Source organism: Leptodactylus fuscus, chromosome 2, assembly GCF_031893055.1.
Source record: "Leptodactylus fuscus isolate aLepFus1 chromosome 2, aLepFus1.hap2, whole genome shotgun sequence".
NCBI lineage: Eukaryota > Metazoa > Chordata > Amphibia > Anura > Leptodactylidae > Leptodactylus > Leptodactylus fuscus.
This window is the reverse complement of record NC_134266.1, coordinates 276,650,480-276,716,061: the sequence shown is the minus strand read 5'-3', so window position 1 is coordinate 276,716,061 and position 65,582 is coordinate 276,650,480. Positions and strand designations below refer to the sequence as shown.

The following is a 65,582-nucleotide window of genomic DNA, read 5'->3' as shown; positions in this document are numbered from 1 at the left end:
GTCTTACCTGTCAGATCTCCACTTGCCGCACAGAGAAGGAGCCGATCTGTTGTGTACTAATAAACACTGGCGCCCCCCGCGGGAATCCCTATATGACGAGGATGATTTTTGTTTAGAAACATTTTTCTCTCATCTGGGATCTCATTATGGTGACCTGCACGTCACGGACCCGTTTCCCATATAGAATAGGCAATAGTCGGCGTATAGTAAGCATTGGCGCTCCAGAAAATGAAGTATTTCTCCCAGAAAATGATTGCAATTACATGTGTTTTGTTATACACAGGTTTGTTTCCATGTGTGTATTGGTACTGTCAGGGTCGTAAATCAACAACACCGGGTCAATCAGTCAGATCCAAATTAGTATTAGCATGTGTGCACCGTCGCTTTAAGAAATGAATCAGACTCAATCTGTTTCAGAACTTTAGCTCATGCTATATCATCGCCTCCATAGCACTGAACTGACTTTATTTCACGTCACACATAGTTATACAGGAAAGGAAAGGGTTAATGCATAATATAACATAAAATTCTTCTGACGTCCCAGGACTGCGCACTTCGGTATTGGTTCTTGATCTTTGACACATAAAGGGCTGTAGCCTTGGCTACAATCTAAGGAATTCAGCAAACCATGGGAGTCGGCGCCATTTTAGATACACTCTTTGTTCCAAAGCTGATTTCTTTAGTAGCAAGGAAAAATTAGTATTTGTAACACACAACATGTATAATATAAAAGTATAAAAATATTGATTCATAATCTCAGATCTGACAGTACAACACAGTGATGGGTTTGCGTCTTAGGTCGTGGGTCCTCCAGCAGGACAATGGCCCCGAACAGACGTCCAAAACCACCTAGAAATGGATGGAAACAAAGTACTGGAGAGTTGTGAAGTGGCCGCAATGAGTCCGGATCTAAATCCCATTGATCACATGTGGAGAGACCTTACAATTGATCTTGGGAAAAGAGGAGGCCCCCCCCCCCCAAAATAATATGAGAGACCAAGAGCCGCCTCCAGAGAAGGGGGGCCCAAATGCCAGGTTAGAGGTGGAAGAAACTTGTGGATGGTTATAGGAATTCATTCATTTCAGGAATGAAGGGTGAACAACCAAATATTCAGTTCAGGGTGCCAAGAATTTTGTCCGGCCCATTTTTGGAGTTTTACATGAAATTATACAATTTTTGGCTTTTCTTTTTCTCAGTTTTTTTAGTGTCTTAGTTTTCAGACCCCTGAGTATAATGATCAGAGGCCCAGGAGAGGTAAGGGGACATAAAAAAAAACTGTGTTACTTACCTCTTTGGGCTCCGGGCAGGATTTGGGCCTACTTGTGTGACGTCCGTGAAGTCACATGACCGGGGCCTGCGTCCTTATGCGTTGCGCCAAAGGCCCCCTCTGGGTCATGTGATGTCCTGGATGTCATTGAAGATGGCTGCCATCAGCTGTGAGTGCAGTGGAGCAGGAATAGGTAAGTAAAAGAGTTTTTTTATGTTTGTACTAGCAGAAGGACGCGGCTTTGCACGGGTATATTTCATTTTTTGTTTGTGTAGTGGCCCTATGAAAATTGCCCAGTTTTGCACTTGTGTATTTTATATGTTGTTTGTGTGTGTGTCTCTGCCCATGACTTCGTCTGCGTGTTGTTGGCGTAGATGATCTGCCTATATTCAGCAAATTGCTGCCATCGATGATTTGCCTGCTCCGGCGTTTTGGCAGCTCTTAAGCTGTTGTGCTGCTGAACTTGTTCTTCATGGCAACAAGTTGGGATAGACACATCAAATGGGATACGAAACCACCTCCCCAAAACCATCCACCAAAAGCCGTGCCGTGGTCCTATCGGGACCTACCTATTTTGAAAGGGCTGCATTGCTGCGACCTTCACCGGCATTCTCCCTCTTCTCAACAACCTCTCACTCCGTTTGTTTTCCCCACTTGAAACATTTAAGGAGTCCATGATTCCCTCTACGGAAAAATCAGTGGTACCGCACACTCATAAGAAATTAGTGATGCTAGCAAAGAAGGAGTACTCCGACCCATGTAATCATAGGAAGTTAAATCTTGCTGCACATAAAAGTAGTATTGAATGAATATAGTGATTTATTTTACAATAGAACATACGCCATTGACACAATGCAAAATTATAGTTTTGAAAGGCAAACTAGATCAATCAGTATTGACGTTTCGATCGTTAGACCTTCATCGGAATAGATCTAGTGCATAGCATGGCAAGGAGAAGTGTCAGGGCGTGATAGCAGATATTGTGGACCCGCAACCAGCACGTCCCGTCCACAGTACTGATGAGACACAGCTCCATGTGTCTGTGCCAGCACACAAGTTCCTTGTCCTCTTCCTCCTCCAACACCACTACCTTCACCGTAAATAAATGGTTAAAAAAAAATAAGAAAATTAAGGGCTCCCCCCAAGGGCCTGAAAATTAATGTTTTAGGGGTCACCCCAAGGGCCAAAAACTAAAACTCTGCTGGTTAAAGGCTCAATTCACCCAAAGGGCCTAAAACACTGCTTCTGCAAGACTCTACTCACCCCAAGGGCCAAAAACTCTGCTGGTTAGAGGCTCAGTTCACCCAAAGGGCAAAAAATTCTACTGGTGCAAGGCTGAACTAACTTAAAGGGCCTAAAACTCTGCTGGTAGCTCAGCTTAAGGGCCTGGAACTTAATTTGGAAGGGCTCACCACATCACACACACACACACACACACACATCCACAATGACAGGTCAGTGTGGGTACTGATGGATTTCCCATTGCCTATTCCATCTGTGGTTGTCTTGGGGAACATGATTTAAAGGGGTGCATGGTAATGTTTCTTTAGCTTTAAATTTGTGTTTCTGTTCATATTATTGTGGAGTAAAGAAAGTTTCCAGGTATTTTTCCACTTTCATAGCAGTTGTATTGAGTTTGCAATGTGTCTAGTTGATGGGCTGTGAAAGTGGGGTAACACAGGTACTTGGCTTGTTAGATGCCCCCAGACATGCTTCCCCTGTTGTCCCAGCTGCATTCCAGGGTGTTGGCATCATTTCTTGGGGTGTCATAGTGGACATGGTGACCCTCCTTAGACGAATTGTGGTTTCCCCTGAAATGAAGCATTTTTTCCCCATAGACTATAATAGGATTTGATATTCGTTCGAATAGTCGAATACTGAGGGGCTACTCGAAACGAATATCAAATATCGAATATTTCACTACTCGCTCATCTCTAGTCTGCAAGAATCAACTCTTGAGGGGCTCAATCAGATCCTGAACCTGAAGGTTTAAGACTCGAATGGAATGCTAAGCATGACGACCAAACTTTGAGGTATTTATCATGGGTTCTAGTCGTCCGACTGAGCAGTTCCTCAAATCTGGCAATTTCCTGAATTTTTGATAACCACAAAGAGATTGGAGGGGCATTCTTTTGCATCCAAAAACTGGGAATCAGGAGCTTGGCAGCTGTAAGGAGAAAAGAAGTTGGTCGATCCGTATTCGGATTGTAGGTGTCTGATGGTAGAGTCAAAAAGACTATGTGAGGTGTAATAGAAATGAGAGACTTCAATATGAGTCTCATGAATTTTTGTTCTTCAGTCCAGAAAGGCTGGATAACTGGATATGACCACCAAAGGTGTAAATAAGTCCCAGGTTGTACATCACATCTCCTACAAATGTTCGTAGAGGACAATCCCTTACAAAAGAGCCAATCAGGGGTCCTATACCACCTTGATAACAGTTTATAGTGATTTTCCATCAAGCCAATACATGGGGAAAACCATGTGAACAGCGCAATACAGATTTGACCTCATCTCGACTCAAAGCAATGTTCAGTTCCATCTCCCAACTGTGTAAGAAGGCCGTCTTCAAGACCTCAAGCGGAGCAACATCATCGTATAGAAAGACTGACGTTCTACATAGTATCTTAGTCCGAGAGAGCAATAGCTTCTCAAAAGAAGCCAAGTGTTTCCTCAAGGTGAAGAGTGAATTAAATCTTTCAAACACATACCGTACAAGTTGGCGGTTTAGAAATGTAAGTCTTAGGCCTGGTATCAGAGATGGACAATTCTCCCACAAGACTTTAGCCTGTTCAGAAATGATATCTCTAAGAGAGATTCTACTTAACTTGATCCAAAAATGGTCATAAGGCTCAGTTGATTCATCCACTAAAACTAGAAGAAGACTGACATTAATGGAGATGGGAGTGGAGATAGAGTTTAGCCCAGATCTTTCCAAATCTCCCGAGCCCCCCAAAATAGTGGTCCTAAGGGTTCTGTCTGTCTATTGTTCTTAGCGGGTATCCATAAGTTGGAGAGGAGGTGACCACTTCCATGATGTGAAGAGTCTTCCAAAGGAGCAACCAAGGACGTCCACCATCGCAGTTGAAAAGCTCTATAATAGTTCCGAAGATCTGGTAATGCAATCCCACCAGCTGATCGATGTTTTATTAGAAGAGCCCAGGCCATGCGTGGTGTCTTCTGTCTCCATATAGACTTTGTGAAAAGCCTATGAAGAGAGGTAAAAAAACGCTTTCGGGATGTGAACCGGTAACATAGACAATTTGTAGAGGACCTTGGGAACTAGATAGGTTTGAATCAAATTCTTTCTCCCAGATCACAAAAGAGGTAGAGCAGAGTAGGAGGAGAGATCTCTTCTTAGAAAATTTTTTCGCATATAGGTCTTCTCCAATTCCCATTTCCCCCCTCTCAACAAGATTCTATGTCCCACTCTTTATGCTGGCCCTATCCCCTAGTGTCTAGGGCCTTTCCTAGACTGTACAGAGACATCAGCCTTATAGATATGGAATAAAGTATATTCCTGAAGATGACAGGAAGGGGAACACTCCAGCAGTTTTCTGGCCTTCAAGGCCTTTGGGACACTCCAGTGTTAAGGAATTCAATATAAAATGTCTCCTGATAGATAATTTTATTTAGAAGTAAGGTATACAGTCAGGACCACTTTAACCATAGGGCAGACAACGCACCTGCACCGAGCCCAATGATAATGGGACTGTCCAGCATTTTGGGCGCTCTCCCACTGTTCCATGCAGTAGCTCTAAATTTCAACTGTATCTCCATCGTTAGGATACAGATAAAGTGGAATACAATTGTGGAGTATAGAGCTATCCACTCCTTGCTCCACCATTCAGGCTCTAGGTCTGGAGTAAGGAGGTGCGATGAGCCAGAGACTTGAATAGACCCATCGGAATTGGTTCTGTAATGGCCATGGGAATAAGGTCTATATAAGTAATGGGCTCAATGGAGATTATGGGACCCTCACCAATCCAAAGCTTGTACCCATTAAAAGATTGTATTGTCCTGTAAATAACAAGGTACAGAAAAAGCAGGTGAGGGAAAAAAAAACAAAACTCAAGTATAATAATGGCCCCAATCGCCCCCAGGTAACAAATAAACCCCCCAGTGACCTCCAGGCAAGTAATAATGTTGCCCAGTGATCCCCAGATAAAAAAAATAATGTCCACCAGTGCCCAAGAGCAACTAATAGTGTCCTCCAGTAGCTCCCAAGCAAGTAATAATGCCCTCCATTGGCCCCAGGTAACTAATAATGTCCTGTAGTGGCCCCCAGGTGACTAATAATGCCCTCCATTGGCCCCCAGGTAACTAATAATGTCCTGCAGTGGCCCCCAGGTAACTAATAATGCTCTCCATTGGCCCCCAGGTAACTAATAATGCCCTCCATTTGCCACCAGGTAACTAATAATGTCCTTCAGTGGCCCCCAGGTAACTAATAATGTCCTTCAGTGGCCCCCAGGTAACTAATAATGTCCTTCAGTGGCCCCCAGGTAACTAATAATGTCCTGCAGTGGCCCCCAGGTGACTAATAATGCCCTCCATTGGCCCCCAGGTAACTAATAATGCCCTCCATTGGCCCCCAGGTAACTAATAATGCCCTCCATTGGCCCCCAGGTAACTAATAATGCCCTGCAGTGGCCCCCAGATACCTAATAATGCCCTCCATTTGCCCCAGGTAACTAATAATGTCCTTCAGTGGCCCCCAGGTGACTAATAATGCCCTCCATTTGCCCCCAGGTAACTAATAATGTCCTGCAGTGGCCCCCAGGTAACTAATAATGCCCTCCATTGGCCCCCAGGTAACTAATAATGCCCTCCATTTGCCCCCAGGTAACTAATAATGTCCTTCAGTGGCCCCCAGGTAACTAATAATGTCCTTCAGTGGCCCCCAGGTAACTAATAATGTCCTGCAGTGGCCCCCAGGTGACTAATAATGCCCTCCATTGGCCCCCAGGTAACTAATAATGCCCTCCATTGGCCCCCAGGTAACTAATAATGCCCTGCAGTGGCCCCAAGATACCTAATAATGCCCTCCATTTGCCCCAGGTAACTAATAATGTCCTTCAGTGGCCCCCAGGTGACTAATAATGCCCTCCATTTGCCCCCAGGTAACTAATAATGTCCTGCAGTGGCCCCCAGGTAACTAATAATGCCCTCCATTGGCCCCCAGGTAACTAATAATGCCCTCCATTGGCCCCCAGGTAACTAATAATGCCCTCCATTGGCCCCCAGGTGACTAATAATGCCCTCCATTGGCCCCCAGGTAACTAATAATGCCCTCCATTGGCCCCCAGGTAACTAATAATGCCCTGCTGTGGCCCCCAGATACCTAATAATGCCCTCCATTGGCCCCCAGGTGACTAATAATGCCCTCCATTGGCCCCCAGGTAACTAATAATGCCCTCCATTGGCCCCCAGGTAACTAATAATGCCCTGCTGTGGCCCCCAGATACCTAATAATGTCCTTCAGTGGCCCCCAGGTGACTAATAATGTCCTGCAGTGGCCCCCAGATAACTAATAATGCCCTCCATTGGCCCCCAGGTGACTAATAATGTCCTGCAGTGGCCCCCAGGTAACTAATAATGCCCTCCATTGGCCCCCAGGTAACTAATAATGTCCTGTAGTGGCCCCACACTGTAGTTGTGCTATATAATTAAAAAACTAACACCACTTAGCCATCCTCGGTCCCCGAAGCTCGGAGTTCCCCCTGCTTATTCTCTGCAGATCTTCAGCAAACATTACTAGCTGATGCCTGAGTAATAGGAAACTAAAGAGGAGCCCCTGTACTCTAGAAACTATAAGAGGGGCATCAGAAGAAAAACGGGAACATCTCCAGAAAATAGTACTGGCCAATGAAGCCATATTTATCCCATACTGTAGTAGCCATTGAAAAAGTCTAAGACAACCCTTTAAGTGCACTAAGTATAAGGGGCTGTGGTCATAGCTCTAGTCATATACCCGAGCACTCCGTGCGGGTCAGCTGGCCACCAATATTAAGTCCTGGACATATGTATTACCTGTGGTGTTACATAGGACTCCATGCACAGTAACACAACATCTGACACTCACATAATTATGATGATGCAAAAAGTTAATGAGAAGTTGTACATCTTTCCACCTGCGAGGACGTCCATACATGTGAGACTTCTACCCCCGGGACTGGAGAGAGTGTATAAATACAGCAGGAACCAGACAGGGCTCGTATAATCCATTCTGAGCTTCCGGAGATTCATTGACCTGAACTATTAGTAGAGTAAGTTGTGCATGGTTTCTTATTTTATCTCTTATTATATTATCTTATGCTTATTGTGCCTGAGCTGCTTTTGCCAAAATTTTTCATGTGTCCTCCATACCACCAAGGCCAAACATCTACTCTCTTCTTCACCTTTTTCATATTTTGTGATGGTTATGGAGCGGGGAAATCCTGTGAATATCTGCAGAGCCCATAGGTCGGAGATAGGGTTGAGTGATTGGGACTGGAAAAAATCCGATTCTGATCTGCAATCGAGTAAATTTCCGGCAGGATTGAGGTCAGAGGTTATCTCAAGATCAGCTCAACCCTACTTATGTATATATCATTAATAGGGTTGAGCGATCGGGATCAGGAAAGATCAGATCCTGATCGGTGATCGAGCCAATTTCATGATCGGCATCGGCTGGAAAATGATCGGAAATTGGATCCTGAAATCTCAAGATCGGCTCAACCCTAGTCGGAGATCATGTCACAAGGATATATTTGACACCAGTCCAGAGGGTTTGTTTTACCTCCTTCTGGACAAAGTTACTAGTTGTGCGAGGGGCCGACTTATACAACTGATAAGCTCCTTACTATATGTCTTCGTATATGTTTCATCTTTTACTGCCATCAAGTGCACTCCAAAAATTTATGTTGTAGTCTCACATTTTTGCTGTGTTTTTCTATTTCTTTGTGTGTTTGTTAATAATTGTAACATTTTTAATGGCAATTTTGGCAAATATAATTTTGGCAAAATGTGATTGTTTAGTTCCAGCCAAGTAGGGTTTGTCTTTTTGACTCTTGAAGGCTTGGGTTTCTAAGGTATTAAAGAGGTTTCCATGTAACATAACAATAACTTGAAGACAATTAGGAAAGGTCATCAATATGAGATTGCTGGGTGGTCTGATGTCTAGAACCCCCGCCGACCAGTTGGGCAACTCTTTCCAGAATACAGGTCACTATAAAGCTCTCCATTTATCAATATTGGGTTTTTGAATTCACTTGAAAGTTCTTATGGAGAAATAAAAAAAATCCTAACCTATATAATTTTTTTCTTCTAGGATCTTCTCATTTTTGGAATTTTTGACAAGAGGATGACAAACCAGTCTACACTCACTGAAATTGTGCTGGTTGGTTTTCCAAGTCTCCCTCTGAAGTTCTACGTACCGGTATCTCTCGTCATGTTTTTGGTCTACATCACTTCTCTGTTTGCCAACGGTACAGTCATGGGCTTAATCATTGGGATGGAAAGTCTACATAAGCCGATGTACATGGCCATAGCCAATCTTGCCGCTTCCGACCTATTGTTTGACACAATCACATTGCCTAAAATTATTGCCAAGTATTGGTTCGAAGCCGAGACAATGCCCTTCTCAGCCTGTCTCTTCCAAGTCTACTGGGTCCATTACCTGGGAACTCTTGATGCTTTCATCCTCATGGTGATGGCCATGGATCGTTATGTTGCCATTTCTAGACCTCTTCATTATTCCTCCATAGTTTGCAACAAACATATGGCTGTAGCCTGTATCTTATGTGTTTTTGGATCGTCCATTGCAGGACTGATTACTATTTCTATGAACATTACTCTAGTATTCGCTTGTGGTCGGACAAGAATCCTCGGCTGTTTTTGTACCAGTTCTACTGTCCATAGTTTGGCTTGTGGAGATGTCACACTTTCTAAACGTGTGGTTTTCATTACAGCAATGGTCGTCCTGCTCTTACCTTTAAGCTTCATTATATTCTCCTATATTGCTATAATAAGGATCGTGTCTTCTTCCACCCACTTGGGAAACGGCCAAAAAGCCTTCTACACCTGCTCCACCCATCTCTTAGTGATCACTATATACTTCATCCCAAGACTTTTTGTCTATATAATGAACCAGACCCAAATAATTCTTAATGTAGACGTCAATGTCTTGCTCCTTTGCGTGTATACATTCTTACCTCACGTGACCAATCCGATAATATATTGCTTAAGGACCAAGGAGTTTAAGCATTTAATAAAAAATATTCTTAAGAGGCACTTACCACTTAAAATTACATAATAATTGGGACTGGGGAAGGCTAAGCCCAAAGCTGGCCATCCATTAGATGTGTATTGCCCAATTTTGATGGGTTTGACCATTCATCTAATGTCTATGGAGACCAATCTATTCTCCCCAGATGGTAGATGTTGGGTGACATAGTGACATAAGCATCTAGTAGTTAGATTTTAACTGCCCAATCCATTCATTTGGCCAACACCTATGTAAGGGAAGTGACCAAGTAGGTGGACATCCTTCCATCCATCTACTAAGTGGTGGACCTTAGTGCAATAAATGACCTTCTACTCTACCGACCACCTTTGACACTTCTCCTCTTCAGTATCTCATATTGGCCCAGATTTACTAACTGGACTGCACCTAATGAGAGTGGCCACAAGTGCACCCCAAAATGGATGATGCATGTCAGCTCTCATACCCTGCTTTCTGCTTTTTAGACAGTGGACAGGGCAGGACAGGAATCTAGTGGAGATATCTGGCCTGTTAGATGTACTAGGGCTTTCTGTCTTGAGATAGACCAGTCCCCTTAGATAAGAGCTCAGACGCACCTACAGATCCCTACCTTAGAATATTCAATTTTTTTTTATTCACTCCACCCATGTGACCTGTACTGGTATAGATGGTACATCCCAAATGACAAATAAATAAAGAAACTTTGTAACTATGTCTGTATCTGACTGTCCCATTCATGTGTTTCCGTTGTTACAGACTACGTACATTCCCTTTGTAGTCTGGCCCTGCCATTACGTCTTATTTCTCTTCTAATTGTAACTTTACAGGTTATAAATTTAGGTGACAGCTCAACAAATGGGTATCGTGGCCGTCATCTCAATATCCTCTCACCTTGTGTAAGTGCCTTGCCAGTTTATGTATAAGACTCAATTAGCTTATGCAAAAATTCCTCTACCAAATTGTGCAATTTCACAAAAAATTTCAGGTTAAACCGATTTTCAAACTAAACTTTTTTCTGACCCTTTAAAAAACAAACAAAAAAAAAACCAAGCCTTTGCTTTCAGTGATGCCTCTAACTTACTGTCTGAAGGGAGGGCAAATGGTGGATAGATGGTTTGGGAGAATCACAGCTCAAGGCTGACTTGTTATCAGTGGTGTAACTAGGAATGCCGGGGTCCGAAAAGACCCCCGAGTATAATGATAGCAGCGGTAGCGGCTGTCACCGGGCCCCTAATGTCCCGGGCCCTGTGTCAGCTGCCTCTGCGGCTACGGCGGTAGTTACACCACTGCTTGTTATATTTCAATGCAAGCGCTTTGCCTTTTTCCTAGAGGACTCATTATTTAAGGCTAAGGCCACACTTTGCAGAAGAGCAAATTTTTTATTGCAGATTTTGCTGTGTTTTTTTTTGAGCCAAAGCCAAAAGTGGCTATAAAAGGAATGGGAAATATCCAGAGTTTTCCCCTCTGCTCAGTCCACTCCTGGCTATGGAGGCCGGCAAATGACAACGATGTCCGGGAATAAACATCGGACGCTACAGCAAAGCCACGGAGAGGTGAGGAATATAATTTTTCTTAATTTTTTTTAAAAATTTTCCTGCACCTCTCCATGGCCTCCACTTCTTATATATTGTATACAGTATATAATAACAGCACTTTAATTTTATACCAAATCAGTTTGCTCTGAACCGAAACTTGCAAGTATTCCCATCACTACTTTTTATAAATGAAGAGCACAAGTGACAATAAGATGCTTTGTAATATAGCTTAGTAAGGAAAAATTCTTCTTTCTCCATTTCTCAGGCTGTTTTCTTTCCACTTCCATTTCACTCAGTCTCTTACATTTGTGAAGAGGGGAGGGGGAGGAGGGGGCTGCAGCTGTCTAATCAATAATTTGTTGCCTTTATTGTGTGCATGTCTCTTCCTCTCCTCTTACCATAGACTTCTATGTTCCATGTAACTAAAAACATTGTGGTCTTCTTCAGGCTTCTTCTAGTCTGTTCCAGTCATTAGGATGATGTCAGTGGCGTAACTACCATGGTAGCAGCAGTAGCAGCTGACACAGGGCCCGGGACATTGGGGGCCCGGTGGCAGCCGCTACCGCTGCGTTTTTTTTTTTTTTTTTAATAGGCCGTTAGCGGCTGGACTTACTCCAGCCGCTAACGGGCCCTATATACTTACCGATCCTGGCAGGGGCCGGGATCGGTAAGTGACACTGCGGGCCCCACAAGCACTATTATACTCGGGGGTCTTTTCGGACCCCCGAGTATAATGATCAAAAGTGCAGGAGAGGTAAATGAACATAAAAAACTGTGTTACTTACCTCTCCAGGCTCCGCGCAGGCTTCGGCCTACTTGTGTGACGTCTCAGACGTCACATGATCGGGGCCTGCGTCCTTATGCGTCGCGATGCAGGCTCCCGGTCACATGACGTCCCTGACGTCATTGAAGATGGCCGCCAGCGGGGAGTCGGGAGACAGGTAAGTTACAGTGTTTTGGGTTTTTTTTTATGTTGTTCTTCCCCTGGGTCTCCGATTATTATACTCTGGGGTCTGAAAAGACCCCAGAGTATAATAATTGTTAATGGGTGTCCACAACGGGGCATAATAGTGTGTGAAGGGGCCACAATGGGGCATAATACTGTGTGCAGGGCCACTATGGGGGATAATACTGTGTGCAGGGGCCACTATGGGGTATAATACTGTGTGCAGGGGCCACTATGGGACATAATACTGTGTGCAGGGGCCACTATGGGGTATAATACTGTGTGCAGGGGTCACTATGGGGCATAATAGTGTGTGCAGGGGCCACTATGGGGTATAATACTGTGTGCAGGGGCCACTATGGGGGATAATACTATGTGCAGGGGCCACTATGGGGTATAATACTGTGTGCAGGGGCCACTATGGGACATAATACTGTGTGCAGGGGCCACTATGGGGTATAATACTGTGTGCAGGGGTCACTATGGGGCATAATACTGTGTGCAGGGGCCACTATGGGGTATAATACTGTGTGCAGGGGCCACTATGGGGGATAATACTGTGTGCAGGGGCCACTATGGGATATAATACTGTGTGCAGGGGCCACTATGGGGTATAATACTGTGTGCAGGGGCCACTATGGGGGATAATACTGTGTGCAGGGGCCACTATGGGACATAATACTGTGTGCAGGGGCCACTATGGGACATAATACTGTGTGCAGGGGCCACTATGGGACATAATACTGTGTGCAGGGGCCACTATGGGACATAATACTGTGTGCAGGGGCCACTATGGGACATAATACTGTGTGCAGGGGCCACTATGGGGTATAATACTGTGTGCAGGGACCACTATGGGGGATAATACTGTGTGCAGGGGCCACTATGGGGCATAATACTGTGTGCAGGGGCCACTATGGGGTATAATAATGTGTGCAGGGGCCACTATGGGACATAATACTGTGTGCAGGGGCCACTATGGGACATAATACTGTGTGCAGGGGCCACTATGGGACATAATACTGTGTGCAGGGACCACTATGGGGGATAATACTGTGTGCAGGGGCCACTATGGGACATAATACTGTGTGCAGGGGCCACTATGGGACATAATACTGTGTGCAGGGGCCACTATGGGACATAATACTGTGTGCAGGAGCCACTATGGGGCATAATACTGTGTGCAGGGGCCACTATGGGGTATAATAATGTGTGCAGGGGCCACTATGGGGTTTAATACTGTGTGCAGGGGCCACTATGGGGTTTAATACTGTGTGCAGGGGTCACTATGGGGTATAATACTGTGTGCAGGGGTCACTATGGGGTATAATAATGTGTGCAGGGGCCACTATGGGGTATAATAATGTGTGCAGGGGCCACTATGGGGTTTAATACTGTGTGCAGGGGTCACTATGGGGTATAATACTGTGTGCAGGGGTCACTATGGGGTATAATAATGTGTGCAGGGGCCACTATGGGGTATAATAATGTGTGCAGGGGCCACTATGGGGTATAATAATGTGTGCAGGGGCCACTATGGAGCGTAATAGTGTGCGTAGGAAGGTGGGGTCGTGCGGGGTTTTCGGCGTTGGTCGGGGTTTTCGACGTCAGCCGGGGGGGGGGGGGGGGGGCATGTCAAAGGTTCGCCACGGGGCCCCGCCATTCCTAGTTACGCCACTGGATGATGTTATAGGCCCTGGGGAATGCAGAAGTCTGTGTTAGGGCCTTAGCAGTCAAATGGGATGTGCAGACATCAAGATTAGGGTTGAGCGATTGGGATCGGAAAAGATCGGATTCCGAACTGCGATTGAGTAAATTTCACAATCGTGATCGGAATTCCGATCCCGATCTTTTTAGGCGGGATTGAGGTCAGAGGTTATTTACCACAATGCTTTGCTACTGGCCAAGCATTGTGGGAAAAGCTAGCAATGTTAGCTAGTCTAGAGATGAGAGAGTACTATTTGAAACTGCCGTTTCAAATAGCACACTCCCATAGGAATGAATGGATGCAGCCAGCACACAGCCTGTGCTGGTGTCCAGCCACTTAACCCTCAGCGTGACGGCTGTGTCCATTTCTACGGCATAGCAGGGAGGAAACAGAAGAGTAGATAGTATCTACCCTTTTGTTTCCTCCCTGCTGTGCCGTATACTGGACTCTGCTACATCTGCATTACTGTACATTGACTTGTCTATCTACTCTTCTGCTTCGTCCCTGCTTGTTAAATATCTTGTATTTGCCGGTGAGACTTGTGTCCACTGTTAAATATCCGTACCTGGCCTTGAAATTGTGGGATAGACTTATGTCACGTGTTGTAGGCCTTATCCACGATAGGAAGAAGTCAGCTTGTTATAAAACAGTGTAGAGGTTTATTAATATCTTGAAGGAAAACACAGGAACAGGGAAAATGTCCAAAGAACACAAATATCAGTCAATTGTCAATAGCTTACATCTTCAGAGAAGTTAAATCATCTGGATATCTTGTAGTTACAGCTTGGTTCATGCTTGTCATCTGGTCTGGTCATCTGGAATATTCACGACATCTTGTCCAGGATGACAGAGAGGGATGGCAGACAGACCTGCCATAGATTCCCCATGGATCCCCCTCATGGATGACGACGACGACGTGTGTGTCTGTCACTCATTTATGTTCATGAGAGTGGGTGTTACCTTCCATCTTGTAGCTATGTAAGGAGATTTCTAAAATGGTGTACTCTAACCGCACCCATGTACCAAAAATACAACAGATATGATATCAGTAGAGTGTTAACCCCATGTCTGCTAGAGAATATTGTAAATATATAATATTTAACACTGCTTTACCATATACTCAGCTCTGCTACATCTGAGATGTAGCAGAGCTGAGTATAAGGCACAGCAGGGAGGAAACAGAAGAGTATAGTCCACTAGAAACAGAATAGTCCACTTACCTGCATAGAAGCGCTGCCACTCCCCGTTGTTCTCACTCCTCTTCTCTCTCATTTACAGGCCTTCAGAGCGCCCCTAGCTCCCAGTTTAGGGTTACAGACCTAGGAAGAAGGCGGGGCTTGTGGGTTAGGAGAGTGTGTGAGGGTACTGGGAGGGGAGACGTGAGTGATGCACTCACGACTCCCGCCCTGTACTCGTTCACACTCTCCAAAGCCACAACGGTGGCTCTGAAGGCCTGTGAATGAGAGAGAAGAGGAGCGAGAACAGCGGGGAGCGGCAGCGATCTGTGCAGGTAAGTGGACATCAGGGGGGACTAAGTAGTCAGAGGATTTTGTTTCAATCACTACACAGTGTGGAGTCTAACAATTAAAGCGTTCAATTTTTGGACTACATGCTGTGTAGTGAACAGGATCATTTTTAAAATCCGATTTTCGATTATTAAAAAAATCCCATTGGTTTGCATTAGGATCGGAATTGGGATCGGAATTGGGTTCGAACAGAAAATGATCGAAAATCGGATTTTAAAAACGATCTTGAAATCTCAAGATCGGCTCAACCCTAATCAAGATGCCTTGACACATGCACCATGATGTTGTGGGCTCTATGTGACTGCTTAGGTCTAGGGATGAGCGAGTAGGTTTTCGATTGAATATTACGGTATTCAAAATATTCGTACTTGGTCGAATACCACGCAGTAAAAGCAGTAAAAAAAAAATTCCCCTCCCACCTTCCCTGGCACTTTTTTTTACACCAATAACTGTGCAGGGGAGGTGGGATGGGAACTAGGACAAATGGAGGCATCGAATAAAAAATGTATACAGTCATTGGCTGCCGAAATCAGGCGACCTCCAATCTATAAGAATAGTGGGTGACAGTTTCGGTTCAGATGCGACTGTGAAGTAGACAGGGAGAGACGTTCTGCCAGGGGTAGCTAGGAATTAGAATTATTTAGGCAGCAATCTTACCCATTCAAATGAATGGGTGAGAAAGACTCCTGCAGGTCTCCGTCTCCTGCCTCTGTTTTGTGCAGGAAACGGAAACCTACAGAACGGAGACCGGGCGCAGATGTGAACGAGCCCTTACACCAACTTAGTTGTAGCACTGCTTGAAGATTGTATATACACCATCTGTACACCATCTGTATATACAATCTTTTTGCAACTAATTTCCCCCCAATCTACCTTTCCCATCTCCTATCCTATACCTGTTGTAAGCTAGGTGTATACTTGCTATACAGTACGCTTGTATACAGATAACTTACAGAGGATTTTGGGCTCTATATACCTTCCCCATCTCCAGTTATATACGTGTTTGGTATTTGGGCGCTATAGTTTGGAAGGGCTCTCCTCAAGGGCCAAAAAAGTAATTTTTGAGGGTCTCACCACATCACACACACAATGTTAAGGGTAGGGGTGTTGGATTTCCCCCTCGCCTCTGTCTAGAAAGTGACTGTCATGTTTTAGAGTCTAGACTAGACTGTACAGAGACATCAGCCTTAAAGATATGGAAAAAAACATGAAGACGACAGGAAGGGGAACACTCCAGAAGTTTTTCTGGCCTTCAAAGCCTTTGAAACAATTCAGTATTAAGGAACTGAATATATCTGAATGTCTCCAGGTAGATAAACTAGTGTAAGGTTTATATAGAGGTGAGGTTTACAGTCACTTTAACCATAGGGCAAACAATGCGCCTTCACCGAGCCCTATGATAATGGGTACCAGGTACAGTCTTTCTGGTAAAATCCCAACATCATTGCAAACAAAGGCCTCTGGGAAGGTCGGCATGCTGTTAAAGGGAGCGCCCTCTATTGGTTTGCTTGCCCGAGACTCTGTCTTCCTAATTACATCATGGAGGATAGACTTGCACATTCTCAGTGAGCGCCCTCTATTGGTGTGTATACTTCAGGCACTGACATCCTAATTACATCATGGAAGTCAGATTTGCATATTCTTCCCATGTTCCTTTGCACAGGGCTTAATAAGACTCCACACACCTACATGGTGGTCTCTCCCTATGGAGTGATGATATCCCCTCAACCCAATGATAGAATGGTCACTGAGGGGCACAATGTGGGGACCACTTGAAGGGATTCTACATTTTGTGGGGCCACTTGAATGGATACTATATTTTGTGCGGGTACTTTAGAGGATGTGGAGGCCATTTGAGAGGGATATTAAAATATCTGGAATGTCATATACCCGAGCACTCCGTGCGGGTCAGCTGGTTTGGCTGATCTGACACCTCCACCAATATTAAGTCCTGGACATATGTATTACCTGTGGTGTTACATAGGACTCCATGCACAGTAACACAACATCTGTACTCACATAATTATGATGATGCAAAAAGTTAATGAGAAGTTGTACATCTTCCCACCTGCGAGGACGTCCATACATGTGAGACTTCTACCCCCGGGACTGGAGACAGTGTATAAATACAGCAGGAACCCGACAGGGCTTGTATAATCCACTCTGAGCTTCCGGAGATTCATTGACCTCAATAGAGTAAGTTGTGCAGGGTTTCTTATTTTATCTCTTATTATATTATCTTATCTGAGGGTATGATATAATCCAGCTCAATTTACCATACAATTTACCTCTGTTACATTGTATAACTATGGGTTTGCCTGGATCCATGATAGGGTTATCGTGCATGAACTGCCAACATTTTGGATGTGTCCTCCATCCCACCAAGGCATCTACTATGTTCTTCTCCTTTTTTGATAGTTTGTGAGGGTTATGGAGCAGAGAAATCTGGTGAATATCTACAGAGCCCATAAGTCGGAGATCATGCCCCAAGGATATAGTTGACACCAGTCCAGAGGGTTTGTTTTACCTCCTTCTGGACAAAGTTACGAGTTGTGCGAGGGGCCGACTTATACAACTGATAAACTCCTTACTATATGTTTTCGTATATGTTTCATCTTTTACTACCAACAAGTGCGCTGCCGAATTTATTGTTGTATTCACACATTTTTGCTTCCTTTTGGTGTCTTGTTCCATTAGGTTTTGGGATTTTTTTGTTATCAACAGTAACATTTTATTGGTAATTTTTGCAAATAAAATTTTGGCAAAATGTGATTGTGTAGTTCCAGCCAAGTCAAGTTTGTCTTTTTGACTCTTGAAGGCTTGGGTTTCTAAGTTATTAAAGAGGTTTCCCTGTAACATAACAATAACTTGTAAACAATTAGGAAAGGTCATCAATATGAGATTGCTGGGTGGTCCGATGTCTAGAACCCCCACCGACCGACCAGTGGATAGAATATACCAGGATGAAGTTTTGGGCAACTCTTTCAAGGATACAGGTCTCCATTTTTCAATATTGGGTTTTTTAATTCACTTGAAAGTTCTTATGGAGAAATAAAAAAAAAATTCCTAACATATAATTTTTTTCTTCTAGGATCTTCCAATTTTTGGAATTTTTGACTAGAGGATGACAAACCAGTCTACACTCAATGAAATTGTGCTGGTTGGTTTTCCAAGTCTCCCGCTGAGGTTCTACATACCGGTATCTCTCGTCATGTTTTTGGTCTACATCACTTCTCTGTTTGCCAACGGTACAGTCATGGGCTTAATCATTGGGATGGAAAGTCTACATAAGCCGATGTACATGGCCATAGCCAATCTTGCCGCTTCCGACCTATTGTTTGACACAATCACATTGCCTAAAATTATTGCCAAGTATTGGTTCGAAGCCGAGACAATGCCCTTCTCAGCATGTCTCTTCCAAGTCTTCTGGGTCCATTACCTGGGAACTCTTGATGCTTTCATCCTCATGGTGATGGCCATGGATCGTTACGTTGCCATTTCTAGACCTCTTCATTATTCCTCCATAGTTTGCAACAAACATATGGCCGTAGCCTGTATCTTATGTGTTTTTGGATCATTTATCGCAGGATTGATTGCTATTTCTATGAACATTACTCTAGTATTCGCTTGTGGTCGGACAAGAATCCTCGGCTGTTTTTGTACCAATTCTACTGTCCATAGTTTGGCTTGTGGAGACGTCTCACGTTCTAAACGTGTGGTTTTCATTACAGCAATGGTCGTCCTGCTCTTACCTTTATGCTTCATTATATTCTCCTATATTGCTATAATAAGGATCGTGTCTTCTTCCACCCACTTGGGAAACGGCCAAAAAGCCTTCTACACCTGCTCCACCCATCTCTTAGTGATCACTATATACTTCATCCCAAGACTTACTGTCCATATAATGAACCAGACCCAATTAATTCTTAATGCAGATGTCAATTTTTTGCTCCTTTGCGTGTATACATTCTTACCTCACGTGACCAACCCGATAATATATTGCTTAAGGACCCAGGAGATTAAAAATTTATTAAAAGATATTCTTAAAAGGCACTTACCACTTAAAATTACATAATAATTGGGACTGGGAAAGGCTAAGCCCAAAGTCTGCTATACATTAGTTGTATAATGGCCAAAGCTACCAATTTTGATGGGTTTGACCATTCATCTACTGTCTCTGGAGACCAATCTCTTCTCCCCAGATGGTAGTTGTTGGGTGACATAAGCATCTAGTAGTTAGAATTTCAACTGCTCACGCCATTCATTTGGCCGACAGCTGTCTAAAGTAGGTGACCAAGTAGGTGGACATCCTTCCATCCATCTACTAAGTGGTGGACCTTCTACTCTACTGACTCTACCACTTTTGACACTGTTCCTCTTAAGTATCTCATACTGGCCCAGGTTTACTAACTGGACTGCACCTATAGAGAGTGGCCACAAATGCACCCCAACTCGGATGGCGCATGTCAGCTCTCATACCCTTCTTTCTACTCTTTAGACAGTGGACAGGGCAGGATAGGAACCTAGTGGAGATATCCTGGTCTGTTAGATGTACTAGGGCTTCCTGGCTAGAGATAGACCAGTCCCCTTAGATAGGAGATCAGACGCACCTACAGATCCCTACCTTACAGTATTCCATATTGTCACCAATATTAGGTTTGCTGTCTCTACTTATTGAATGGCCTCTGGAATGGTGTGAGCAGATATAAAAAAACATATATATAGTACAAAATTGAATGATGAAATTGAATAGAAGCTCCACCCATGTGACCTGTACTAGTATAGATGGTACATCCCAAATGACAAACAAATAAAGAAACTTTGTAACTATGTCTGTATCTGACTGTCCCATTCATGTGTTTCTGTGGTTACAGACTACGTACATTCCCTTTGTAGTCTGGCCCTGCCATTACGTCTTATTTCTCTTCCAATTGTTACTTTACAGGTTATACATTTGTGACGGATCACCAGGTCTTTATGCAGATGGATATCCTGGCAGTCATCTCAATATCCTCTCACCTTGTGTATATGACCTATGTCACCTCTCCATGGCCTCCACTTATTATATATTGTATACAGTATATAATAACAGCACTTTCATTATCTACCAAATCAGTTTGTTCTGAACCAAAACTTGCAAGTATTCCCATCACTACTTTTTATAAATGAAGAGCACAAGTGACAATAAGATGTTTTGTAATATAGCTTATTAAGGAAAAATGCTTCTTTCTCCATTTCTCAGACTGTTTTCCTTCCCCTTCTATTTCACTCATTCTCATACGTTTGTAGAGAGGGGAGGGGGAGGAGGGAGCTGCAGCTATCTAATCAATAATTTGTTGCCTTTATTGTGTGTATGTCTCTTCCTCTCCTCTTTCCATAGACCTCTATGTTCCATAGACTAACTATAAACAGAAAACAGGGACGCAGCATAATAAATGGAGAAAGAAGCATTTTTGTTACATTAAATATATTACAAAAAAGTTATTCACTTATTTATGAAAATGTGTTTGATAATAGAATTTACACATTAACTTATTTTTTAGTGTCATATGACTCTTCTAATTGATACAGAAAAGTAAATTTTCCTTCCATTTTATACAACCCGCTGATAATACATTGTTGTGCCGAATGGAAACCTCAGCTCCTCACTAGTCACATAGTCAGATGCCACCTTATGTAGCCAAGATGAGGGTGAAGGTCAATCCAAGTCTGCTGACAATCTATATGTATGAAGGTTTGCCTCACCAGCCACACCCTTCCTGAACAATGAGTCCCTAGTAGAGATGGGTGAACCTTACAAGTTGGTTTTGCAAATATTCTCAGGAATTACCTGCAAGTTTAGTTTTATACCAATCTGAAGCAGAAATTCTTTGATTATACTTTGGAGTCTCTTCATATCCGGAGTATAATAAACAGAGCTCAAGAAAAGGTGCAGAAAACAAAACTCCTCTCATACTGACCTATCCTCACTTCCCCAAGATTCAGACATGGCTCCTTCTTTTTCTGGGTGATATCAGTTGACTCTTCCCACATGACGATGGCCTCATTCTTGACCCTGGGCTTCAGATATCACAGAAGAGGCCAGAAGACACTGGGGGTGCCCAGGAAATGAGGCAGACCCTGCAGCAGAGCCCCAGAAAGGTGATGGGCCCCAGAAAGGCCAAAGCCCAAATTTTTGGAAAATTCATAATGAGCCTTGTTTGTTATCAACTGGTTTTCCCTTCTTTAGTTCCTATCTTGCTAGCTCCTGCCATAGGTGTTCTGTTCCTGGTTTGCTGTACTGAATATTTGAGCCCGGCTTTTATACCTGACCTCACCCCTGTCTGCTAAGCTATATACACCTTTCACTACTCAGTGATGGGCTGTTCCTGACTGCTGAGCTGTATACACTTCTTAATATCCATTGCAAACTCTGGACTGTTCCTGACCACTGAGCCTTTGCTGCCAGTCCTGACCTCACTGACGTGTCTGTTTCCTCTCTCTGCATGAACTCTACCTGCCCTGACTAGTTACCTTTGCTCTGACTATGTATGTGCATTGCTAGTCCTGATCTCAGCCACTGTTCAGACTCTGTCCACACCAACCCAAGTCAACACAGCCCAGTAATCCCAGACCAGTCACCCACAAGCTGCTGTAGCAGCCTGACAAGCTTCCCCCCCAACGGGTCCAGCACTGCCAATAATGCCACCGAGCCCCACAGTACCCCCCAAACCACCCGCAGAGCCCACCACAGAAGAAAAAGACAGAGCTCCAGTCTCCTCTCCTGGCTGCATCAGGGGGAAACCCGGACAAGCAACTGCAGCTCCAGTGGGATGTGTGTCCTCTGCGCCATCTTCCTGGGTGCACTCACCCTCTTCAGTGCTGGAATCTAAGCACGCTCGACTAGGGTCCCAGCAGCAGCCCCCCACGAGCTGTGTGAACACTGCCCTGCGGAAGAGCTGCTGGCACCATCTTCAGCCGGCCTCTTCTGGCCCAGGCCCAAAGTCCCGCCTCCCAAAGTTCTACCATGCTGGAAGTACTGGCCATGTCACATCCGGGACTCGCAGAGTTCGTGCTAACATCAGGTCAAGGAGCGCACCTAGAGGGTGGTTTCTGCCCACATACTTCATGCACCGGGCTTGTCCCCCAGCCAAAGCACAGGTCCTTCTAGCTGAAGAAGAGGAAGTGGACGCGTCAACATTGCCTCCCTCCAGATGACCATGGCTCTAACAAGGATTCTTGCTGCCATCCAGGCATGACCCAGAGGGGCTGCCCTGGGCCTTCAGAGCCGGAGGGTCCTGTCTGGGGCTCCTGGAGCACCTCCTGGTCATCTGCTTCTGTTTTGGCCGAGACCGCCAAGCACAGGGGAATTGGACCAGGGGAGAAGGTCCTTGGCCTTGGAGCTCTTGCACTGCAGTTAGGAGCCTCTCCTCCAACACCTGACCACTGTCTACTGCTGCCACAGCCCTTACCATGGCCATCAACGCCTCCAAGTCGGCCATCACACGAGTTAAGTCTGCTGCCACTTCTCCTCTGCTTCAACTGTCCAACTGACCCCAGATTCACCCCTGCACCCCCCTTATTACCTCTAACTCCACCCCCATTTTCTTTCTCTTAACAAGTTTCTATTACCTAATCCTCCCCCTGTCATGCAGGCCCTATCCCCTAGTGTATTTTTGCAAATTTATTAAAAAAGAAAAACTGCACTATAAGAATATTCATAGGATACGAGGACTGGATATGAAATAATTCTTCTGGCACTGCCCCCTACAGTCAGTCAGGTGCAATGCATCACTGAGAGCGAAGGCGTTACTGACAAGGATCAGAAAAAAATGTAGCTAAAAGATTAGGCAAAGGATTAACTTCAAAATTTTAGTGAAATTACACAAGATGGCAGATGCATCATCTCAGATGTTAATGGAGGATTTATGGGCGAAAGAGAAAGTCACGTGTCCCTGTGTTTATGGAGATGAGATGAGAGGTCAGGACGCCCCTCCCCCCCCAAAAAAAAACTGATAAGTCGCCCTGTAAATGTATGTTGTATAAAGCTTATACACTGGAATAGAGAAACTGCTAAACCAGACGTCACAAGGTTTGTATGTAGTCTGTAACTATGTTATGTTAACTAAGTCTGCATGGAACCTGATTACAGAAAATGGAAGACACTTTCCATCAAGTATAACTGCAGTTACTTTACTTTTCATTTTTGATGCATTAGAGTAATAAAATATATCAGTGCAACAGTGAAGGTGACGGGACGAACCGGGTCTGATCTGAAATTTAAAATAGAAATGTCACTACATCGACAGCGGCCGGGTGGTGAAGCAGGGAGGTAATAATAATAATAATAATACATTTTATTTCTATAGCGCCAACATATTCCGCAGCGCTGTACAATTTATAGGGTTCAGATACAGACAGATACATTACAAAGAAAGTCATTTCACACAATGGGACTGAGGGCCCTGCTCGCAAGAGCTTACAATCTATGAGGTAGAGGCGGTGACACAAGAGGTAGCAGGGGCGGTATTGCTTATACAGGGGTCAGACAATTTTGTAATAGAGGTGACTCATTACACAAACAATACTGTATGAGCCGTCACTAGTCGTGTCTTGTAACATGTGGATGGAGCCTGGACAGATAAAGTTATCCTGAGATGACATCATATCATGTGGGGAAATGTGGGAGCGGAGACAGAGGAGGGTTAAATTTTGGGAATTCTAATGACGGTATGGAAGGGTTTACATTAGGACATGTGATCGGCTGGTCTGATAAGATGCGTCTTTAATTTGCGCTTGAAACTGTAGAAATTGGGAGTTAATCGGATTGTCCGGGGTAGAGCATTCCAGAGAAGTGGTGCAGCTCGGGAGAAGTCTTGTATACGAGCGGGGGAGGTTCTGATAATAGAGGATGTAAGTGTTAGATCATTGAGTGAGCGGAGAGCACGGGTTGGGTGGTAGACAGAGATGAGGGAGGAAATGTAGGGAGGTGCGGCATTATGGAGAGCCTTGTGGATGAGGGGGAGAACTTTATATTTTATTCTATAATGAATAGGCAGCCAATGTAGTGACCGGCACAGACCGGAGGCCTCGCTGTAGTGACCGGCACAGACCGGAGGCCTCGCTGTAGTGACCGGCACAGACCAGAGGCCTCGTAGTGACTGGCACAGACCAGAGGCCTCGCTGTAGTGACCGGCACAGACCAGAGGCCTCGTAGTGACCGGCACAGACCAGAGGCCTCGCTGTAGTGACAGGCACAGACCGGAGGCCTCGCTGTAGTGACCGGCACAGACCGGAGGCCTCGCTGTACTGACCGGCACAGACCGGAGGCCTCGCTGTAGTGACCGACACAGACCGGAGGCCTCGCTGTAGTGACCAGCACAGACTGGAGGCCTCGCTGTAGTGACCGCCACAGACCGGAGGCCTCACTGTAGCATCTATACTGATAGATGAGCCGCTGCATTCAGAATAGATTGTAGAGGGGAGAGTTTAGTGAGGGGAGAATTTAGTGAGGGGAAGACAGATTAGTAAGGAGTTACAGTAGTCAAGGCGAGAATGAATCAGAGAGACAATAAGTGTCTTTAGTGTATCTCTGGTAAGGAAAGGGCGTATTCTGGAGATGTTTTTGAGGTGGAGGTGACATGAGCGTGCCAGTGATTCAATATGAGGGGTGAAGGAAAGGTCTGCGTCAAATATGACCCCAAGGCAGCGGACCTGCTGCCTAGGAGTTATAGTAAGGCCTGAGACTGCAATGGATATATCAGGGACAGATCTATTAGATGGTGGAAACAGTAGTAGTTCAGTCTTGGAGAAATTTAGTTTCAGATAGAGCGAGGGCATGATATTAGAGACAGCAGAGAGACAGTCACTAGTGTTCTGTATGAGTGCAGGGGTGATGTCACGGGAAGATGTGTATAATTGGGTGTCATCAGCATAAAGATGGTACCTGAAGCCAAATCTGGCAATGGTTTGTCCAATGGGGGCTGTGTAGAGAGAAAAGAGCAGGGGGCCGATGACCGAGCCTGAGGAACCCCAACAGCAAGGGAAAGAGGGGAGGAAACAGAGCCCGCAAATGATAGACTGAAGGTGCGGTCTGAGAGATAAGAGGAGAACCAGGAGAGTGCAGTGTCCATGAGGCCGACTGAGCGGAGCATAGTGAGGAGGAGATGATGTTCAACAGTGTCAAAAGCTGCAGAGAGGTCCAGAAGAATAAGAAGAGAGAAGTCACCATTGGATTTAGCCGTCAGGAGATCATTGGAGACTTTTGTGAGAGCCGTTTCAGTAGAGTGCAGAGCGCGGAAGCCAGATTGTAAGGGGTCAAGCAGAGAGTTAGCAGAGAGATAACGGATTAAACGAGAATAGACCAGGCGTTCCAAGAGTTTAGAGATGAAGGGGAGGTTAGAGACGGGTCGGTAGTTAGCAGCACAGGACGGGTCCAGGGAGGGTTTTTTCAATAGCGGAGTTATAACAGCATGCTTGAAGGAGGATGGGAAGATTCCAGAAGAGAGAGAGAGAGGTTAAATATTTTAGTAAAGTAAGTCGTGACAGCAGGCGACAGGGATTGTAGAAGGTGCGAGGGGAAGGGGTCAGTACTGCAGGTTGTAGGGCGAGATGAAGAAAGTAGCTGAGAGACTTCCTCTTCTGTAACAGGATGAGAATGGACAGTCTGAAGTGCGGTTGGTGAGGGGATCATTAATATGGTAGGTGATGGGATCAATGCCACCTGGGGCTTGGGCAGTTATTTCCTGACAGATCTTATCAATTTTATCATGGAAATAAGTGGCCAGGTCATCAGCAGTCTGTGAATGGCGTCTGCACCTTGGGTGTGAGTAAGGAGTGAAAAGTTTCAAAAAGCCTTTTAGGGTTGCTGGAGAGAGAAGAGATGAGGGCGGTGAAATAGTCTTGTTTGGCGAGGTGAAGGGCAAAACTATATGTTTTAAGCATAAATTTGAAGTGGAGGAAATCTTCAGGTGAACGTGATTTTCTCCATAGACGTTCAGCACACCTAGAGCATCGCTGGAGAAATCGTGTCTTTGGCGTGTGCCAGGGTTGCTGCCTCCTATGTGGGACTTTACGAGTGGAGGGGGGAACCACCTCATCCAATGCATTTTTAAGGGTTTCATTATAGTGACTGGTAGCCAGATTGGGACAGGAGATTGAAGAGATGGGGGACAGGGAGGACTGTAGAGTATCTGAGAGGTGCTGGGTGTCGATAGCACGCAAGTTCCTATATGTGTGATGGGTAGGTGTATCTTGTGAAGGGGAGAGAGCACTGATGGTGAGAGATAGAAGGTTATGATCAGAGAAGGGCAGAGCGGAGTTAGTAAATGAAGAAGCTGTGAGGAGTCGATGGAAGACAAGATCAATTGTGTTTCCACCTACATGTGCGGCAGAAGAAGAACATTGTGAAAGACCAAGAGAAGTGGTTAATGAGAGAAACTGTGAGGCAGCTGGGGAGTGAGTGGGGGCGATAGGGATGTTACAATCACCCATGATGAGGGTAGGAATGTCACTGGATAAAAAGTGGGGAAGCCAAGAAGCAAAATGGTCCAAAAATTGGTAGGATGAGCCAGGTGGACGGTAGATCACAGCTACCTGTAAGGAGAGTGGGTGGAAAAGTCTGATAGCATGGACTTCAAATGAGGAGAATGTGAGTGAGGGTACTGGTGGAATGGCCTGAAAAATGCACTGTGGTGACAGAAGTAATCCTACCCCACCACCCTGCCTGTTGTCAGGCCTAGAGGTGTGTGAGAATTGTAGGCCTCCATGACACAGAGCAGCAGGGGAGGCCGTGTCTGCCTGCTGGATCCAAGTTTCAGTAAGGGTGAGCAGGCCGAGGGATTTACTAAGGAATAAGTCATTAATATATTCTAGTTTGTTGCACACTGAGCGGGCATTCCAGAGATAACAGTTAAAGGAGACAGGGGAGGGGTGAGGAGAAGGAACACGGTAAATATTGATGAGGGCACCCTACATTATCACTGGCTTCAACTCATTGGTGTCCTCAGGACCAGACACCATACAGATCCTCTATATACCTCCATGTCCTGCCGTATCCCATCTTGTATCCAGACTACAGGTGTAACATCTGTGGTAAATGTACTGCTATATACCATACAGAGCCTGTATATACCTCCATGTCCTGCTGTATCTCATCTTGTATCCAGACTACAGGTGTAACATCTGTGGTAAATGTACTGCTATATACCATACACAGCCTGTATATACCTCCATGTCCTGCCATAGCTCATCTTGTATCCAGACTACAGACCCAGGTATAACATCTGTGGTAAATGTACTGCTATAAACCATACAGATCCTCTATATACCTCCATGTCATGCCGTATCTCATCTTGTATCCAGACTACAGGTGTAACATCTGTGGTAAATGTACTGCTATATACCATACAGATCCTCTATATACCTCCATGTCCTGCCGTATCCCATCTTGTATCCAGACTACAGGTGTAACATCTGTGGTAAATGTACTGCTATATACCATACAGATCCTGTATATACCTCCATGTCCTGCCGTATCCCATCTTGTATCCAGACTACAGGTATAACATCTGTGGTAAATGTACTGCTATATACCATACACAGCCTGTATATACCTCCATGTACTGCTGTATCTCATCTTGTATCCAGACTACAGGTGTAACATCTGTGGTAAATGTACTGCTATATACCATACACAGCCTGTATATACCTCCATGTACTGCTGTATCTCATCTTGTATCCAGACTACAGGTGTAACATCTGTGGTAAATGTACTGCTATATACCATACAGAGCCTGTATATACCTCCATGTACTGCTGTATCTCATCTTGTATCTAGACTACAGGTGTAACATCTGTGGTAAATGTACTGCTATATACCATACACAGCCTGTATATACCTCCATGTCCTGCTGTATCTCATCTTGTATCTAGACTACAGGTGTAACATCTGTGGTAAATGTACTGCTATATACCATACACAGCCTGTATATACCTCCATGTCCTGCTGTATCTCATCTTGTATCCAGACTACAGGTGTAACATCTGTGGTAAATGTACTGCTATAAACCATACAGACCTGTATATACCCCCATGTCCTGCCGTATCTCATCTTGTATCCAGACTACAGACCCAGGTATAACATCTGTGGTAAATGTACTGCTATATACCCTACACAACCTGTATATACCTCCATGTCCTGCCGTATCACATCTTGTATCCAGACTACAGGTGTAACATCTGTGGTAAATGTACTGCTATATACCATACAGAGCCTGTATATACCTCCATGTCCTGCCGTATCTCATCTTGTATCCAGACTACAGGTGTAACATCTGTGGTAAATGTACTGCTATATACCATACACAGCCTGTATATACCTCCATGTCCTGCCATATCTCATCTTGTATCCAGACTACAGGTGTAACATCTGTGGTAAATGTACTGCTATATACCATACAGAGCCTGTATATACCTCCATGTCCTGCCGTATCCCATCTTGTATCCAGACTACAGGTATAACATCTGTGGTAAATGTACTGCTATATACCATACACAGCCTGTATATACCTCCATGTCCTGCCATATCTCATCTTGTATCCAGACTACAGGTGTAACATCTGTGGTAAATGTACTGCTATATACCATACACAGCCTGTATATACCTCCATGTCCTGCCGTATCTCATCTTGTATCCAGACTACAGGTGTAACATCTGTGGTAAATGTACTGCTATATACCATACACAGCCTGTATATACCTCCGTGTCCTGCTGTATCTCATCTTGTATCCAGACTACAGGTGTAACATCTGTGGTAAATGTACTGCTATATACCATACAGAGCCTGTATATACCTCCATGTCCTGCCGTATCCCATCTTGTATCCAGACTACAGGTATAACATCTGTGGTAAATGTACTGCTATATACCATACAGAGCCTGTATATACCTCCATGTCCTGCCGTATCTCATCTTGTATCCAGACTACAGGTGTAACATCTGTGGTAAATGTACTGCTATATACCATACAGAGCCTGTATATACCTCCATGTCCTGCCATATCTCATCTTGTATCCAGACTACAGGTGTAACATCTGTGGTAAATGTACTGCTATATACCATACAGAGCCTGTATATACCTCCATGTCCTGCCGTATCCCATCTTGTATCCAGACTACAGGTATAACATCTGTGGTAAATGTACTGCTATATACCATACACAGCCTGTATATACCTCCATGTACTGCTGTATCTCATCTTGTATCCAGACTACAGGTGTAACATCTGTGGTAAATGTACTGCTATATACCATACACAGCCTGTATATACCTCCATGTCCTGCCATATCTCATCTTGTATCCAGACTATAGGTGTAACATCTGTGGTAAATGTACTGCTATATACCATACACAACCTGTATATACCTCCATGTCCTGCTGTATCTCATCTTGTATCCAGACTACAGACCCAGGTATAACATCTGTGGTAAATGTACTGCTATATACCATACACAGCCTGTATATACCTCCATGTCCTGCCGTATCTCATCTTGTATCCAGACTACAGGTGTAACATCTGTGGTAAATGTACTGCTATATACCATACAGATTCTGTATATACCTCCATGTCCTGCCGTATCTCATCTTGTATCCAGGCTATAGGTGTAACATCTGTGGTAAATGTACTACTATATACCATACAGAGCCTGTATATACCTCCATGTCCTGCTGTATCTCATCTTGTATCCAGACTACAGGTGTAACATCTGTGGTAAATGTACTGCTATATACCATACACAACCTGTATATACCTCCATGTCCTGCCGTATCTCATCTTGTATCCAGACTACAGGTGTAACATCTGTGGTAAATGTACTGCTATATACCATACAGAGCCTGTATATACCTCCATGTCCTGCCGTATCTCATCTTGTATCCAGACTACAGGTGTAACATCTGTGGTAAATGTACTGCTATATACCATACAGAGCCTGTATATACCTCCATGTCCTGCTGTATCTCATCTTGTATCCAGACTACAGGTGTAACATCTGTGGTAAATGTACTGCTATATACCATACAGAGCCTGTATATACCTCCATGTCCTGCTGTATCTCATCTTGTATCCAGACTACAGGTGTAACATCTGTGGTAAATGTACTGCTATAAACCATACAGACCTGTATATACCCCCATGTCCTGCTGTATCTCATCTTGTATCCAGACTACAGACCCAGGTATAACATCTGTGGTAAATGTACTGCTATATACCATACAGAGCCTGTATATACCTCCATGTCCTGCTGTATCTCATCTTGTATCCAAACTACAGGTGTAACATCTGTGGTAAATGTACTGCTATATACCATACAGGGTCTGTATATACCTACATGTCCTGCCGTATCTCATCTTGTATCCAGACTACAGGTGTAACATCTGTGGTAAATGTACTGCTATATACCATACAGATCCTGTATATACCTCCATGTCCTGCCGTATCCCATCTTGTATCCAGACTACAGGTGTAACATCTGTGGTAAATGTACTGCTATATACCATACACAGCCTGTATATACCTCCATGTCCTGCTGTATCTCATCTTGTATCCAGACTACAGGCCTGTAACATCTGTGGTAAATGTACTGCTATATACCATACACAGCCTGTATATACCTCCATGTCATGCCGTATCTCAACTTGTATCCAGACTACAGGTGTAACATCTGTGGTAAATGTACTGCTATATACCATACACAGCCTGTATATACCTCCGTGTCCTGCTGTATCTAACCATACCGTATTGAGTCACCATGTAGACATGTTATTCATTCAGTATTGGGCAGTTTTATTCTTTTCACTATATGGTGTCATTACTTATCTACTATACGGTGATTTATTTTGTCACTTAGAAGAGGTAATCGGATCACTGTATGTCGGTATTATGTATATATATATATACTAGAGGGAGGACCCGGCTTCGCACGGGTATATTACATGTTATGTTTGTGTAGTGGCCTCATAAGAATTGTCCAGTTTTGCACTGGTGTATTTTGTATGTTGTTTGTGTGTATGTCCATAAGCGTCATGTGATTATCTGTATCTCATTTTGGATATCAGTGCAAAACCTGTGATCAGTTGTTATGGATACCTGGAGTAAAGCTGTATCTAATCCTTCCCCATGCAGTACTGTGTTTAGACGCAAGTATCTAATCCTTGTTGGTGTGGTACTGTGTACAGATGTGTGTATCTAATCCTCCGGTAAATGAAACTGTGTGCAGACGTGCATATCTAATCTTACAGCATGTGGTACTATGTGCAGACGCGTGTATCTAATCCCTGGCGTGAGGTACTGTGTGCAGATGCGCGTATCTAATCCTCCCCGTGTGGTACTGTGTGCTGAGATGCGTATCTAATTATCTGGCATGTGGTACTGTGTGCAGATGCATGTATCTAATCCTCCAAAGTGTGGTACTGTATTCAGATGCATGTATCTAATCCTCCCCTGTGTGGTATTGTGTGAAGAGGCGCGTATCTAATCCTTTGGCGTGTGGAACTGTGTGTAGACGCGCATATCTAATCCTACAGCATGTGGTACTGTGTGCAGATGTGTGTATCTAATCTTATGGTGTGTATAACTGTGTGCAGACGTGTGTATCTAATCCTCTGGAGTGTGGAACTGTATGTAGATGCATGTATCTAATCCTACGGCATGTGGTACTCTGTGCAGACGTGTGTATCTAATCCTATGGTGTGTACAACTGTGTGAAGACACGTGTATCTAATCCTCCCCTGTGTGGTATTGTGTGAAGAGGTGCGTATCTAATCCTATGGCATGTGGTACTGTGTGTAGACGTACGTATCTAATCCTCCCCCGTGTGATACTGTGTGCGGAATTGCGTATCTAATTCTCTGGCTTGTGGTACTGTGTCCAGAGGCATGTATCTAATCCTCCAAAGTGTGGTACTGTGTGCAGATACACGTATCTAATCCTTCCTTGTGTGGTATTGTGTGAAGAGGCGCGTATCTAATCCTTCGGCGTGTGGAACTATGTGTAGACGGGCGTATCTAATCCTATGGCATGTGGTACTGTGTGTAGACGCGCGTATCTAAACCTCCCCCGTGTGATACTGTGTGCTGAGACGCGTATCTAATTCTCTGGCTTGTGGTACTGTGTGCAGAGGCATGCATCTAATCCTCCAAACTGTGGTACTGTGTTCACACACACGTATCTAATCCTTCCCTGTGTGGTATTGTGTGAAGAGGCGCGTATCTAATCCTTCCGCTTGTGGAACTATGTGTAGACGCGTGTATCTAATCCTACTGCATGTGGTACTGTGTGCAGACGCGTGTATCTAATCCTATGGCGTGTACAACTGTGTGCAGACGCGCGTATCTAATCCTCTGGAGTGTGGAACTGTATGTAGACGCGTGTATCTAATCCTACGGCATGTGGTACTCTGTGCAGACGTGTGTATCTAATCCTATGGTGTGTACAAATGTGTGTAGATGCGCGTATCTAATCCTCTGGAGTGTGGGACTGTGTGTAGATGCGCGTATCTAATCCTACGGCAAGTGGTACTGTGTGCAGACACGCGTATCTAATGCTATGACATGTGGTACTGTGTGTAGACGCGCGTATCTAATCCTACGGCATGTGTTACTGTGTGCAGACGCGTGTATCTAATCCTATGGCGTGTACAACTGTGTGAAAACACGTGTATCTAATCCTCCCCTGTGTGGTATTGTGTGAAGAGCCGCGTATCTAATCCTATGGCATGTGGAACTGTGTGTAGACGCGCGTATCCAATCCCCTAGCATGTGGTACTGTGTGCAGACGCGTGTATCTAATCCTATGGCATGTGGTACTGTGTGTAGACGCGTGTATCTAATCCTCCCCCGTGTGGTACTGTGTGCAGACGCGCGTATCTAATCCTCCCCCGTGTGATACTGTGTGCGGAGACGCGTATCTAATTCTCTGGCTTGTGGTACTGTGTGCAGAGGCATGTATCTAATCCTCCAAAGTGTGGTACTGTGTGCACACACACGTATCTAATCCTCCCTTGTGTGGTATTGTGTGAAGAGACGCATATCTAATCCTTCGGCGTGTGAAACTATGTGTAGACGCACGTATCTAATCCTACTGCATGTGGTACTGTGTGCAGACGCGTGTATCTAATCCTATGGTGTGTACAACTGTGTGCAGATGCGCATATCTAATCCTCTGGAGTGTGGAACTGTATGTAGACGCCTGTATCTAATCCTTCGGCATGTGGAACTGTGTGCAGATGCATGTATCAAATCCTTCAGTGTGTGGAACTGTGTGCAGGAGTGCGTATTTAATCCTCTGGTTTGTGGGACTGTGTGCAGACGTATGTATCTAATCTTCTGGCGTGTGATACTGTGTGCTGATCTGTGTATCTAATCCTCTGATGCATGTATCTCAGTTTGGATATCAGTGTTGTATTGTGCATGTGGAGTGACCGTGTGTATTGCAGTTGCAATGTGAGTGAAAGTCTTGCAGGTTTGTATTGGCTAAGGGGGGGGGCACTGTGTTTGGAATGCTGTATCTCAGCAACGGTGCGTCCGAGCGAGTTGGAGTCTCGTCTTAAACCTTCCCGGATAACTGAAGTATCTCTGTACCAAATTTGGTGAAGATCGGTCCAGTCGTTTGGTTCGCATTAGAGCACAGACAGACAGACAGACAGACAGAAATTCATTTTTATAATATAGGGAGATATATAAATATAAATATATATATATATATATATATATATATATATATATACTAGAGGGAGGACCCGGCTTCGCACGGGTATATTACATTTTATGTTTGTGTAGTGGCCCCATAAGAATTGTCCAATTTTGCACTGATGTATTTTGTATGCTGTTTGTGTGTATGTCCATAAGCGTCATGTGATTATGTGTATCTCATTTGGGATGTCAGTGAAAAACCTGTGATCAGTTGTTATGGATACCTGGAGTAAAGCTGTATCTAATCCTTCCCCGTGTAGTACTGTGTTTAGATGCAAGTATCCAATCCTTGTTGGTGTGGCACTGTGTGCAGATGCACATATCTAATCCTCCCCGTGTGGTATTGTGTGAAGAGGCGCGTATCTAATCCTCCAGTAAGTGAAACTGTGTGCAGACGCGCATATCTAATGACTCTGGCGTGCGGTACCGTGTGCAGATGCGCGTATCTAATACTCTGGCATGTGGTACTGTGTGCAGATGCACGTATCTAATCCTCCCCTGTGTGGTATTGTGTGAAAAGGCGCGTATCTAATCCTACAGCATGTGGAACTGTGTGTAGACGTGCGTATCTAATCCTACGGAATTTGGTACTGTGTGCAGACGCGCTTATCTTATCCTCTGGCGTGTGGTACTGTGTGCAGACGCACGTATTTAATCCTCCCCCGTGTGGTACTGTGTGAAGAGGCGCGTATCTAATCCTACGGCGTGTGGAATTGTGTGAAGAGGCGCATATCTAATCCTACGGTGTGTGGAACTGTGTGTAGACACGTGTATCTAATCCTACGGCATGTGGTACTGTGTGTAGACGCGCGTATCTAATCCTACGGCATGTGGTACTGTGTGCAGACGCGTGCATCTAATCCTATGGCGTGTACAACTGTGTGAAGACACGTGTATCTAATCCTCCCCTGTGTGGTATTGTGTGAAGAGGCGCGTATCTAATCCTACGGCGTGTGGAACTGTGTGTAGAGGCGTGTATCCAATCCCCCGGCATGTGGTACTGTGTGCAGCTGCGCATATCTAATCCTATGGCATGTGAACTGTGTGTAGACGCGCGTATCTAATCCTCCCCCGTGTGGTACTGTGTGTAAACACGCGTATCTAATCCTCCCCTGTGTGATACTGTGTGCTGAGACGCGTATCTAATTCTCTGGCTTGTGGTACTGTGTGCAGAGACACGTATCTAATCCTCCAAAGTGTGGTATTGTGTGAAGAGGCGCGTATCTAATCCTTTGGCGTGTGGAACAATGTGTAGACGCGCGTATCTAATCCTACTGCATATGGTACTGTCTGCAGATGCGTGTATCTAATCCTATGGCGTGTACAACTGTGTGCAGACGCGCGTATCTAATCCTCTGGAATGTGGAACTGTGTGTAGACGCGTGTATCTAATCCTACGGCATGTGGTACTCTGTGCAGACGCGTGTATCTAATCCTATGGCGTGTACAAATGTGTGCAGACGCACGTATCTAATGCTCTGGAGTGTGGAACTGTGTGTAGACGCTTGTATCTAATCCTTCGGCATGTGGAACCGTGTGCAGACGCGTGTATCAAATCCTTCAGTGTGTGGAACTGTGTGCAGAAATGCGTATTTAATCCTCTGGTGTGTGGGACTGTGTGTAGACCCGTGTATCTAATCCTCTGGCATGTGATACTGTGTGCTGATCTGTGTATCTAATCCTCTGGAGTGTGGAACTGTGTGTAGACGCCTGTATCTAATGCTTCGGCATGTGGAACCGTGTGCAGGCGCACGTATCTAATCCTATGGCATGTGGTACTGTGTGCAGAAGTGTGTATTTAATCCTCTGGTGTGTGGGACTGTGTGCAGACCCGTGTATCTAATCCTATGGCGTGTACAACTATGTGAAGACACGTGTATCTAATCCTCCCCTGTATGGTATTGTGTGAAGAGGCATGTATCTAATCCTACGGCGTGTGGAACTGTGTGTAGACGCGCGTATCCAATCCCCCGGCATGTGGTACTGTGTGCAGATGCGCATATCTAATCCTATGGCATGTGGTACTGTGTGTAGACGCGCGTATCTAATCCTCCCCTGTGTGGTACTGTGTGCAGACGTGCATATCTAATCCTTTGGCGTGTGGACCTATGTGTAGACGCGCGTATCTAATCCTACTGCATGTGGTAGTGTGTGCAGACGCATGTATCTAATCCTATGGCATGTACAACTGTGTGCAGATGCGCGTATCTAATCCTCTGGAATGTGGAACTGTGTGCAGACGTGTGTATCTAATCCTATGGCATGTACAACTGTGTGCAGATGCGTGTATCTAATCCTATGGCATGTACAACTGTGTGCAGACACGCATATCTAATCCTCTGGAATGTGGAACTGTGTGCAGACGCGTGTATCTAATCCTATGGCGTGTACAAATGTGTGCACACGCACGTATCTAATCCTCTGGAGTGTGGAACTGTGTGTAGACGCCTGTATCTAATCCTTTGGCATGTGAAAATGTGTGCAAATGCACGTATCAAATCCTTCAGTGTGTGGAACTGTGTGCAGGAGTGCGTATTTAATCCTCTGGTGTGTGGGACTGTGTGAAGACCCGTGTATCTAATCCTCTGGCGTGTGATACTGTGTGCTGATCTGTGTATCTAATCCTCTGATGCGTGTATCTCAGTTTGGATATCAGTGTTGTATTGTGCATGTGGAGTGACCGTGTGTATTGCAGTTGGAATATGAGTGAAAGACTTGCAGGTTTGTATTGGCTAAGGGGGGGGGGGCACTGTATTTGGAATGCTGTATCTCAGCAACGGTACGTCCGAGCGAGTTGGAGTCTCGTCTTAAACCTTCCAGGATACCTGAAGTATCTCTGTACCAAATTTGGTGAAGATCGGTCCAGTCGTTTGGTTCGCATTAGAGTACAGACAGACAGACAGACGGACAGACAGACAAGAATTCATTTTTATAAGATAGGGATATATATATATATATATATATATATATATATATATATATATATATATATACATATATATATATATACCAGGTTCGCCTTCCGCCTTCTTCTACCGCCCACATTACAGCCGTAACTGCTATTTTTTTCCTCTTATTTCTACATCTCTGTTCGCACTAATAATGAGACAATTGAAGTCAGAATTTTCCGGATTCTTGATTAAACTCCTGAGACATCAGCGATGTATATGGAGCGATGTCCTTGTAGACAGTTACCTGGCAAGGACTGGATTGATCTTAACTATTGCAGTCCCTGAAGACGTACCCAAAGGACATCATAGATCATAAATTGTACAGAGTCGACGAGCCGCAGACGGCTGGAGCTGAAGCGTCCTCGTCCCATTCACTGTGAGTAATAATCTGCAGACGGATCAGTCACAGGTTTCCTCCGCGTTACGTCCTGACTGTCACCAGCTTTAGATTTTATGTTCAATTCTGGATAGAAAGTCTGTGAGGACAAATAATATAGAAGCCGAATGTAATCTGTGCAGCACAAAGCCAAGCGGGCGGCGTCATATCCAGCCTTGTGACCAGTAAGATATCGCTATAGGCGGACGCCCCACGTTGCGAAAACAACAGCTTGTTTCAGGCTCCATACACGTACACTAGATTGTTCCATTGATGAACTTCATAAATGCATAACTTTATCACTCTCCTATGAAGATTCATGTATCATGGCTTGTTTTTTGTGAGATGAGGTTTTTTTTTAGTTTTTTTGGGGAAGTTTTTTTTTTACTTTCGTAAGTTTAATAAACTAACCATTGCATTTTCTTTGTCCACCTAAAAGACTCGAAGCGTTCGTCATCAATAATACATTGGAATAAATTTTTGTTTGTCAGGCTCTGGCTGATATAAAAATCTATTGTACATTGGGGGGGGGGTTACCAATGGACTAAAAAACTGAAAATATATTTTTTAATTTTATTAGATAAAATTTTTGTATACTTTTATTTCATAAGGATGCAATGGAATAAATAGTTGGCCATGCTTAAAGGGAATGCATGACCATTTTATAGAAAATAAATATTTCTAAAAAATTAGAGAGTAAAAATTATCAAACTTTTTCTGATTATTTTCAGATGTTTTTAAATTTATTTTCAGATTTTTGTAGACTTTTTTTATTCTACATTCATATTTTCTGATTTGTTTTCAAGTTTTTGTAAACTTTTTAAATCCTATTTTCAAATTTATTTTCTGAGTTATCTTCGTATTTTTATTTATTTTTTAATTCCGTTTTCTGATTTGTTTTCAGATTTGTTTTCTGATTTATTTTCAAATTTTGGTAAGCTTTTTTATTCTATTTTCAGATTTATTCTCAGATTTATGTTTAAATTTTTGTAGACTTTTTTATTTTATTCATATTTATTTTCTGATTCATTTTCCGATTTATTTAGAAACTTTTGTAGACTTTATTTCATTTTCAGATTTATTTTCTAATATATTTTCAAATTTTTGTAAACTTTTTAAATCCTATTTTCAAATGTATTTTCTAATTTATCTTCGTATTTTTATATACTTTTTAATTCCATTTTCTGATTTTTTTTTCAGATTCATTTTCTGATTTATGTTCAAATTTTTGTAGACTTTTTTTATTTTAATCATATTTATTTTCTGATTCATTTTCCGATTTATTTTGACATTTTTGTAGACTTTTTTTCATTCCATTTTCAGATTTATTTTCTAATATATTTTCAAATTTTTGTAGACTTTTTAAATTCTATTTTCAGATTTATTTTCTGGTTTATCTTCAGATTCTTTTATACTTTTTTATTCCATTTTCAGATTTATTTTAAGATTTACTTTCATATTTATATTCAAATTTGTTTTATTTTCTTTTTAATTTTTTTTCTGTACCTGATTATGGGGGCCGCCATCTTGCCTGATCTTCTTCTCTCCTCTCTTAATAGAATTTAGTAATATACTTTACAGCAGACTCATGGCCATAGGCAGCGATAGACATGAGCCTTTGCGTTGAGGTCCATGCTGAGTTTTCTAGACATGCTCCATGCTGAGTTGTGTCTCATTCATGTTCCAGACCCATTGTAAGGCTCCTATGCATAAAATATTTGTTCCATCACTCTATGGGACAGCAAAGCTTCATAAGCCATCACACTACTACCAACACCACCATGACTGGGAACATTGGGCATAGTTATAAGCATACGGTGGCTCCATTGCACCAGTGGTTTGACTCATAACATGAGTACATAACATGAGTACATATACATGACATAGAACATTAAATATATACAGTTTTGTATGTTTTCTTGTAGGTCTTTTTGATACTTCCTAAAATGAATGAGACGGTAATTTCAGAAGTTATCTTAGTGGGATTTCCTGGACTTCCAGAAGACTTAGATAACCTTGTATCCATAGTGATGTTTTTGGTTTATATCATCTCCCTAACCACCAATGGTAGTGTCATAGGTTTGGTCATCTTCAATGCTTACCTTCACCAACCCATGTATCTGGCTATAGCAAACCTTGCCGCCTCTGATCTATTATTTGACACGATTACATTACCAAACCTCATTGCTAGATACTGGTTTGGATCTTCAACGATAAACTTCAAAGTGTGCATCTTGCAAATGTTCTGCGTCCATTACCTTGGAAGTGTTGATTCCTACCTGTTGATGGTGATGGCCATGGATCGCTATGTTGCTATCTCCCAGCCTTTGAGATACGTAATGATTATTACCAATAAGAGAATTCTCATCATGTGCGCCGTATTCTGGATTGTTGCCACAGCTACAAATGTGACTATTTCTATCCAAGTTTCGGAAATCACTTTATGCGGGCCGTCGTCACGCAACAAGATAAACACTTTATTTTGTACCCATACAGCCATCTCAGCACTAGCGTGTACAGACGTCACCTTAACGAAGAAAGTGGGCTTTATTGGTGCCATGGTGGTTCTACTTGTACCTTTAGGTTTTATCTTGCTTTCCTATGTCTTGATCATCGTGGAATTCTCCAGGTCATCTCGCTCTGAAAATTGGCCGAAAGTCTTCTACACTTGCACAACCCATCTTCTGGTGGTGGCTTTGTATTACGTGCCTCGAGTCTTTGTCTACATTGTCACCACCATTCCTTTAATAATAATTAAGCCAGATATCAATGCTCTCCTTCTATTTCTTTACTCTGTTGTCCCACATATGGCCAATCCTATTATTTATTTCCTCAGAACTAAGGAGATCAGGCAAACGTTGGCCAAATTTCTTCGAAGAATCCAAAACATGGCCATGGGCTAAGTTGTTAATAGGACAATTGTGTAAGGTCCATATAGACTTTGTAATAACCACATGTGACATGCATGTAGATCGTCTATGCATTTATGTATCATATTATATGTGTATTGTGACTTATATGCCAGAGAATTGGTTCAACTTCACTTACTACTCAAATTAGGAGACAATGGAGAAAAAAAAATTGTCAAGGTAAGCCTAGACCTATAGAAGGGACTGTATGGAGAAGAAGGTATGTCTCTAAAATGTTCCAGTTTGATTTATGCTGAAAATAATAGTTCTATAGTTTTATAAAAGCAGCTCGAATGAAGATTTCTGAGTTTCCTTGCTTACAGACTGCAACAAACCTAAACTGTAGACTGTTCCTGTAGTCCAATGTTAACCCCTTCTATAATTTCCATCTTTCCTTCTCTGTGACAAGAGATCTCATCCATATAAGTTGTCCTCATCATATAATTCCCATGTTGCATCAACATCACAACAACCTAGCAATAAGTCTTTTAGAACAGGGGTCCCCAACTGTTATCTTCAACATATAAATATTCAACATATAAATATAAAGTTCTCCCCCTCCCCCACAAGGCTCTCCATAATGCCGCACCTCCCTACATTTCCTCCCTCATCTCTGTCTACCGCCCAACCCGTGCTCTCCGCTCACTCAATGACCTAACACTTATATCCTCTATTATCAGAACCTCCCCCGCTCATATACAAGACTTCTTCCGAGCTGCACCACTTCTCTGGAATGCTCTACCCCGGACAATCAGATTAACTCCCAATTTCTGCAGCTTCAAGTGCAAACTAAAAACGCATCTTATCAGACAGGCCTATCACATGCCCTAATGTAAACCCTTCCTAATGTAAACCCTGTAATTAGAATCGCCAAAGTTTAACCCTCCTCTGTCCCCACTCCCACATTACCCCACAATATATGGTGTCTTATCAGGCTAACTTTATATGTGGTGACGGTATACTGGTGACAGGTTATAAAGTTTTGTTTGTGTAATGACAGTAACCTCTATTACAAAATAGTCTGATCCCTGTATAAGCAATGCCGCCCCTGCTACCTCTTGTGTCACCCCCTCTACCTCATAGATTGTAAGCTCTTGTGAGCAGGGCCCTCAGTCCATTGTGTGAAATGACTCTCTTTGTAATGTATCTTTCTGTCTGTATTTGAACCCTACAAATTGTACAGCGCTGCGGAATAGGTTGTATATAGATAACATATATTATTATTATTATTATTATTATTATTATTATTATTATTATTATTATTATTATTACTATTAATAACATATATAAAGTTTAACAGTCATGTCTGAATTGGGCATAAGGAAAGAGACCACCTTTTTCAGATCACTTTTTGGACAAAATCAGTTTAAGGTCTTCTATAGATGTATTTAAAAATTACATTATACAACTACAATCTGAAGCAGTTAAAATATCTGAGCTAGTCGAGATATTATTTAATGTCTATAATGTTTATTCTTTGAGTTACGGATATAATATCTAAATGGAGGGTCACAAAAGAAACAATACCTTCTGATAAATCTTAAGGAAAATCCAAAAGAAATTAGGAGCATGAACATTCATATTAATATTTCCATTAGAGTTTTTAATATTCTTCTCACATCTCTAATAGACTTAAGTTAGAAATATTGCAAAACCTATTTACATCAATAATTAATTAAATTAAAGCCAACGTGGTTCTACATGTTGTAATTTATTCAGGGTATATTGAAAGTAATAACACGTAAATTACAGTATTTATTGGGGGTTGTGATCAGAGACAGAAGCTGAAAGCTATATTCTTCATGCTGTGTGCATGTTCAGCTCCCATTTATTTGTATAGAAGTTTAACTCTCAAAATGGTCACACTGTTATCACGATTGGGCAAAATGTGCATATCTATATGGCACGCACTGGTCACATCACACCCGGGACTTGATTCCTGAGGGGATTCGGGGAAAATCAAATGAACCACAATTCCTAATGTCTACAGGAAATAGTATATCTGTAACTGACACTTTATAAAAATAAAATCTAAAGCTAAAAAAAAATATATATATATTTTGTTACATTGATGCTGTAAAATCATTGTAGACCACATGTGAACTTAGGTGAGCAGAATCTATCATATGTGTTTACTTATTGTGTATTATGTGCCAGGAAAATGCTTACACTTTACTTACTGTTCAAATTTGAAAATTATGGAAAAAAAAAATAATAAGAGATAAATCTAGACAGGATGGCAGTGAGACAATCGCCAACTTTTTGTACCCATTCAGCTAAAGAGATTCTACAAAATTATTTAATACTGATATTCTACTGCCATAAACTGAAACAGTTAAAATAGTGGAGCTAGTGATGATATTATGTGATAATATTCTTTGGTTTTTCATTGTGTTACTGATACAATATCTAAGAGGAGGGTTAAAAAAGTAATAATACCTTCTGGTAAATCTTAAGAAAAATTCGAAAGAAAATACAAACAAGAACATTCATATTAATATTTCCATTAGTGTTTTTAATATTCTTCTCGCATCGCTAATAGACTTAAATTGGAAATATTATAAAATGTATTTGCATTAATAATTAATAAAAGTACAGTAAACGTAATATAAAATGGTTCTTCATGTTGTAATTTATTTAGGACATATTAAAAGTAAGAACATTGATATATTACAGTTTTTATTGGGGATTGTAATAATTTATTCATATTATTGTGTCTATTACACATTCACCATGTGATAGGAAAATACTAGAGATGAGCAAACAGTAAAATATTCGATATTCGATATTCATTTCGAATAGCCCCTCAATATTCGACTATTCGAACAAATATCGAACCCCATTATAGTCTATGGGGAAAAATGCTCGTTTCAGGGGATCCCATTCTTCGACTCAGGAGAGTCACCAAGTCCACTATGACACCCCAGGAAATGATGCCAACACCATGGAATGCAACTGGGACAGCAGGGAAAGCATGTCTGGGGGCATCTAATATGCCCAAGTACCTGTATTACGTTGGGATCCCTGTCAGCTTGCGATATGCGGGAGCTGACTTTTCCCCATAGGAATGCATTGACCAGCGTTGATTGACCGAATGCCATACAGAGTACAGCATTCGGCCAATCAACACTGGTTCTGCTGTAGGCTCGTCTGTGAGGAGTCGGAGTCAAAGATCGGACCAGAATGGAAACTGCTGTGGACTGATCTTAGACACCGCCTCCTCCGGCAGAACCAGCGTTGATTGGCCGAATGCTGTACTCTGTATGGCATTCGGCCAATCAACGCATTCCTATGCCGAGATGTAGCAGTGCTGGCCGTGCGCACACCAGAGATGTGAACCCTGCTGCACGCTCAGCACTATTATACTCAGGGGTCTCCTCAGATCTCAGACAACCAGGTATACTCACCTTGCCTCACCTTTCCTGGGCATGTTAGACAGTTCTCCGGTGTTCCAGCCTTTGGTTGATGTCCTACTCCCGTGGTCAGAGTGATTGGGCCTTAGGAGAGACGTGGGGCAGGCTGACATCCTGGCACTGAGTAAAAACGTCATGAAGTTGGTGCGCCCTACATGTGGTGTGCTCATCTCTAGTTCTGGATGATACACACCTCGCATTATGCTGCAGTTGTTGAGAGTTACAAATACTTGGGTGTGCACGTTGGACTGGAGGTTTAATTGTGAGAAACTGTACAATAGGCCATTAGTCGTCTTTATTTTTTTTTTTTTTGTGACAATTAAGGCCATTCAGATGTTTAAAGGGGTTTTCTGCGCTATAAATATTGATCACCCATCCTAAAGGTTATCTACCTCAGATCAGTGGGGGTTTGATCCCAACACCCTCAACAATTATCTTAGAAGGTGATACACAGAGAATGGAGCAGGAAGCAGACAGCACTGTTCTCTATGTAGTGGCTGAACTGAGTCATTGCAACTTTGCTCCGATTGGAGTACTGATCTGCAGCAACCTGACCTGACCACAACACAGACAAAAGAGCTGTCTGCTTCCTGCTCCATTATCTGACAACAGCTAATTGATATGGGTATCGGGTGTCAGACCCCCACTGTTCTTATATCAATGGATGAGAGCAATGAACGTAGAATAACGGTAGTGTGAACCCAACCTTACTATGCATATTATTTTGGTGATGTGTGAAGTGTCTGTATTTCTATGGAGGTGCAGGACGGGGTCCATACACTTGAATGGAAGCCCAATTATGGGTCCATAAAAAACAGTGCTGTGATATCCCATATACAGGGGTCTAACTAATGAACAGCTGTAAGGTCCTGGCTTATAGGTTGTCAGCTCCTATGGTCACCTCTGTACTGTGTACTCTGTACTCTGTACTGATACATTCTGGGATAGCCCATTTAGATTGAGAGCTCCTATTGTCATCTCTACAGATGATACATTAGAGGACGGCCCATATAGATTTTGAGCTCCTATGGTCACCTCTCCAGAATATTACTGATGCATTATGGTATGGCCCATATAGCTTGTGAGCTCCTCTGGTCACCTCTCCAGGGTGTTACTGATACATTACAAGACGGCCGGCAGAACATGTTATTAATAATTTCTTCCATTAGACTTCCTCTCCCCTCAGTCCACACATGAGACAGTAGGAGGAGGCTCCAGGCGGCAGCGAGACGGCTCCAGACTCATTAAGCCGATATAATGAGTAAATAAAATGCTATAATGAGTATTGATCACTATAATGTTACGTCGGAGAATCATCAGCTCGTCCAGCTATCTTGTAATAAACCAATCTCCTATAAGATTTAGAGTCTCCATGGAATACTCTGATAGATCATTAGTGTCCCATAAATCGCCAAACAGTGATATACCACAACGAGGACTCCACCATCATAGGCAGTGTGCTGTAATATGGCTCCATACAACCTACAGAGTATACATATCTGTAACAAGGCTCTCTTAGTGTTATGGAGTTACTATTATATCCAGAAGGTAACTGACAGGACCAGGTGGAAGACGTAACTCAGCTAGCTATAACCCTATAGTGCCCCGAGACTAAGGTCACCCCGAGGTATTCACCACCAGGCAGAATGGACTTGGCTTCTTGGGTTACAACCTCAGAACAAGGTGCACTTGTAGGTGAAGGACCAGACCAGAACAAGCCAGGGTCAAACATAAGGAAGATATATAGGGTTGAGCAATCAGGATTGGAAAAGATCGGATTCTGATCGGCAATCGAGTAAATTTCACAATCGCAATTGGAATTCCGATCCCAATCGTTTCCAGCAGGATCGAGGTCGGAGTTATCTTAAGATCGGCTCAACCCTAAAAGTGACTTTTCCCATAGAGAAGCATTGATTAGGGTTGAGGATTGGGATCGGAAAAGATCGGATTCCAATCGGCAATCGAGCAAATTTCACGATTGGGATCGAGATTGGCTGGAAAATGATCGGAAATCGGATTTTAAAATCGATCTTGAAATCTCAAGATCGGCTCAACCCTAAAGATATATAGATATATCTATATATGCCTATATAGATGCAGAGGAATATCTGAAGTCCACACCACGGATGAATCCGAGAGGTCACCAATAAAGCCAAATCAGCAAGAGTGGGGAGCACCAGGAAAGCAAATGAAGCTAAGGAACCCGGAAATCAGCAACAAACAGGGGAACATTGTAAGAACACAGAGCCTAGAAAACTAATGGAATCACAGGCAGGTAGTAAGTGTCAGAGTCAGCAATGTTTGGCTCTATATCTTATACCACTGACTGTATGAACCAACCCAGCCAAAAATAGGCTAGTAGACATAGCAACTAGAGATGAGCGAACAGTAAAATATTCGATATTCGTTTCAAATAGCCCCCATTGTAGTCTATCGGGAAAAAATGCTTCGTTTCAGTGGATCCCACCATTCAACTCAGGAGAGTCACCAAGCCCACTCTGACATCCCAGGAAATGATGCCAACACCTCTGGAATGCAACTGGGACAGCAGGGGAAGCATGTCTGGGGGCATCTAATATGCCCAGTCACTGTATTATGTTGGGATCCCTGTCAGCTTGCGATATGCGTGAGCTGACTTTTTCCCATAGGAATGCATTGACCAGCGTTGATTGGCCAAACGCCATACAGAGTACAGCATTCGGCCAATCAACACTGGTTCTGCCAGATGCAGCCAAGCTGAGCGCACAGGAAAGCTGGGTGACAAAAATAACTTCCACTACAGCTTCCATAATGGTTTATCCAAGTTTTCCCTAGCTCCTGAATGGCATTGTTCCACTTATGCAGCAATATCGATTAGTGCCTACTACTATAGCTAAATAAAATGTGGGTGATAACCAGCGTGACTGCCATTCCAGCTTTCATAGTGATGTGACCCAGCTTCCCCTGGCTCCTGAGTGACATTTTCTTTACTAATGCAACAATCTAATAATTCATAGGTTGCTATAACCAAATATTCAGAATTTTGGACTCTGGGAAAGATGGGTGATAACTAGAGATGAGCAAACAGTGTTCTATGGAACACATGTTCGATCGGATATCAGGCTGTTCGATGTGTTCGATTCGAATCGAACATCACGTGGCAAACTCCAAAAAAATTTGATTCCCCTCCCACCTTCCCTGGTGCTTTTTTTGCACCAATAACAGCGCAGGGGAGGTGGGACAGGAACTACGACACCGGAGGCATCGAAAAAAAATCGGAAAAAAGTCATTGGCTGCCGAAATCAGGTGACCTCCATTTTAGACGAATAGTGGATTTCAAATCCAGGTCATATGAGAATGTGAACTTTGTGACTATGAGACAGGGATAGCTGTACAGGCAGGGATAGCTAGGGATAACCTTTATTTATGTGGGAATGTTATTAAAAATAACTTTTTGGGGCTCTATCGGGTGTGTAATTGTGATTTTTGTGAGATAAACTTTTTCCCATAGGAATGCATTGGCCAGCGCTGATTGGCCAGAGTTCATAATTCGGCCAATCAGCGCTGGCTCTGCTGGAGGAGGCAGAGTCTAAGATCGCTCCACACCAGTCTCCATTCTGGTCCGACCTTAGACTCCACCTCCTCCAGCAGAGCCAGCGCTGATTGGCTGAATTATGAACTCTGGCCAATCAGCGCTGGCCAATGCATTCTATTGGCGTGATGAAGCAGAGCTGAATGTGTGTGCTGAGCTCAACTATGCCGGTGGCATAGCCGAGAGTTCAGTGCACGGCCAGCTCTGCTATTCCGGAGATTGAGCAGAGTTGGCCGTGCGCTCCGGTGGTGTAGCAGAGCCGAGGGTGCAGAAGGATTCAAGTGCACACTCGGTCTCTATGTAGCAGAGCCAAGGGTGCAGAAGGATTCAAGTGCATCCTCGGCTCTGATGTAGCAGAGCCGAGGGTGCAGAAGGGTTCAAGTGCACACTCGGCTCTGATATAGCAGAGCCGAGTGTGCACAAGGGTTCAAGCGCACACTCCATCCGGAGATGTAGCCGTGCTGATGCTGTCAACACTGCTACATCTCAGATCGGACCACAATGCAGACTTCTGTGGAGTCCACAGCAGTCTCCATTGTGTTCCGATATCAGATGTAGCAGTGTTGACAGCATCAGCACGGCTACATCTCCGGATGGACGGAGTGTGCGCTTGAACCCTTGTGCACCCTCGGCTCTGCTACATCAGAGCCGAGGGTGCACTTGAACCCTTCTCCACCCTTGGCATAGCAGAGCTGGCCGTGCACTGAACTCCACCGGCTACTCCACCGGCGTAGTTGAGCTAAACACACACATTCAGCACTGCTTCATCACGCCAATAGAATGCATTGGCCAGCGCTGATTGGCCAGCTTACAGAATTCGGCCAATCAACGCTGGCTCTGTCGGAGGAGGCAGAGTCTAAGGTCGGACCTGAATGGAGACTGGTGTGGAGCGATCTTAGACTCCGCCTCCTCCGGCAGAGCCAGCGCTGATTGGCCAAATTCTGTAAACTGGCCAATCAGCGCTGGCCAATGCATTCCTATTGGAAAAAGTTAGCTTGCGAAAATCGCAAGCTGACAGGGATTTCCATGTAATAAAGTGACTTATATGCCCCCAGACATGCTTCCCCTGCTGTCCCAGTGTCATTCCAGAGGTGTTGGCATCATTTCCTGGGGTGTCATAGTGGACTTGGTGACCCTCCAGACACGGATTTGGGTTTCCCCCTTAACGAGTATCTGTTCCCCATAGACTATAATGGGGTTCGAAACCCATTCGAACACTCGAACAGTGAGCGGCTGTTCGAATCGGATTTCGAACTTCGAACATTTTGGTGTTCGCTCATCTCTAGTGATAACCAATTGACTGCCATTCTAACTTACATAAGGGTGTGACCCAGCTTTCCCTAGCTCCTGAGTGGCATTTTCTCTACTTATTCAGTAATATGACAATTCACCGGCTGATATAACCAGATATAAAAAGATTCAACATTTTGGACTCTAGGAAAGCTGGGTGATAACCAACCCGACTACTACTCCAGGCTACATAGTGGTGTTACTCAGCTTTCTATGGCTCCTGAGTGGCATTTGTCTAATCATTAGTCCATGTTTGCTAAATAAATTTTGTTTTCTAGAATCTGGTAAAGTTGGGTGACCATCCTGTAACAATAGCTTGGCACCCAGCTTGCCATATGCACGAGCTGACTTTTTCCCATAGGAATGCATTGAACAGCGTTGATTGGCCGAATGCCATACAGAGTACAGCATTCGGCCAATCATCGCTGGTTCTGACGGAGGAGGCGGAGTCTAAGATTGGTCCACAGCAGTCTCCATTGTGGTCCGATCTTAGACTACGCCTACTCACAGACGAGCCTCCGGCAGAACCAGCGTTGATAACTAAACCCCTTCCTTACATCCACTGTACTGTGTCTCTGTGAAAATAAAAAAGTTATGGGGTTTGGAAGGCGGGGGTCAAAACTAAACATCAAAAATTAAAAAAATGCTGCAGGTGGGAAGGGGTTAAAGAGAACGAATCACCAGAAAGTGACCCATTAAGTCAAGCATTTATGTTACTACTAGAATATATGTTTTAAAGAATATTTGGATTTTTTTTTTTTTTTTTTTCAATGTATTTTTATAAAAATATTATCTCCTGCAAATGTACTTCTGGCCATCAGGTCTAATAATAGTCTGACACCTAGCAATTCAATTCGGGTTTTCTGTCCCCTCATTTATATAGCAGATAGAATAACAATAGAAGATAACACCACTGAGCCATCAATAGTGACAATAGGGGATGTCACAACTAGTCTGGCCTTGGGGCTAACCTATAGGATCTAGATCTGCCTTATTAACTACTAGCTATAACCCGCAACTTCGTCAGCGGCCCCCTGATGCCTACGCAAACCACCTGCAGCACGGCCCATGGGCCCCAACGCTCCTCTACTTGTGGCCAGAGCGGGCCTGCCCCCAGGATCTTGTCCCCCCCCTCATCTCTGCCCCAGTATCTTGTCCCCCCCCTCATCTCTGCCCCAGTATCTTGTCCCCCCCCATCTCTGCCCCAGTATCTTGTCCCCCCTATCTCTGCCCCCAGTATCTTGTCCCCCCCCTCATCTCTGCCCCAGTATCTTGTCCCCCCTATCTCTGCCCCCAGTATCTTGTCCCCCCATCTCTGCCCCAGTATATTGTCGCCCCTATCTCTGCCCCCAGATTCATGTCCCCTCCATCTCTGCCCCCAGATTCATGTCCCCACATCTCTGCCCCCAGATTCATGTCCCCACATCTCTGCCCCCAGATTCATGTCCCCACATCTCTGCCCCGAGATTCATGTCCAAACATCTCTGCCCCGAGATTCATGTCCCCCCTCCATCTCTGCCCCCAGATTTATGTCCCCTCTATCTCTGCCCCCAGATTCCTGTCCCCCCATCTCTGCCCCCAGATCCATGTCCCCTCCACTCTGCCCCCAGTATCTTGTCCCCCCATCTCTTCCCCCAGTATCTTGTCCCCCCCATCTCTGTCCCCAGATTCATGTCCCCACATCTGTTCCCCCAGATTCATGCCCCCTCCATCTCTGCTCCCAGATTCATGTCCCCTCCATCTCTGCCCCCAGATTCATGTCCCCTCCATCTCTGCCCCCAGATTCATGTCACCTCCATCTCTGCCCCCAGATTCATGTCCCCTCCATCTCTGCCCCCAGATTCATGTCCCCTCCATCTCTGCTCCCAGATTCATGTCCCTCCATCTCTGCCCCCAGATTCCTGTCCCCCATCTCTGCCCCCAGATTCATGTCCCCTCCACTCTGCCCCCAGTATCTTGTCCCCCCATCTCTGCCCCCAGATTCATGTCCTCCCCATCTCTGCCCCCAGTATCTTGTCCCCCCATCTCTGCCCCCAGTTTCTTGTCCCCCCATCTCTGCCCCCAGATTCATGTCCCCACATCTCTGCCCCCAGATTCCTGTCCCCCCATCTCTGCCCCCAGATTCATGTCCCCTCCACTCTGCCCCCAGTATCTTGTCCCCCCATCTCTTCCCCCAGTATCTTGTCCCCCCATCTCTGCCCCCAAATTCATGTCCCCCTCCATCTCTGCCCCCAGATTCATGTCCCCTCCACTCTGCCCCCAGATTCATGTCCCCCCATCTCTACCCCAGATTCATGTCCCCCCATCTCTACCCCAGATTCATGTCCCCCCATCTCTGCCCCCAGATTCATGTCCCCCTCCATCTCTGCCCCCAGATTCATGTCCCCTCCATCTCTGCCCCCAGATTCATGTCCCCTCCATCTCTGCTCCCAGATTCATGTCCCCTCCATCTCTGCCCCCAGATTCATGTCCCTCCATCTCTGCCCCATATTCATGTCCCCTCTATCTCTGCCCCCAGATTCCTGTCCCCCCATCTCTGCCTCCAGATTCATGTCCCCTCCATCTCTGCCCCAGATTCATGTCCTCTCCATCTCTGCCCCCCAGTATCTTGTCTCCCCATCTCTGCCCCCAGATTCATGTCCCCTCCATCTCTGCCCCCAGATTCATGTCCCCTCCATCTCTGCTCCCAGATTCATGTCCCCTCCATCTCTGCTCCCAGATTCATGTCCCCTCCATCTCTGCCCCAGATTCATGTCCCTCCATCTCTGCCCCATATTCATGTCCCCTCTATCTCTGCCCCCAGATTCCTGTCCCCCCCATCTCTGCCTCCAGATTCATGTCCCCTCCATCTCTGCCCCCAGATTCATGTCCTCTCCATCTCTGCCCCCAGTATCTTGTCCCCCCATCTCTGCCCCCAGATTCATGTCCCTCCATCTCTGCCCCCAGATTCATGTCCCCTCTATCTCTGTCCCCAGATTCCTGTCCCCCCATCTCTGCCCCCAGATTCATGTCCCCTCCACTCTGCCCCCAGTATCTTGTCCCCCCATCTCTGCCCCAGATTCATGTCCCCCTCCATCTCTGCCCCCAGATTCATGTCCCCCTCCATCTCTGCCCCCAGATTCTTGTCCCCTCCACTCTGCCCCCAGATTCATGTCCCCCCATCTCTACCCCCAGATTCATGTCCCCTCTACTCTGCCCCCAGATTCATGTCCTCTCCATCTCTGCCCCCAGATTCATGTCCCCTCCATCTCTGCCCCAGATTCATGTCCCCTCCATCTCTGCCCCCAGATTCATGTCCCCTCCATCTCTGCTCCCAGATTCATGTCCCCTCCATCTCTGCCCCCAGATTCATGTCCCTCCATCTCTGCCCCATATTCATGTCCCCTCTATCTCTGCCCCCAGATTCCTGTCCCCCCCATCTCTGCCTCCAGATTCATGTCCCCTCCATCTCTGCCCCCAGATTCATGTCCTCTCCATCTCTGCCCCCCAGTATCTTGTCCCCCCATCTCTGCCCCCAGATTCATGTCCCCTCCATCTCTGCCCCCAGATTCATGTCCCCTCCACTCTGCCCCCAGTATCTTGTCCCCCCATCTCTGCCCCCAGTTTCTTGTCCCCCCATCTCTGCCCCCACTGTCTCCCCCCCCCCCAGTCTCATGTTTTCCCATCCCTGCCCCCACCCCCTACATCGTCCCCCGTGTAGTAGCTCTGACCTTTGTCTCTCTCCTCTGCTCCCTCTGCTGGCTGCCTGCACACACTTCTCGTGCTGCTCCCTGTGGCATTTATGTAGCAGAGCAGGCCCGGCGTCATAGCAACCTGACGCCGGAGTTCGCTGTGCTTCATACAGGAAACAGACAGCAGCGGGGAGAACTGAAGCTGGGGACCTGCGGACACCTCCTCCCCCCTGGGACACCCCCCCCCTTCCCCGCTGCACTGACCTGTATGTGTAGTGTGGGGTGCAGCAGCCTCCTCCGCGATGTGTGTAGGCAGCGTGGTATAGCTGCAGCTCCGGGACCCTGTGGGCTGCCGCCATCTTCCTCAATGTGTCCCTGGTGAATCGGCACGCCCACATTGAGCCCCCAACCTATGGTGCCGCAGCCCTGGCTTCATAGCCCGCCCACAGCCTGCCCTGCACCAATAGGAGGAGCGCGGACAGAGCAGCGCTGGCAGAATCTACAGCAGCTTCTACAGCCGAGCCCGGAGGGGTGTTTGGAGGGTGACGGTGGCGATTTGGGGTGAGTGACCCACATTTAAAGTAGCCTATAGCACCCTCCTGGGAAATATGTAGGTGTGTGTGAAATCTCCCCAAAATCCATTCAGCCGTTTGGCTGTGATTGAGGAACAAACATCCAAACACACAAACCCACAAACTTACAAACATAATATTAATAGGATATAACTATATCTATGTACAGTGAGTATATACCTGCAGTATGTAACTATATACCTGTGTAAGTCTGTAGGTATATATTTATGGCTGTATGTAGGAGGTAGAAGCCGTCCTGTATATTCATAGAATTTTGTTCTGTTTTATAATAAAGAAGTAGATCAGCAAATTCTCAGACCATTTAATATCATTTAGATTATATTTCTATCAAAGTAACACTAGGTGGCAGCATTGTACTGGAGGAGGATCAGCAGCAGCATCTACTATTGTGTAAGAATCTATCTATCTATCTATCTATCTATCTCCTATCTATCTATCTATCTATCTATCTATCTATCTATCTATCTATCTCCTATCTATCTATCTATCTATCTATCTATCTATCTCCTATCTATCTATCTCCTATCTATCTCCTATCTATCTCCTATCTATCTATCTATCTATCTATCTATCTATCTATCTATCTATCTCCTATCTATCTATCTATCTATCTCCTATCTATCTATCTATCTATCTATCTATCTATCTCCTATCTATCTATCTATCTATATATCTATCTATCTCCTATCTATCTATCTATCTATCTATCTATCTATCTATCACCTATCTATCTCCTATCTATCTATCTATCTATCTATCTATCTATCTATCTATCTATCTATCTATCTACTATCTATCTATCACCTATCTATCTATCTATCTATCTCCTATCTATCTATCTCCTATCTATCTATCTATCTATCTATCTATCATCTCCTATCTATCTATCTATCTATCTATCTATCTATCTATCTATCTATCTATCTATCTATCATCTCCTATCTATCTATCTATCTATCTATCTATCTATCTATCTATCTATCTATCTACTATCTATCACCTATCTATCTATCTCCTATCTATCTATCTATCTCCTATCTATCTATCTCCTATCTATCTATCTATCTATCTATCTATCTATCTATCTATCTATCTATCTATCTCCTATCTATCTATCATCTCCTATCTATCTATCTATCTATCTATCTATCTATCTATCTATCTATCTATCTCCTATCTATCTATCTCCTATCTATCTATCTCCTATCTATCTATCTCCTATCTATCTATCTATCTATCTATCTATCTATCTATCTATCTATCTATCTATCTCCTATCTATCTATCTCCTATCTATCTATCTCCTATCTATCTATCTCCTATCTATCTATCTCCTATCTATCTATCTCCTATCTATCTATCTATCTATCTATCTATCTATCTATCTATCTATCTATCTATCTTCTATCTATCTATCTATCTATCTATCTCCTATCAATCTATTTCCTATCTATCTATCTATCTATCTATCTATCTATCTCCTATCTATCTATCTATCTATCTATCTATCTATCTATCTATCTATCTATCTATATATCTAAACCTTATTTATTCTTTGTCTTCTCCTATTTCTTACCTGTCATGGTCACCATATTTGGGGCTTGGTTTTTGTCTTGTCTTGTATTTCTAAGGGCATTATTATTTACGGGGTTAATAGTGGAATCTCATCAGTCCTACAATGTTTTCTTACTTTTACTCACCTGCAAAACTTTTTGTTTTTTGAAATGATTTTGTTCCGTGTTGTCACATACAAAGAGTCTGAACTTTCCTTCTTACTGTGCGGATGGTGCCGGGTTTTTGCAGGACTTCTTGTAGTTTGCACCATTTTGGGGTGCACATGACTTCTTCATTCCATTCTTTAGAGTTCGGCAGAATGAACATAACGGGATACATTATTTGTCTCCTCTCTACTTACCATCTGTATCCAGGCTAGACAATGCTCTGCTGTGTTGAGCTCATAGAGCGCGGTCTAGATTGGATACAATTGTATCTGTGCTAAGAGCAGGACTCGCTGTGTACATGGCCACGGCCTCTGTGTGAGTCTTGGCCGTCGCTGAGCTTGGAGAAGAATAGAAGCATAAGAATAGAGACATCCATTGTGTAAGAAAGTTGAAGAACTTGGAAAATCCCTTTTGATGTTTGTGCTGAAAATCCCAAAACTATATAGTGGTTGTGTCTATACGTGCTATATATGTGACCTTGTATCAGTAATTTGTACTGGAGAATGTGAGCCAAGACCACCTGGAGAGGTAACTGTGACTTGTAAGGAGCCGCGTCTCGCCAAGTCCATCCCCCCACCCATCCAACATACCTGGGACTCGCCTCCTTATTAATCTAGTGCCCAATCACAAAGAAGGGATTTGGATAATGATCCAAAGGGCCACGCGGAGACCTGATGTGATAGAACTGGACAGTATTACAGATGCGGGGTGCGCCATGTCTGAGTGTGTTCCCCTATGAATCAGAAGGACGGGGCCTTACAAATAATCCTATTTTTTTCCTTATTTGGGGCTTATTCACATGTCCACATATCACGTGCGTGCGCCATCCGCAGTTTTCACAGACACCACTCATTTCGTTCAGTGTATTGGATGTATTGATGACGTTTTTTAACTCTTTGTTGGCTAGATGGAATATAACGGTGTGTGAGAGTCGCAGCTTTCCTGTGATGTGCGGTCTGGTTTTCCATGGGATGAGTCGCAGTTTTTATTGGCGCCATTGTTGAGGTATGTACAACATATTCATCCCTTTTAGGCCAGCGCCTCCACATGCTTCTCCGGAAAAGTGCACCGGGTCACACTGCGAACCCCACAGGGACCTTAGCGATGTTCACTTTGTATATTACAAGATAAGAAAAAACAGAAATTCTAATAACATTGTAATTTTTTATTTTGTTCACTTTGCTGAGTAATAACCAGAGCGGTTGATGTGACTTGTTGGGGTCTGACACCCGGACCCCACGCAGATCAGCAGTTGCAGGCTTGTGATTCTAGAAGCTACTAGCGGATGGGGATTATATACAGCGCCAACCCTATACAAGTAAGTCCCCTACACATCACATTATACAGGTCCGTCTGACTGGTGCGTTTTATAGCCACTTATCAGGCAGCTTAGCCATTGCCCCGTGTGTGCCCCTGTCCGTGTACTACTGCACTTTTCTGTCCTTTAACAACAACAGAGCTGTGACGGTTCGTTTTCAATATCCTTTAGTTCCCTATGTAGACGGATATGCGGGATTTGCAGCCCCTAAGAGCATTCTGTTATCGCTGGTCATTTCATCCCCTGAAGAGGGACCCCTTCCCCCCTGCCCCAATTAGCCACAACTCCACCCCTTGTAAGAAAGAGAATCCAGCGGGACTCTGCATTAGGTAAGCCTGAACCCCCTCCTTCCCAATCCCCACCTCCCTTCCCTGGTCCCAGGATCCTGCCATTGTGACTCCTTTACAGAAATGGCTGCCCAACCCCACCTGTCACCATTCCTGTATTTTGACTTCCAAATGTCTTCAGCGCCATTCCAGTTTGATCTTCTCCTCCCCTGCCACAAGTGCCGCCCCCGCCCCCCCCCACACACACACCTGATGTAGGGCCGCACCTCTAATAAGGCGAGGTGAGGCGGCAGCCATGGCAATTAGATTTTCTTTTTAACTTTTTTTTTTTCTAAAGTAGCCATGCCTCCCAACCGTCCCGATTTCTGCGGGACACTCACGATTTCGGTGTCCTGTCCCACGGTCCCAGTCAGCGGGAGGTATGGCCTGATTTCAACTGAATTCATAGGCTGTCACAGCTCAGCTCCTGCTTTACCGCTGCGCTCCTGCATTTGTAGCCGCGATGTGATGATGTCACATCGCGCCTACAACTATATGAGTAAGCGAGAGTGCGGAGAGAGCAGTGGGGGAAGGTGAGTGTGTTTTTTGAGTGTTAAATGTTAAGGTGGAACATAATATAGGGGGCCCATGAAACTGGGGGCAGATGGGGGGAGAACAGCATGACACTGGGCAGAGACAGGGGGACATGAAACTGGGGGGGACATGAAACTGGGGACAGAGATGGAGGGGGGGACATGAAACTGGGGACAGAGATGGAGGAGGGACATGAAACTGGGGACAGAGATGGGGGGACATGAAACTGGGGACAGAGATGGGGGGACATGAAACTGGGGGCAGAGATGGAGGGGGGACATGAATCTGGGGGAAGAGATGGAGGATGGACATGAAACTGGGGACAGAGATGGAGGGGGGACATGAAACTGGGGACAGAGATGGGGGGGACATGAAACTGGGGGCAGAGATGGAGGGGGACATGAAACTGGGGACAGAGATGGAGGGGGGACATGAAACTGGGGACAGAGATGGGGGGACATGAAACTGGGGGCAGAGATGGGGGGGACATGAAACTGGGGACAGAGATGGGGGGACATGAAACTGGGGGCAGAGATGGGGGGGGACATGAAACTGGGGGCAGAGATGGGGGGGACATGAAACTGGGGACAGAGATGGGGGGGACATGAAACTGGGGGAAAAGATGGGGGGGACATGAAACTGGGGGCAGAGATGGGGGGGACATGAAACTGGGGGCAGAGATGGGGGGGACATGAAACTGGGGGCAGAGATGGAGGGGGGGACATGAAACTAGGGGCAGATGAAGGGTGTATGTGAAACTGGGGGAGAGATGGAGGGGGGACATATAATTTATGGGTGACTGTAGGAGGATTATACTGTGTGGGGGCCCATGAAAAATTAATGAGAATGGGCGGAGTCAACATAAAAGTGGGAGGAGCCAAATTTGCCGCCCGCGCTGTGCGCACCGCACATTTTGACCCTCTTTCTACTCTTCAAAAGTTGGGAGGTATGAAAGTAGCCCAGGAGAGGTCCGCTTTGAAAACAAACTGGGCAGCCCCCTCTTCTGGTTGGTTTATACCTCCACATCTCAGAGAAGACGGCGTCCTCACACCTCCTGATGCGCAGATGTCTTATTGATGAAAGGATGAGCAGCAGCAAGGTAGGTAAGTAACATACTTAATAGGCCGATACCTGCTCCCCGAGCTGCTCATGGCTGCCCCCCGCCTCCCCTTTTGCTATAGGCCATGAACCAATCACCACTAGGGAGGTAAGAGAACATAATAAACATTGTTACCTCTCCGGGATCCGATGTTAATCCTAGCAGGCCTGTATGGTAATGTCCCAACGTCTTGTGGTCTGGGACATTACCATACAGGCTTGAAGTCTGCTAGGAGTAAGATCTGAATCAGAGAGGTGAGTGACAGTGTTTCTTATGTCCCCTCACCTCCCCTGAGTCTCTGATTATTATACTCGGGGTCCTTCTATCGCCTTCGCAGGTCCATTCAGTAGAGCGCAGCTGGTCTTATGACGGAAGCTTAGAGGATTCGCCATTTTTAGTGTGAAAACCAGAATTTGTCATATTTTGCATGTAAAGTAAGATTTTTTTTTTTTACTATATTTATTAGCCCCACAAGGGGACCTGAACATTGGAGCATGTACTTACCGTCATACTTACGTGTCATGGAGAGTCTTCTGGCTGCTGTAGGGTTAAGTGGGGTGACAGAAGGAGCCCCTCCCCTGAATATCATTTAACGACAGGGTAGGAAGGGGTTAACAGTATAGCATCCAATAACGGGGGGATTCCCAATTGCAAGACCCCGATGATCATCTGGTGACTGAATCCCGGAGCCTGTGGTGTCTCTGAGCCGGAGGAGTCTGTAGTGACAGGTGAGTATTTCTGAAACTTCTTTCCTTGCACCGATCTTGCGTTTCAGGACGTCTTATACTCCAATCACATCCAGAGCTGCGTTGACGCTGCTGCGAGTTGCCATTATGTGACTTCATGAACAGGTGAACCATTATTTCTAAATGATGTCAAAGCACTTAGGAACCAAAAAGCAGTAGAATGGTGAATGCAGCTCTGGATGTGACTGGAGTAATGGAACAGGAACAGGATCCCGACAAGGCCAGATCTGGGTGTGCAGGTTCCCTTGTGTCCCTGTGTTTGGCCCTCCTGTTGCTGCCCCCTATCTGTATGTATTAGGCGGTCCCCTCCTCGCCTTGTTCTCATTGAGGGGAGATGGAACAATTCGGCTTTTCCTTGCCTTCCATTGATCTCGTCTTGTTTTACATCCCAGTCACATCCAGAGCTGTATTCATTATTCTGCAGGGTGCATTATGGGAGCTCCGATAACAAGGAAACAAATCGAGCTATTGTGGCGGGTCATAGGACAGGGGAGATAAACTAGAGATGCCAGTAGACTGCAGCTCTGGAGGTGACTAGAGGATAAGACAAGCTACAATATAACTCAATCAATCAATATCAAGTATAGCAAAATATTTACAAGCGCATCTTATCTTATCATTGCTGTAGATCTGCTCTGTCCTGTGATAGGAAGTGAAGGTGTTGTTCAGAATTGGTGTTCTCCTTTAATTAAAGGGCCGCTCTACCATTCAATGTCTCCCGGCATGTCGCAAGGACATGAGATGATATCTTGGGTTCAGATTCTTATAGATGGTGCTGGATACTTTGTTTTCTCAGAAGTTCCAAATAGAAGATAAAAAGTAACTGTATCTCTGATATAGTTAACCCTTCCCTAGATTGGAAGACACAGGAAGCGACTGCTGATAATACAGGAAGACACCAGAGGGCGCCATTATATCAGATGTGATGGAGGTTCTCATAGTAATACCTGTCATACTGATGATATACCTGCTGGAGAGGGAGTTGGAACTAATATATACACAAGAGTAAGTCCTCATATATAGCCTAGACCTACAGCATATTATAGGAGGAAAGTCATTCATTGTATTCACACATACCTCCCAACTTTTGAAGAACCGAAAGAGGGACAAAATGCTACGTGTGGCGCTGCAAATTTAGCCCCGCCCACTTTTGTGTTGACTCCGCCCATTCTCATTAATTTTTCATGTGCCCACACACAGTATAATCCTCCTACAGTCACCCGTAAATTATATGTCCCCCCTCTATCTCTCCCCCAGTTTCATATACACCCTTCATCTGCCCCCAGTGTCATGCCGTCCTCTCCTTCATCTGCCCCCAGTTTCACGTTCCACCTCCACATTAAACTTACCTTCTCCTCCTCTCCCTCACCGCTCTCTGAGTGCCTCTCTCGCTGACACATATGCGGCTGAAGCGAGGAGCTGCCGCCGACATCACATCGCGTCGACAACTGTGCGCCAGTGAGAGAGAGATAGGCGTGCAGAGTGCAGCGGGGGAACGAGGAGACGGTAAGTTTAATGTGGAGGTGGAACGTGAAACTGGGGGCAGATGAAAGAGAGGACGGCATGACACTGGGGGCAGAGATGGAGGGACATGAATCTGAGGGCAGAGATGGGGGGGACATGAATCTGGGGGCAGAGATGGGGGGACATGAATCTGGGGGCAGAGATGGAGGGGACATGAATCTGGGGGCAGAGATGGAGGGGACATGAATCTGGGGGAAGAGATTGAGGGACATGAATCTGGGGGCAGACATGGGAGGACATGAATCTGGGGGCAGAGATGGGGGGGCATGAATCTGGAGGCAGAGATGGGGGAACATGAATCTGGGGTAGAGATGGGGGGACATGAATATGGGGGAAGAGATGGAGGGGCCATGAATCTGGGAGCAGAGATGGAGAGGACATGAATCTGGGGCAGAGATGGAGGGGACATGAATCTGGGGCAGAGATGGAGGGGACATGAATCTGGGGGCAGAGATGGAGGGACATGAATCTGGGGGCAGAGATGGAAGGGACATGAATCTGGGGGCAGAGATGGAGAGGACATGAAACTGGGGGCAGAGATGGACGGACATGAATCTGGGGGCAGAGATGGAGGGGACATGAATCTGGGGGTTAGAGATGGAGAGGACATGAAACTGGGAGCAGAAATGGAGGGACATGAATCTGGGGGCAGAGATGGAGGGGACATGAATCTGGGGACATAGATGGAGGGGACATGAATCTGGGGGCAGAGATGGAGAGGACATGAATCTGCGGGCAAAGATGGAGGGGACATGAATCTGGGGGCAGAGAGGTGGAGACATGAATCTGGGGGCAGAGATGGAGGGGACATGAATCTGGGGGCAAAGATGGAGGAGACATGAATCTGGGGGCAGAGATGGAGGAGCCATGAAACTGGGGGCAGAGATGGAGGGGACATGAATCTGGGGGCAGAGAGGTGGAGACATGAATCTGGGGGCAGAGATGGAGAGGACGGCATGACACTGGGGGCAGAGATGGAGAGGATGGCATGACACTGGAGGCAGAGATGGAGAGGACGGCATGACACTGGGGGCAGAGATGGAGAGGACGGCATTACACTGGGGGCAGAGATGGAGAGGACGGCATGACACTGAGGGCAGAGATGGAGAGGACGGCATTACACTGGGGGCAGAGATTGAGAGGACATGAATCTGGCAGCAGAGTTGGAGGGGACATGAATCTGGGAACAGAGATGGAAAGGACATGAATCTGGCGGCAGAGATGGAAGGAACATGAATCTGGGGACAGAGATGGAGGGACATGCATCTGGGGGCAGAGGTGGAGGGGACGTGAATCTGAGGGCAGAGATGGAGAGGACATGAATCTGGGAACAGAGATGGGGGGACATGAATCTGGGGGCAGAGATGGAGAGGACACGAATCTGGGGGAAGAGATGGAGGGGACATATATCTGGGGACAGAGATGGAGGGACATGAATCTGGGGGCAGAGATGGAGAGGACATGAATCTGGGGGCAGAGATGGAGGGACATGAATCTGGGGGCAGAGATGGAGGGGACGTGAATCTGAGGGCAGAGATGGAGAGGACATGAATCTGGGAACAGAGATGGGGGGACATGAATCTGGGGGCAGAGATGGAGAGGACACGAATCTGGGGGCAGAGATGGAGAGGACATGAATCTGGGGGCAGAGATGGAGGGAAATGAATCTGGGGGCAGAGATGGGGGGACATGAATCTGGGGCAGAGATGTGGAGGACGGCATAAAACTGGGAGAAGAGATGGAGAGGACATGAATCTGGGGGCAGAGATGGGGGGGACATGAATCTAGGGGCAGATGAAGGGTGTATATGAAACTGGGGGAGAGAAAAAGGGGGGACATATAATTTACGGGTGACTGTGTACTGTATACTGTGTGCGGGCACATGAAAAATTAACGAGTGGGCGGAGTCAACACAAACGTGGGCGGGGCTAAATTTGCCACCACAGATAACACAGTGATAACTCTCTATATACAGGTAATGTAGTAGAGGTCACCGGCAGTCCTATGTAACACTACAGATAACACAGTGATAACTCTCTGAGTACAGGTAATGTAATAGATGTGACCAGCAGTCCTATGTAACACCACAGATAACACAGTGATAACTCTCTATATACAGGTAATGTAGTAGATGTCACCGGCAGTCCTATGTAACACCACAGATAACACAGTGATAACTCTCTATATACAGGTAATGTAGTAGATGTCACCGGCAGTCCTATGTAACACCACAGATAACACAGTGATAACTCTCTATATACAGGTAATGTAGTAGATGTCACCGGCAGTCCTATGTAACACCACAGATAACACAGTGATAACTCTCTGAGTACAGGAAATGTAGTAGATGTCACCGGCAGTCCTATGTAACACCACAGATAACACAGTGATAACTCTCTGAGTACAGGTAATGTAGTAGATGTCACCGGCAGTCCTATGTAACACCACAGATAACACAGTAATAACTCTCTATATACAGGTGATGTAGTAGATGTCACCGGCAGTCCCATGTAACACCACAGATAACACAGTGATAACTCTCTATATACAGGTAATGTAGTAGATGTCACCGGCAGTCCTATGTAACACCACAGATAACACAGTGATATCTCTCTGAGTACAGATAATGTAGTAGATGTCACCGGCAGTCCTATGTAACACCACAGATAACACAGTGATAGCTCTCTATATACAGGTAATGTAGTAGATGTCACCGGCAGTCCTATGTAACACCACAGATAACACAGTGATAACTCTCTATATACAGGTAATGTAGTAGATGTCACCGGCAGTCCTATGTAACAGCACAGATAACACAGTGATAACTCTCTGAGTACAGGTAATGTAGTAGATGTCACCGGCAGTCCTATGTAACACCACAGATAACACAGTGATAACTCTCTATATACAGGTAATGTAGTAGATGTCACTGGCAGTCCTATGTAACACCACAGATAACACAGTGATAACTCTCTATATACAGGTAATGTAGTAGATGTCACCGGCAGTCCTATGTAACACCACAGATAACACAGTGATAACTCTCTGAGTACAGGAAATGTAGTAGATGTCACCGGCAGTCCTATGTAACACCACAGATAACACAGTGATAACTCTCTGAGTACAGGTAATGTAGTAGATGTCACCGGCAGTCCTATGTAACACCACAGATAACACAGTGATAACTCTCTATATACAGATAATGTAGTAGATGTCACCGGCAGTCCTATGTAACACCACAGATAACACAGTGATGACTCTCTATATACAGGTAATGTAGTAGATGTCACCAGCAGTCCTATGTAACACCACAGATAACACAGTGATAACTCTCTGAGTACAGGTAATGTAGTAGATGTCACCGGCAGTCCTATGTAACACCACAGATAACACAGTGATAACTCTCTGAGTACAGGTAATGTAGTAGATGTCACCGGCAGTCCTATGTAACAACACAGATAACACAGTGATAACTCCCTGAGTACAGGTAATGTAGTAGATGTCACCAGCAGTCCTATGTAACACCACAGATAACACAGTGATAGCTCTCTATATATAGGTAATGTAGTAGATTTCACCGGCAGTCCTATGTAACACCACAGATAACACAGTGATAACTCTCTATATACAGGTAATGTAGTAGATGTCACCGGCAGTCCTATGTAACACCACAGATAACACAGTGATAACTCTCTATATACAGGTAATGTAGTAGATGTCACCGGCAGTCCTATGTAACACACAGATAACACAGTGATAACTCTCTATATACAGGTAATGTAGTAGATGTCACCGACAGTCCTATGTAACACCACAGATAACACAGTGATAGCTCTCTATATATAGGTAATGTAGTAGATTTCACCGGCAGTCCTATGTAACACCACAGATAACACAGTGATAACTCTCTATATACAGGTAATGTAGTAGATGTCACCGGCAGTCCTATGTAACACCACAGATAACACAGTGATAACTCTCTATATACAGGTAATGTAGTAGATGTCACCGGCAGTCCTATGTAACAGCACAGATAACACAGTGATAACTCTCTGAGTACAGGTAATGTAGTAGATGTCACCGGCAGTCCTATGTAACACCACAGATAACACAGTGATAACTCTCTATATACAGGTAATGTAGTAGATGTCACCGGCAGTCCTATGTAACACCACAGATAACACAGTGATAACTCTCTATATACAGGTAATGTAGTAGATGTCACCGGCAGTCCTATGTAACACCACAGATAACACAGTGATAACTCTCTATATACAGGTAATGTAGTAGATGTCACCGGCAGTCCTATGTAACACCACAGATAACACAGTGATATCTCTCTATATACAGGTAATGTAGTAGATGTCACCGGCAGTCCTATGTAACACCACAGATAACACAGTGATAACTCTCTGAGTACAGGTAATGTAGTAGATGTCACCGGCAGTCCTATGTAACACCACAGATAACACAGTGATAACTCTCTATATACAGGTAATGTAGTAGATGTCACTAGCAGTCCTATGTAACACCACAGATAACACGGTGATAACTCTCTATATACAGGTAATGTAGTAGATGTCACCGGCAGTCCTATGTAACACCACAGATAACACAGTGATATCTCTCTATATACAGGTAATGTAGTAGATGTCACCGGCAGTCCTATGTAACACCACAGATAACACAGTGATAACTCTCTGAGTACAGGTAATGTAGTAGATGTCACCGGCAGTCCTATGTAACACCACAGATAACACAGTGATAACTCTCTATATACAGGTAATGTAGTAGATATCACTAGCAGTCCTATGTAACACCACAGATAACACAGTGATAACTCTCTGAGTACAGGTAATGTAGTAGATGTCACCGGCAGTCCTATGTAACACCACAGATAACACAGTGATAACTCTCTATATACAGGTAATGTAGTAGATGTCACCGGCAGTCCTATGTAACACCACAGATAACACAGTGATAACTCTCTATATACAGGTAATGTAGAAGATGTCACTGGCAGTCCTATGTAACACCACAGATAACACAGTGATAACTCTCTATATACAGGTAATGTAGTAGATGTCACCGGCAGTCCTATGTAACACCACAGATAACACAGTGATATCTCTCTATATACAGGTAATGTAGTAGATGTCACCGGCAGTCCTATGTAACACCACAGATAACACAGTGATAACTCTCTGAGTACAGGTAATGTAGTAGATGTCACCGGCAGTCCTATGTAACACCACAGATAACACAGTGATAACTCTCTATATACAGGTAATGTAGTAGATGTCACTAGCAGTCCTATGTAACACCACAGATAACACGGTGATAACTCTCTATATACAGGTAATGTAGTAGATGTCACTAGCAGTCCTATGTAACACCACAGATAACACAGTGATAACTCTCTATATACAGGTAATGTAGTAGATGTCACCGGCAGTCCTATGTAACACCACAGATAACACAGTGATAACTCCCTGAGTACAGGTAATGTAGTAGATGTCACCGGCAGTCCTATGTAACACTACAGATAACACAGTGATAACTCCCGATTACAGGTAATGTAGTA

General features: G+C 44.6%; 3 protein-coding genes across 3 annotated transcripts; all 3 read left to right on the top strand.

The window, feature by feature from the left end:
- The first annotated feature begins 8,613 nt into the window (after positions 1-8,613).
- Positions 8,614-17,730, top strand: LOC142194202 (olfactory receptor 2AT4-like). Its single transcript, XM_075263220.1, has 3 exons — positions 8,614-9,556; positions 12,072-12,118; positions 17,647-17,730. The coding sequence occupies exons 1-3, from the start codon at positions 8,614-8,616 to the stop codon at positions 17,728-17,730; spliced, it is 1,074 nt and encodes a 357-aa protein (XP_075119321.1).
- Positions 17,731-18,352: 622 nt separating this feature from the next.
- LOC142194201 (olfactory receptor 2AP1-like) lies at positions 18,353-19,303 on the top strand. Its single transcript, XM_075263219.1, has one exon. The coding sequence runs from the start codon at positions 18,353-18,355 to the stop codon at positions 19,301-19,303; it is 951 nt and encodes a 316-aa protein (XP_075119320.1).
- Positions 19,304-39,230: 19,927 nt separating this feature from the next.
- Positions 39,231-40,187, top strand: LOC142194200 (olfactory receptor 13C2-like). Its single transcript, XM_075263218.1, has one exon. It carries the CDS (start codon positions 39,231-39,233, stop codon positions 40,185-40,187), a length of 957 nt encoding a protein of 318 aa, XP_075119319.1.
- The last annotated feature ends 25,395 nt before the right edge of the window (positions 40,188-65,582 follow it).

Coding starts and splice junctions, on each gene's coding strand:
- LOC142194202 (XM_075263220.1), top strand. CDS start 8,614: ATGACAAACCAGTCTACACTCACTGAAATTGTGCTGGTTGGTTTTCCA. Junction 9,557..12,071: donor GAGGCACTTACCACTTAAAA/TTACATAATAAT, acceptor GTCTGAAAAGAC/CCCAGAGTATAATAATTGTT. Junction 12,119..17,646: donor GTCCACAACGGGGCATAATA/GTGTGTGAAGGG, acceptor CTTTTTTGATAG/TTTGTGAGGGTTATGGAGCA.
- LOC142194201 (XM_075263219.1), top strand. CDS start 18,353: ATGACAAACCAGTCTACACTCAATGAAATTGTGCTGGTTGGTTTTCCA.
- LOC142194200 (XM_075263218.1), top strand. CDS start 39,231: ATGAATGAGACGGTAATTTCAGAAGTTATCTTAGTGGGATTTCCTGGA.